At 38.1% G+C, this 72,089-nt stretch overlaps 1 protein-coding gene across 2 annotated transcripts; it reads left to right on the top strand.

The window, feature by feature from the left end:
• The first annotated feature begins 13,217 nt into the window (after window positions 1-13,217).
• On the top strand, window positions 13,218-59,361 carry LOC135474730 (rho guanine nucleotide exchange factor 26-like). Of its 2 annotated transcripts, none has more exons than XM_064754300.1 (20): window positions 13,218-13,331; window positions 27,857-29,398; window positions 31,588-31,618; window positions 31,828-31,936; window positions 32,219-33,102; window positions 38,968-39,110; window positions 42,547-42,643; window positions 43,186-43,294; window positions 44,318-44,477; window positions 45,434-45,615; window positions 46,220-46,276; window positions 47,222-47,400; window positions 48,059-48,211; window positions 49,294-49,498; window positions 49,870-49,959; window positions 50,436-50,602; window positions 51,470-51,658; window positions 52,269-52,348; window positions 53,541-53,645; window positions 53,850-59,361. In XM_064754300.1, the coding sequence occupies exons 2-20, from the start codon at window positions 28,156-28,158 to the stop codon at window positions 54,011-54,013; spliced, it is 4,347 nt and encodes a 1,448-aa protein (XP_064610370.1). In that variant the 5' UTR covers window positions 13,218-13,331; window positions 27,857-28,155; the 3' UTR covers window positions 54,014-59,361. The 2 variants fall into 2 exon arrangements, with proteins under 2 accessions (XP_064610370.1, XP_064610369.1); XM_064754299.1 differs by having other exon boundaries at window positions 27,857-29,728.
• Window positions 59,362-72,089: the final 12,728 nt, after the last annotated feature.

Below are 72,089 nucleotides of genomic sequence, written 5' to 3'. Positions count from 1 at the left end.
CTTCCTCTGTCCGTCTGTCTGTCAGTCTGTCAGTGTGCAACGAATCAGCTTTTCTGGTGCAAATCAAGTTAGAACTCCAGGCTGTTTTGTCCATTTTTCACAAAGTTATATTCCGACCTGCTTTAGAAATTTTCCAACATGATCCATTGCTTTGAATTGAAACTTGATAAAAATGGCATTTCCAGATGAACTTCCAGTTTTGCGTTATTTCGTTTGTTTTAAAAAAAAATATGGCTGTTGTTAACATTAACATAGCTATTATTCTGACGGTTCAAACCTATAGGTGTTTCCTCTTTTTACCATACTTTCGGAATGCGTGTTCTTCAAAACCATCACGCGATAAGTTACATTACTCAGATAAAGTTTCTCTAACAACAATTAAATCACACCAGACGTTACTTGTAATATAAGCTTGCATTTATTCCAAATATCAAAGAAAAATAGATGTTATGAAATATATGACTGGTCTGTATGTAAAGGTATCACTGTCGGAGAGTAAAGATGAGAAACGATTGGCTTGTTTAACTCTCAGATCAGCGATAGGCCTTGCACAAGATCAAACAAAGAAACACGAGGACGCTTGAATAACTGGCAGTAATATACAAAACGATACAAATAATTACAAAATACATATAGACTTTTATTGATGATAGAGTCCAAATCCGGATGGAATATTCCGGCCTCCAAAGGCGAGTCACTCCACGTATATATAAAATCCACCATTAAGAGGAATTTCCCACTCGAAGAATGACAGTCCTATAAGTGATAAGCTTTAGTGGGCACGGTACGTTTCAAAAAATTAGCAAGTGGCGAAACACAACCTCGTAAAGTGCTACGTACACAAACTGAAGACAAATGACGAATGTCGAATGGCGTGAAAGTCGTTTTCTCCAAACCCGCAAAATCCTTCACAATGGATGACAGTAAATATGACTGCTCACAAGTGGACTGAAAACTTCACAACTCCGTCACTCATACAGTGCAAAAAATATGATACAATATTTAAAGACGGGGTCCATAACATTTATAAACGGTGGCCACCATGGCCGATGTGGTTAGCGCGCCAACATATATGGTGCACAGCGCCTCTCACCAATGCGGTCCTTTTGACTTCAAGCCCAACTCATGTTGGCTTCCTCTTCCGTCGTACGTGAAGGTTTGCAGCAACCTGCTCGTGGGTTTCCCCCGCTGTCGTACAAGTGAAATAGTTCAGCGAGTCAAAAGTCAAATTGTTATAAACGCTTGGCAGCGCTGTCAGAGTGAGATTGTTTCAGCATATCAATGTGTTTAATCAGCAGATAATAAGCAACTACGTTTAGCTGAGTTCAGTTCTTTATTTTGACTCGAACAGCACTCAGTGTAAAAGGGTTCAACAATAAAGTTGCAATGTTTCATAAGTAACATTGTGGGGACCGAACCTTTCATTGACAATTGACAAATCTTTTATACAAAAGAGTGCTGTGTGCTGTGAAACATCATATGGCAACAAAAGTTTGCAACATATATTTGACATATATTGTTACAACAGTATGTATGTATGTATGTATGTATGTATGTATGTATATATGTATGCTTGAGGTTTAACGTCGCACCAACAGTAGGTAAAACAGTACTAATGCATTCCACAAACATTAGGCTGCCTTCTTTCATACGGTCACAAATTTAGTCATTTTAACAATCTGGGATTATTAAGTAGATTGTGCAATTTTCTTGTACTAGAAAACTGGTACGGATTTTGTTAATCCACTTTGACGCTATACACAGTTCTATCTCACTAAAGAAACCTATATCGTTTAGCCCAGCGTGATATCATTTTAACAAAAATACCAATACATAGCGGAGCAAAACAAAAACAAATGCAGTACTTTTCCTATTTCTTTGCAGAACTGTAGATGTAGTTCAGAACTGATAAGGTTTTCGTATCTCCACACCCCTAATTCATATGTAATTTACTAAAGGGATAATATCGTCAAATAACTGGGTCCGGCAATCTATAGCTATCCAAAGGTGTAGTGTTACTGGCTGTCTTAATAGCCACGAAAACTGCGTTAGTGAAGTTGCAGACAGAAACGTTCCGCAGCTTGTAAAAGTAATCTATATATACAAATGTATAAACTGTCAGGCATGGATTTTATTTGTCTAACTGACTGAGGAAAAGTATGTATCATCACCATATAACGTTTTGTAAGCATTTTAATATACTGTTGCAATACTAGAAAACAGTTCAACTTTGTTATAGGTATTTCATGTAAATGATTTAAATACACATATCAATCAAATAAACACAGTCTTATATGTACTTCCTCTTTTATAAAATGCTGAGTAAATTGGTTATAGAAATCATACATCCACTTTTCCATTTACCACCGCAGTTGGTTCGTCTATGTCAACCCTCATTTTCGGATTTATGAACAAGTCAGAAGTTTAAACCTCACGGATCGACTGTTACTAAAAGCAAAATACAATCTTGAGTGCCGTGCCGAATTACGTCAACGTGCATATTCCTCAGATACACAGTGTACGTGTGCTGTGCCGAATTACGTCAAAGTGCATATTCCTCTAATGCACAGTGTACGCGTGCTGTGCCGAATTACGTCAACGTGCATATTCCTCCAATACACAGTGTACGCGTGCTGTGCCGAATTACGTCAACGTGCATATTCCTCTAATGCACAGTGTACGCGTGCTGTGCCGAATTACGTCAACGTGCATATTTCTCCAATACACGGTGTACGCAACCAATCACTGTTAAAGTCTTTAAATATTCAAGCGCAGTCAATGATTTTAATTTGTTCGAGTACACGACCTGTAGATACAGTTATGTTAGTAACGCCTAATGTGAAAATGTCTTGAAGTGTAAGCTTAATATTGGAAACAAAAATGGAGATCATCGGAATCTGCTTGTGAGAGGCCCGCACAACAGAGACTGAAGAAGAAGAAATATGACAGTTAAAAGTTGTTCACGCAATACATTCATATCAATAATTGCACTCTTCCGGCAGCAAAATAAGTTGTGGATGACAGTGGCCTGCAAGAGATGTTTTTACCATCGTAGAAAATAAGGTGATAAGGTGTTTGTTCCAGCGAACAAAGCACTTAGGAACGTTATATTTGTTTGCCATAATTTTTACTACGAGTCCTTGTAGAAGACATAACACGTTTTTCATTTGTAGATACTGTTTGAGTTTACAAAACTGTTGACGTAAATTTCTTTAGAAACATTTCATTTGGACTTACGCGACAAAAAAGCACAACAACGCTTTACTGGAACCCGGGTGCTGTTTTTCATAATAGCTCGAAACATATAACATAAAACAGTTTCAACGGACCAACGTAAATAAGTTTCGAAGCGATGATGTAGTAGCAATTTAGTCTAAAATTTTTTAAAACCAACCAAAACTAACCCGCAAACATCAGTTAAAATCGGCAACAACATTCACATTTTAAATCTGTAATCTACAAAGTTGTATACATGAGGTTGAGTTCAAAACTATACTTTATGACATAAGCTGATATCCTTTAGATAAAGAAGAACAACATCGCCAGCAACGTTTTAGTGAGTGAGTGAGTGAGTGCTTGGGGTTTAACGTCGTACTCAACAATTTTTCAGTCATATGATGACGAAGGAATCCTTAGGGTGCATGTACGTGTAATGTGCCTCCTTGTAGCAGGACGGATTTCCACCGCTCTTTTATCTAGTTCTGCTTCACAGAGGACGACTTACCGAAGGCAAATAAGTCGCCCCGCCCCAGCCATTATACTGATACGGGTGCACCGATCGTTGCACTTTCCCCTTCATGCTTAACGCCAAGCCTTAGGTGTGACTCGATCAAGGATTGATCCTGGATATACCGGTCCCGAAGCGGACGCTCTACCAACTGTGCTATCCGGGCCGGTCAGCAACGTTTTAAATTGATATACCAGCATAGTGTCCACCATATATATACATAAATGTAAAACTATCACATACTATGGGGAAAAGTACTGGGGTTAACGAGGGTATGTTTGATGTCACATTGTATCATAGGTTAAGACAGTACACCCAAGAAATAGGTGAACCATCGCGTGCAAAGCTTCCTATTATCTGGACATTCCCGATAGTTATATGTGAACATCTGCTGCTCTGTTTAATTTATTGCATATATTACACACATCATTCATAATCCAGTGGAATAAATTTTTAATTTATCTAAACTCTTGACAGGGGGTGTCAGTTTTCTTAGGTAATTAAAACTGTAATTGTTATATATATTTGAAGAGCTAATGGCAAGGCTGTACTGCGCAGACACTTTCAGATTTAGTCGAGTGTTGTCTCGGGTCTTCACCGTTGCAGGAAACGATTTCAAGCTGATTGCATGACATTTCTCGAAAGCTGCTTCTCCAATTGTATATCCAATGTAAGTAATCTTATTTAGCACAACTTGTCGAAGACAGAACGCCAGTCTCTTCGTCTCGAAGTCACCTGTCCGTAATATCTATCTATAATTATCATGTGTATAATGCAGGAAAATTTAAGATCATTGCAATTGAATTGCAATGATCTTACCTTACAGATGAAATAACTCCGGTAAGGATCAAACACCGCTTTTTCTTGGATTTAATGATTTTCCTAATTGTGTGTTTCTTATATATACATGACATTAGAAAACATCACGAATGTATGCCTATTCTATATGTTTGAAACCTTTTTTTAAGTTAGCTGTTGCTTAAGTGCTTGGTAAATTCCTTTTTTGCATCTTAGTAAGTCATTCTCTGTCTGTGCTTCTTCAGAATCATGTTGACAAGCTGGGTTATAATCCTCCTTGGATGTCTTTGTGGAGGAATCAGTGCTTTCACTAAAGAAGGTAAATATACTCTAAATAAGCGCACATTTAAGCACAGTAGATACTTTTCCTGAAATGTTTGTGATGAAGGGATTAAGGATCCGTTGTTCAGTAACAAATAACAGTAAATGCCAGCGCAGCATAATGACTGAGCAGCCTTCCATCAATGCGGTCCTTGTTTTCTTCTCCGATCGTACTTCGGAAGGTCTGCCGGTAACCTACAGATAGTCGTGGGATTCTCCTGGGCTCTAAACGATTTCTTCCCAGAATAATTCTTGCCGCCACCGTATAAGTGAAATATTCTCAAGTACAACGGAAAGCTCCGATCAAATAAATCAAATACATATACATATACTGACACACAAAAATGAAATGACATAGGACATAAGGACAAGAGTCGGATCCTGATCAGCTTTATGGCTTAAACAACATGTCAGCACCCAGTTAGAATCCTTAAAATTCATCGCAATCATTTCATCAAGATTTCTAATGAACTAATCTGTGAACGAAAGCCTTCTTGTTCCTAGCATGTGACACGTTCCAGTTTGTACCTTTCTAGCCAATCACTGAACATGTCAATGTATTTCAAATGAGTTCTGTGATTTCTGATGTACATATTTTCATCTATTTAATGTTCTACAGAATGGAGGAAGGAACTCGATGAAATGTATCATAGACTTACAGAGTCTATTACAGGAGGCGATTATCAAGAAGAATTGCTAGATCATTACTCGGATGAAGTCAAATTTTTTCCTCCAGGACACCCCGTCATTCTTGGAAAAGAAGGTAAAGTTTTGCCCCAAGTGTAAACTTATATGTAGTTTATCCAACAGAGGACTCCCGTGGCCGAGGTGGTTAGCGTGCCAGCGCGGCGCAATGGCCTGTTAGCCTCTCACCAATGTGGTCGATGTACGTGGGAAGATCTGCCAGCAACATGTGGATGGTTATGAGTTTCTCCCGGGCTTTGCCCGGTTTCCTCTCACCACATTGGTGGTTGCTGTCGTATATTGAAATGAACTATTCTTGAGTTTGAATTAAATGCGAGTTTGAAATTATTTCTGATCAGGCGTCTATTTCACACTACCGTACTCATCATGCATGCATATACTTGTTTAACCATTTCAACTTAGCACTGGTCCATTACACAAGTATGACCAACAATCTTCAATAATAATTACAGGGTTTGTTGAACTTATCTGACAAGAAAATGTTCCCAACTTGTGTGTCGTCCCATAAAATGAAGTTTAACGTCCTAATTAACAATTTTTCACTCATATGACGACGAGGAGTCATTAGGTGTGTACATATATACTGTGTCTGCTGCTGGCAGGGCGGGTTCGTGCCACCAAAAGGCGGCCCGTGCCATAAAATTATGCGTTTTAGCCCAATATTTAATAATTGTCTAAGCAGTTTAATATACAGAAAAGGAAACGGTAACAACTTTGGTACCTAGGTATTTTTTTTACGAAGCCACGTAATTTTCCGGTAAAAAAAAACAAAAAAACACGAAGCTGGATTGATAAAAAAAAGAAATATTCATCAATAGATATATATGCAATAGTGAGTCAAAACCCCATGTATGAAATAAATCAGCTTCAACTGTAATAAAATTGCTTAGGCAGCACACAGCAGCTTCAACATCCTGAGCTTCTATTGCTCATTCGAGCATTCAGGACATTATGCGATACCCAGTTGTAAACTAGCACACTAGTACATTGCTGGTACACAGGTACATACACATATGTATACATATACATATAGTATATGGCTGAAAATATTGCCCACGTGGGGTTAAACCAATTAAAATCATTTATGCCTTCTTTTAAAAACACGACAGACTATAAATCTTCAACCTTTTCAACTTCTAAAGCACTTTTTTCAGAGGCAGCAGTGCACACAATTACTGTGATAATGACGCTAAAAATGGTTTGTTTGTGTCAAAGGTGCAAGCCACATAAAACTGTGCAATTTTTTCCCTGCACCCTATAGTTCTCTCAGAATGTTTCAAAATATTGGTTGCTAAGACGGTTGAAAATGTTGAGGAAATGGGGTAGATATTTATGCTTGCATAGTCATGTGTTTCCGTTCTTTTCTGTAATCTTCCAGAATTTATCGAATATAGGAACGCGAACCCAGGTCAATTCTACATGGACAGTTGGGAAAGGAAAGAAGAAGAGATTTTAATATCTGGGCCAGATATAGCAGTCGACTGGATCAAGTTCAAGTATCGGGGACCTGACGGACAACATATACCTGGAAAGTAAGTTTTGTTGAGCATTCTCGTCACAGTCTGCTGATTTGATCATGGATTCACGTCTGTATGAGTGAGTAAGTGAGTGCTTAGTGTTTAACGTCACAATTTTTCAGTCATATGACGACGAAGGAGTTCCTAGAGTGCTTGTACGTGTAATGTGCCTCCTTGTCGAAGGCAACTAAGCCGCCCCGTTCGAGCCATTATACTCATACGGGTCAACCAGTCGTTACACTATGCCCTCAATGCTGAAAGGAAGCCACAACATTCTCTTCTAAGGTCTGAGGTGTGACCCGACCCAGGATTGACCCTGGATCTACACATTTCACTAATAAATCAACTGGGCAATATTTGTAGTTCTAACGGTTGACTTATCTTTTGCAGAGCGTTAACACAGTCTTCTATAAAAAAAACATTTAACGAAGACCGTAATATGACATGTATTCATCTCTCTTCCTGAATTTCCAAGATGGCCCACATAAATGTTCTCGTGTTACAGAGCCATCCTGGTGTTGAAAAAAGAGGATGGGAAGGCGAAGATACGAGTGGATATCTGGAATGCAGATGTATAACCAGAATCATATATGTAGGTGCTCACAATTGTTGCTCGCTGTGAGTTCAAGTCCAGCTCATGCTGGCTTCCTCTCCGGCCGTACGTGGGAAGGTCCTTCAGCAACCTGCTGATGGTCGTGGGTTTCCCCCGGGCTCGGCCCGGTTTCCTCCCACCATAATGCTGGCTGCCGTCTTATAAGGGAAATATTCTTGAGTGCGGCGTAACACACCAATCAAATAAATAAAAAAATAAATCACAATCGTCGGCAAAAGCCTGTTTGGATCAGATAATACTTAAGCAAAGCTGACAATTTGTCTTCATGCACCAACGCCTCAGTAAAGTTTTCAGTATGTACAGACGACATTTTTCAACGTCTTTCGTCATTTAAACTTCTATATTACTTGAAGATTTTGACAAATGTATTTAGCTTGGAAGAGTTTTGGGCGAAGCTCAACTGACAGATTGGCAAATAATTTTCGACAACTTGGTCTACAGTTCAGTGAACTACGGGTTTATTTTCATTTCAGGATACCTGACGACCTTGTTATACGAAACCTTCCTACTTGAAACAAATGACGATAACAAAAAGTATAGCATTTAGATGTATCAATGCAGCGAATAAAGAGCACAGAGAACACGCAAAAAACAGTGTCTTCTTTTGTCTTTCTTCTCTAGTATTGCATTGAAAAATAGACACGGGGCGACAGCCCGCCCATTGCACGACTGTTTATAACAATACAGCAGTTAATTGCTCAAAGACCTTGAACCATATGCCTTAAAAGCTGTATCATAGAAATATGCAATTCAACACTGGGTAGCTTAATCCACAAAGTGCAAATTCGAAGATCCTGGTTAGGAAATTCTTAGATTCTTCCACTCTTGCCTTTGTAACAATAAGCGGTCACCGATGTGTGACCAAGGGCAGCTTTCATTAAGTATACTTAGTGCTAGGTAGCCATTAGCTAAGTGCACTTTATATCTCTACAACATACGCCGTCATGGTACTTAAGGGCAAACTTAGCTAAGTGAGCTTCACGAAACCGGTTCTAGATTCATCAATAATTTGACAAATGTGGTTTACCCCGGAAAATCGGGTTTCCCCCAACAACAAAACTGGCCGCCATTGAATAAGTTAAAAAGTATCTTCACTGGGATTGTTCCTAGCCCAAAGCCAGCTTGTGCACTAATTTCATCCAAATCCATAACATCCATGCATACCATTTTCCGTCCAGTCGCTAACAGTCATACAGTCAGAGAGAGAACGAAGACCGCCAAATAAACACCGGCAAAAAATAGTCACCTTTGTAGAAAATCAACAGAGAGCACCCGACACTCAAAACGGCACTGGGAGTTATTTCCCCTGATGTCGCCACGCCATTTTAATCACCAAGGCCTATGTCTTCTATGCTGCACACGTAAATGGTTCCCATAGCCTAAAAAGATATATACTGTCACTTTCTTGAATGTTCAGAATATAACAGCACAGAACATAAAAAAACAATATATGAATGTAGTGTGAATGTCAAAACGCTCACTGTTAATCGACCCTTCGTAACCGTCACATGCATGGTGAGTGCATGTGACCATAGCTTTCAGCCTGTAGGCCTACTCTCCAAAAAGTACTGTATACATCTTGGCAAAAATGCACATCCTCATAATTTTGTGTGTAATTTTGATGTGTCACGATCGCGCGAGTATTGATACAGGGGTTTCTGTAGCTCAGTGGGGTAACATATAGCTGGAGTAGCTGGCTACACGATCACACACTATAAGGCCATAGAGTCCTTGGCTTGACCTTGTTTGTTACGATTGCCATCAAGGCTCTGTACAGAAATTACTCAAGAAATCTGCAAACTGATCAAACAGGCTCGGCCACTTTCACAAAGCGGCATACGACATTTATTGTACATTTTGTACCTTACTTTTAACGTACCATTGCCCAATATTTGCGATGTTGTACAAATACGACATCTTTGTGTTAGTGGCCCCAGACTTTCCCAAGTGTAAAGCAATGTCTGACAAATCTATATCTGGCCTACAGAATGGGAAAGACATCACAGGCCCAAGCACCCACACCCACACAGAAGAGCTATCATACATATGTTACTCATGCCGGAGATAACACATTATAGTTCAAACTAGGTCGTGCTAAGTTCTGTATAATGAACACGGCAACCACATGACAAATTACCAACTCTTAGCTTTACGTCTCAGAAAAGGTGAAAATTTGCCTCCGAGATAAGACTGTCTTGGCAACACAGTGAAGCAAACTCCATTTTAATGTGAGGGTAAAAGTACTAATCCAAGGAAAGCGATACTAATCCAGCCATGGCATCGTTATGTAGGTAAATAAGGTGCCCGGATTATTGTAATTTTACTGTGTTCGTGTTCCAAAGCCTCTCCTTCTTACCCCTGAAACGTACTTGAAGCTGCGTGCATAGGGTTTTATTTGTCGTCACAGAACTTCGTCAGAATATGTAGTGGAGCGACTTCCGACGAGACGCACAAGTTTCCACGCTCAGAGTGTGTCCAAGTTGTTTATCATATTCAGTTTGCTGGATTTATTGATTTATTGATTTGATAGGTGTTTTACGCCGTACTCAAGAATATTTCACTTATACGACGGCGGCCAGCATTATGGTGGGTGGAAACCGGTCACACCCCGGAGGAAACCCACGACCATCCGCAGGTTGCTGACAGACCTTCTGACGTACGGCCGGAGAGGAAGCTAACATGAGCTGGACTTGAACTCACAGCGACCGCGTTGGTGAAAGACTCCCGGGTCATTACGCTGCGCTAGCGCGCAGTTTGCTGGAAAGCTGGTAAACAAATTTGAAGTTCACATGTAAGACCAACGGAACTATCGTCATCAGCAAGTAGTGCTGGCGGCTGCTCGTTGCAAGTCTCTGCATGGGAACAGTACACAGGCAAGATAAACCAAGGGCATCCCCTGTAATACAAAGCATGGGACTGAACCACGGAACAACCCATGTGTCCTAAAATTATTCCAAGACAACATCCCAGTGTATGCCGGACTTCTGTAATCAGAATCATGTATGTCGGGAGAGTCTACCGGAAGTCGACACATATGATGCGGCAAACAAACCCGAGATCTATCCGCTGTTTTAATGACACAAAAAATACCTGTCAAATCAACCCTTCACATATAAGACAGTCAGGGTCCAATCCGGACCCACCCAGAGTCATCAAGACTTATGTCCGCCTGTCAGTATAGTAAAATGTTGCAAGAATCCACCTTTAGCTTTCTTTAAACTTAAATCCAATTTTCGCAAATAGTGCCTCTAGCCCAATGCACGTTGTCGTGATTTAATAATTATAATATACAGCAGGCTGTTTATTGCTGAAAAAGCAATAAGAGAAAAGTACAACCTAGCTCGCGCTTTACTGGAAACATCTCTCAGTCCAAGTATTTGTAGGCCTATGTCTACTATTCTCGTAACTAATTAGGACTGATGAATCAAATAATGGTGCGATCTTCCGGTATCAGCTGTACCTTCACCTGTCGGCATGATATATTAACCTGCGATCGAAAGCAAAGTTTGTTTAAACACAGGTCTATATATGTAGCTGGTAAAGCGGGCGCAGGGCTACATGGTGAATGTATCAGCTCATTTTCCACCCGCTATGTACATGTACGGTACTCACATACAGCTCGATCAAAATTATTAAACTCTCTTTAAATGTTTTATTTTTTTATTGCACTTTATCACTGTGCTACAAATTGATATTGTTTTACTTATCTCGCAAGGGCCAGGTTTATGTTTGCTCTAGAAAAGTGTTATTAAACCTGATGTACATATGTCTCAGAGCTACATTTAAACCACGCAGTCGGAGATAAACTAAGCCTCTACCTGTATATATATTGCTGCTAAATATACATATATAAGGAATACATCGTCTGGATATAGGCTGATTTTCAAGTTATATTTCCAAATTATAGTCAGGCATATAGCTTGGACATACATGTAATACATTTAGGCATATTTTGAGGGGCAACGAAACCGGGGTGGCTGTCGGGTGCAATTTCAGACATTTAGATAGGCAAAACCCTGAACTCCACCCGGCTAAATTGATAATGAGGCCTACTGAGCTGTAAAGTCCACAGGCTCTAACTATTTGAATAATTTCGTATTTGGTGTTTTAAATTACGCCGCGTACTCCGGAATATTTCACACGCCATTCCTTATAATAATTCAAAAGCCAATTCCCCTTATTAAGATCAGCATCATTTGGGGATTCGTGTATTAGATTGATTTATTTATTTGATTGGAGATTTACTTCGCATTCAAGAAGATTTCACTTATGACAAGCCAGCATTATGGTGTGTGACGGGACTGAGCAGAGGCAACCGGGCGTGGGGAAAGCCACGACCATCCCCAAACTTACATGCATTTGAGTGATTCAGCATGCAGGTATATGTAGCCTATCGAGTTAGCCATCATATCGTGAAACTGCATGAACACTACTGTTCCGCTACGTAGCAAGGATGACGCCTCTTATAGCAAGGATGACGCCTCTTATAGCAAGAATGATGAGTTTGAATCCTTATATAATAATACAATCAGTAGGTCTATACATGCTGTGTAGGCCTACATGTTGACTCCGATTTTTTTTTTTTGGATTTTTTATTATTTTTTTTTTAAATTTTCTTTTTATTAGTCCTAACTTTAGTAAGGTTTATAAGTACTCTGTAAATCAAGGCTACGGGCCTTCGCATGAAGGTAGCTAGGTTATATAAGTTGAGGAAAGGCCGGAGGAAAACCACACCCCTTTTTCCAGATACACCTAGAAAACCAACAGAAGTAATTCAACTTTACACTGTCGACGAGTTGTAACTACAGCTAGATTCGAGCATGTAGAAGAAAACAATCAGAATGAGGTTACATAGGTTATGTAACCTATTGATAGGTGCTGTAGGCTAACCAGTAGGCCTACACCTCTAGGTCATTATTAGGACCTTCTACTAGGCCTATGTAGTAGTTGTATGTAAGCCTGCGAGCATTTAATACATAGCTTATATGTAACGCACTGGATCATGATCACCATGTCAATCAATCTTTGGACTTGTGGGTGAAGATAATTATAACATAAAGTAAGCTACACAGGCCTATGTAAATTCATATACAGGTATATGTAGGCCTGCATAACCGAGCACGGTAGGCCTACAACGGCGTGTCCGCAGTATTTTTTGTATTATAGGCCTTTGTTTTAAGGCTGCCCTTCTGAGTTTTTACTATCAACTGCTTAGTTGTCTTAACTTTGCCATGTGTCTAAGCCGTGACTTTGCTGACTAAGTCAACAGTAACGTGCCTAAGTCCCTTGTGCTCAGGGCGACAAATGTATACACTTGCACATTGTAACCTCAGCCATCGGGATTGTCTCGTCCATGACGTCACCACTGACTTTTAACCCAGTGAATCATTCTTGTCAAGTTCTCCTCGTCCTCGAGAGAGGTCAAATGCTGCGGTCGACGCGCGCATTTTAATCAGTTAAGATCCCGTTGTATTACGAAAGATACCGAATGCAAGGAGACTAGGGCACCTGTTATAGTGGAAAAGCGCCACCTAGACGGAATAACACATTTCCTCCCTACCTTGTACAGTTGAACTGAAACTAGTTGAGCTTTTGTCACAGGGATGCTAGGCCTAACAGGTGGCAGTGGATTTACACCAACACTGAGATGGTGAGATACATTTGTTACGTCAGTGATTAACTGTTTTGTTGTGTACTGATTTGAATTCTCTTTTGGGACATAGCAAAGAACGTTGTTGTTGAACCAGTGGTTAAAGACATATGACCCAGTTACAAATAGCATGTCACGAAATGTATACAGTGGCACTCTGTTATCTCAAAACCTCATCGTACATATCACTATAATCGTAATTCAGAACTAGACTGACTACTTTCTGCGTTTATCAGAGCATCTGTATTTACACGATCATTTTCTTATGACGGTGGCTGCATTAAACTAGAGATATTTTTCTTATTGTGGGTCCCAGTCAATAATAACGCTCTAGTGCCAGTGTAAAAGGCTGTATAAGGCTGCAGTTATCAGTGTTTTGTAGTCCAAGTAAAGATGTATATAGATTCCCAATGTTACATTACAAGGTTTTCCAAGTTTAACTGTAGTAAACATGATTACAAAGAGTGTTAATAACAGATAATTAAGCTTGACTTTGTGGGGCTGTGACGTTCATTGCCTGGAGGATTCTGATGTGAGATGTAAATGTATATGTATAATGATTAAACAGCTTGTTCAAATCAATGCCAGGCTTAAGCACCATGTGCATGTGTTACTTGTGGTAAGTCTTTGTGGACTGATGGGTGTCATAATTAAGGCTTTCTTTTTGACTCTCAGTTTAACATTCAAGCAGTCAGGAGAGGCTGTTGCTGTAGTTGATTTGTATTTACTGAGCTACAGTTGGCTATGTATGATTACCGCTGTATTTTTATTAGTCGCATATTATTGTTTGAGTTTTATGCGTGGTCATAATATTTTATCTACAGTATGTATTTGTAGGAGAGTTAATCATCTAAGCATTAGATTGTTTTCTTGATATATACCTATATATATATGTATGTATATATTAAGCGCCTGATAGGCGTGACTCATGTTAAATCATTTGATCATTGATCTAACTGAGGATATGATTCTCTTAATTATATAGCCGTAATTGTTGTTGTATATATATGTGATACCTGATTGTGTGCGATTTGCAATGATGTACCACCTTAAGTTGTTGCAAGTTATCACGATTAAATGTGTATGAAGAAAAGTAGTATTTCTATAAAGATTTAATATCTTTGTCATTCAAAGTATATGCCTGGTGCGAGGCTAGCTGAATTTTGGTCAGGGCTGTTAGATTAGACAAGTACTGGTACATTTAATTGAGTAAGTACAAGGGACCACACTTACAGTTATTAACTGTCACCCAAGAATATGGCTGCTTTTAGATGAAGGTTTGGATGAAATTAAAACGTAGGCCAATTTGATTATGATTTAACTGAAGGGAGGGCTAAGATGAAGGATGACATTGATTCTGTTTGTCAGTGTCTTCAACTTTATAGTTGATGTTTACGAAAGCTATATACAATAACATGGCCTGACCCAGGGCACATTGAACTCGTCAGAAGGGTTTGGAGGTCAGACGTTTGGAATCCAAAAGGAAAAACATATATATGTATATATTTTTGTGATACCTGCAGATATAAAAATTGTAAAACTGAGAGATATGAGAATCAAAAGAGTGACCAAACTACTCATATATATCAGACCCTAAGTTGCCGCAGTTCCAGCATTAGGGGATACTGTTTGGTCACATTCCTATATTGTTGCGAAAGGATCTGTAGACAGAATGATTCAGAGTGGCTTTCAGTATGTTTCATTATAATTTTCTTGTTCAAAACCACAATCAGTCAGTGCTAAATATTCTCTGATGTGCATTTTGCAACCTGCGATTTAATCCTTTTAGTTCTGTCGTCTAAAACCATTTCACGTGATGTTTAGCCTGTAGAGTATAAAAATTAATATACATGTATGCATATCATTGATATATCAGAAATATACGTGTTACATTCCATACATCCTCTACATAAAATAGAATCGTGTACATATTTATCAGATTTCTTACAGTGATATGGCTGTATGCTGATCTAAGTGACAGTAACTATTGGAGAATACATGCATATTCATGTATCCATACATGTATTCCTTAGTTAAGCATCTGTCCAAGTACTACTACAGTGTTATACATATATCCCAGATCACATGTCCGTAAAACTACAGGTACATTTACAGTATTGGTCTTAGATTTGCCTGACATACAAGAACGGGTGTGTTTTTGGAATAGTTAACATTTAAGACACACTGTGTGGTACATGTACTCCTACTTTGGAAATGTACTTCCCACTTCCTTTATTTGGCTGAACAGATTGTAGGACACTAGTCCTGCTTGTGACCTCAAATTGGTCATACAATGCAGACAGTTTTGGCTTTTATAATAGCCTTTTACAATATGACCAGAGATAACATTGTGCTTCAAAGTCGGGAGACCTGGGATCAAACCTGGGTCAGATTAGAGCAAGGTAACAGGACTGGTTGGGCTGGTGTCAGTATGTTGTTAGTCTGACTGGGTGGGTTATCAAGTCTGGTGTCTGTTGGATGGGACTTCTGTAACGGTAGCCTTGTGGGAGCATGGACTCGCCATGTAACAAGGAGGCACAGTACATGTATGCACACCTATTAATATAGCCTTGTCATCCTAAGACTGAAAAACTGTTAAGTACACCATGAAATTCCAAAGGTGCATACATACATTGTAATTCCATGTTGTTCTGCCTAATCTTGAGCCAGCATATTGTCTTCATTATAACGTTAGCCTTGCATCCTGTTAAACCTCCTCTCAAACCTGGGCACAAGTGGCCACATCTGGTGCAGTAGATAATTAGAAGGATAGGGATTGGAAGTATGAAGCCTGTATTAAATACTGTGATTATAAAGTATGTTGACTGAAAATACAGCCAAACAAGACTGTGGTAACTACATGTGCTCGCAAAATATCATTGTACAGAGAACTGTACAGGGTTTTGTCCAACCCTTATTTGACTTTGTTTTTTTTCGGCAAAAGTACATGTGATTATAATAAGGCATGGTAATTAATAAACCATTTGAATATGGATACACTCCCCAGTTTTGATCTTCTCATACATGTACATGTAGCATGTAATAGTCAGAATGTTTACAGTTGAAAGTTTCTGAAAAAAAGTGTGTTCTCTGGATAATAGGTAAAAATCATTGGATGTTCTTCTGGCATGAAACCATAATCAAATGAGAAATAAAATAAATGTAAATCAGTTCCCTGAAACAATTGTTTATGCCAACTTTGAACCTGTTGAAGAAGCCATTTAATGGGTCAGGCTCACTGAGAAGCCAGCTACATAGCACTGATGACAGCTTGTGGACACCAAGATGTGGCCTGAAGCCTCAACAGAATTGATCAGTAGAGTACAGATTTAGATGCAATATGAAATATAAGAAGGCTGAAGTGTATTGTTCACAGAGATCTCATAGTAACTTTTTCAGATCAGATGGTGTTCCGCTAATCATGCTAGTATGCCAGATCATGAACTTTCGCTGGGTTTGTCTTTGATTGAATTTGATGAAGATTTAGGACAGACATGTACAGGGATTTAGATGACAGCTGGTACACGTACTGTATATTTTTATTTGTGATCTAACAACACTTCCCATGATCTGACATTCATTTTTCAAGTGACAGGTTTCCTTGCACCATAATGCTGGCCGCTGTCGTATAAGTGAAATATTCTGAGTATGGCGTAAAACACCAATCAAATAAATAAACAAATAAAAAAAAGTGGTGGAATTTTTCCACTTGCATGTGATCTTGGCTGAGTAAGAATAAATTTTACTGAATTTTATTCAAACTTTTTACAGCTTTAATGCCTTGTAGGCTGATATTTTGTCTGGAGGTATATATTCATGAACTAAACTGCTTTATAAAGGAGGGCAGGGTAAATGTGTGTCAGGTAGCACTGTATGTTCCCACAAAACATCCATTGAACATACACGTAAAGCAAGTCCCCAAATGTACCTTGTACATGCATGCGCAAGTCAGCTAGCTTTGACCTGACTGTCCAAACAGTATACTATCAATGGTTTAGACTGGTGCTTGTATAAGGTGCAAGACGGTTTGGGGTGATTTTGGGGATAGACATATACACTGTGCATAAGTAGTGTCCCAGTATAAACACATTTTTAATCTAGGGTTGTCAAGGGTCTGGAAATATTTTGTTCAGGGCTGTAATGTTTTCAAAGCTCATCTGGTATATACATACATGTAGACCTGTGGGGCGATGCTATACCAATAGCTTGTTGATAAACTTGTGAAAGTTCCTCTGCTATATACATATACATCTAGACTTGTGGGGCGATGCTACACCAATAGCTGGTTGATAAACTTGTGAAAGTTCATCTGCTATATACATATACATGTAGACCTGCAGGACAATGCTATACCAATAGCTGGTTGATAAACGTGTAAAAGTTCATCTGCTATATACATATACATGTAGACCTGCGAGACGATGCTGTACCAATAGCTGGTTGATAAACTTGTGAAAGTTCATCTGCTATATACATATACATGTAGACCTGCGAGACGATGCTATACCAATAGCTGGTTGATAAACTTGTGAAAGTTCATCTGCTATGTAGACCTGCGAGACGATGCTATACCAATAGCTGGTTGATAAACGTGTAAAAGTTCATCTGCTATATACATATACATGTAGACCTGCGAGACGATGCTATACCAATAGCTGGTTGATAAACGCGTAAAAGTTCATCTGCTATATACATATACATGTAGACCGGCGAGACGATGCTGTACCAATAGCTGGTTGATAAACTTGTGAAAGTTCATCTGCTATATACATATACATGTAGACCTGCGGGACGATGCTATACCAATAGCTGGTTGATAAACGTGTAAAAGTTCATCTGCTATATACATATACATGTAGACCTGCGGGACGATGCTGTACCAATAGCTGGTTGATAAACTTGTGAAAGTTTATCTGCTATGTAGACCTGCGAGACGATGCTATACCAATAGCTGGTTGATAAACTTGTGAAAGTTCATCTGCTATATACATATACATGTAGACCTGCGAGACGATGCTATACCAATAGCTGGTTGATAAACGTGTAAAAGTTCATCTGCTATATACATATACATGTAGACCTGCGGGACGATGCTATACCAATAGCTGGTTGATAAACTTGTGAAAGTTCATCTGCTATATACATATACATGTAGACCTGCGGGACGATGCTATACCAATAGCTGGTTGATAAACATGTAAAAGTTCATCTGCTATATACATATACATGTAGACCTGCGGGACGATGCTATACCAATAGCTGGTTGATAAACGTGTAAAAGTTCATCTGCTATATACATATACATGTAGACCTGCGAGACGATGCTATACCAATAGCTGGTTGATAAACGTGTAAAAGTTCATCTGCTATATACATATACATGTAGACCGGCGAGACGATGCTATACCAATAGCTGGTTGATAAACTTGTGAAAGTTCATCTGCTATGTAGACCTGCGAGACGATGCTATACCAATAGCTGGTTGATAAACTTGTAAAAGTTCATCTGCTATATACATATACATGTAGACCTGCGAGACGATGCTGTACCAGTAGCTGGTTGATAAACGTGTAAAAGTTCATCTGCTATATACATATACATGTAGACCTGCGAGACGATGCTATACCAATAGCTGGTTGATAGACGTGTAAAAGTTCATCTGCTATATACATATACATGTAGACCTGCGAGACGATGCTGTACCAATAGCTGGTTGATAAACTTGTGAAAGTTCATCTGCTATATACATATACATGTAGACCTGCGGGACGATGCTATACCAATAGCTGGTTGATAAACTTGTGAAAGTTCATCTGCTATATACATATACATGTAGACCTGCGGGACGATGCTATACCAATAGCTGGTTGATAAACGTGTAAAATTTCATCTGCTATGTACATATACATGTAGACCTGCGGGACGATGCTATACCAATAGCTGGTTGATAAACTTGTGAAAGTTCATCTGCTATATACATATACATGTAGACCTGCGGGACGATGCTATACCAATAGCTGGTTGATAAACTTGTGAAAGTTCATCTGCTATATACATATACATGTAGACCTGCGGGACGATGCTATACCAATAGCTGGTTGATAAACGTGTAAAAGTTCATCTGCTATATACATATACATGTAGACCTGCGGGACGATGCTATACCAATAGCTGGTTGATAAACTTGTGAAAGTTCATTGGCAAGGTCATCAAGTCCAAAATGTTTATTTGAAGGGTTTATTAAGTCCATACATATACATTGTTCACCCAAATCCTGCCCAAACTGCTTAGGGTCAACAACTCACATCCACCAGCAGTATCATTAAGTGATGTGCATTACATGCAGAAGTACATGGTTACATCTAGTGCATTCCAATTTAGTTTAAGGGTTTGCAGAAAATGATACATTTGTATGTTACACATCACCGGGCATGTTTTTTTTTTATCTTAGCTGTGATGTTTTATATATTAACTAACTTTGAAAACTATGCCAGTGTGGTCAAAATACTCAAGAATATTCCAACTGGTTCCCATTAATTTGACTTTGAGAATTGGATCCATAGAAATGTTTTGTTTGCAATGCTGTATCTGGATAATTGTGCTGAAGAATCTGGTGAAAAACTTTTTGTCCTAAAGTCACAAATGATACTGTAATACTTCCACCTTTTCACACGCTTGTGAACTGTTGATTCAAGCATATTTTGTAGGCATTATTGTGTCTAGACCGATATAACTATATACTTTTTGTGAATCCCTGAAACTGACCATTATAACTAATGTAGATTTGTTTACAAAATCAAATTAAAAATGTGCATAAATTGGACTGAAAGTTGCTCTTTCATATGCGAAAAGGTTCAGGAATAAGGGCACACCAGGGAAGCCCTGCGCCAACATTCGGGGAGTGAAGTATGCAAACATAGCGCCATAATACAAGTCAGAAATTATGAACTTCCTGTCCAGAAACTTTAAACTGAGGGTTTCAGATTAACATTTTTGTTAAATTTACTTGGCTCTAACTTTATACTTGTAATTACATGGATTTTAATTACCCTGATTTTGATAAATACTCTCGTAACTTTGGTTGTGCTTGTCATCGGGCATATCCAGGTTCCAAGTTTTGAGAAGCTACGTCTGTGGTCAGTCATTTACATCGTAGTGCATTATAGTATCATGCCAACATGTACATAGTCCTTGGCCAATTACTAGGGCTTTTTGTAATAATCTGTTGGTTGTCTTATATGGGCTTTGTCAGGATTGTCCTGACAAAAGGTGGATGATGATGCTTTAATTAGGAAAATACACATTGTAAACTTTTAAAAGATTATTGTCTGAAATGATGTGTATGTACACAGGTATTTTTTGTGTTCAAACAGGCATAGATTGTACATGTGTATATATATGCTGTGTATAAGATTTTATTTCCAAAATTAGATCAAAATTATGCATAAATTGCATTGAAATTTGCTCTGTCATATGCAGAAGTTTGTAACATGTCTGCCAGCAGACTTTGTGTTTGAATGGTCTACATCAGCTATGAAAAATGTGTTGTTAAGAGTTAATCTCTCATCTCTGAGCTTTACCTCTATGTGTATATAGAGTAAAAAGTATTATTTTAGGAACTTTGCATGTATTTGCCTCTTATAATGGACTTTTTGGGGTAGATTTTTACGTCAAATAAAATATGTATTACATGTAAATGTTTAATTGGAACTGTCTAAATCATTTTGTACGGAATTGCCACAATGAAGGACAGCATTTCTGAAAACCAAAATGATTGTCTTCAATATTAATAATTAGGATTTGTATAAGTTAATGTAACCTTTATCTATATGTACAATACACATGTATGTAAGTTAACATAAGCTGTAAAAATTATATATACATGTACATGTGATGTACATACATCGCAGGATTAAGTAATTTAATAAGAGCTTTAGAATTGTTAATGAACAGAATCAGAAGTGGATTTAGCATAAGCTTGCATTTTAATTGAAATACATCACTATTTTAATACATAATCGTAAGAATGTTGAATTATTTATATATTTAATAGTTTAGCTACACAGTGTTTAGTATGGTCCATGACTTTGCTGGCTATAGTCCAGATAGTGTAGCTTGGACAGGACATTTGTACATGTATGTAGTTGACGGTACTACTTGTGATTGTACTTGAGAAATTTTAAGGTTATTAGGAAGGAGGACATTCAGACAATGCTAATCTATAAATAGATCTCAACGATGGACACGGAAACCCCTGATTGCTCCACTCTCATTGTCCGAGGCGCCTTGTCAACCATGCTCATGAGGCCATTTGCCAAAGACTACCTTAACTATGAGTACTACTTGTCGTCAAACAGTACGACATGCAAGTCATCACACACAGGAAAATCGGCCAGTATTAAACAAAATTTTCTTTCCTCCATTAAGATGACTGCCAGTGTATACGTGAAGACTTCTTGATAAGGGAACTGAACAACAAACTGATAAAATAAATAAATCAGTATGTGCTTAAACATGTGTTCACCTTTGCCGTGTGATGTGTACTGGTATAGTCCAGATGGACTCTCGCATAATATCAGGTGTAAATGAAGCTCTCCCCATCATACATGGACTTGTAGGTCCGTTGTGTATGCCAGATCAGTCACACATGTTTAGGTGTACATGTACTCATGGCAGGCTAACTCTTTTTGCCAGTCTACTCAATGAACAGCTCTAGAGACCTCTAACAAATTCTCTTCAGGTACATATTCGAGTACAACATACGTATACCACCCAACACAATTGACAACAGTGTCTCTGTAACATGCATATACATGAAGGCGGATGTGTGTGAATCTTCAACATTTTCAACCTCTAAAGCCCTTTTATTTTCAGTGAAATTTATGCATACAGTTATGAAACTGAAAATGATGCCATGATTTGTTTGTGTCATTAAAGATGCAGTCTTCATAATAAAATGTATGCCGCCATAGTTCTCTCAGAACGGTGAAATATTGATTGCACAGGCAGTTGAAACGGTTGAAGAATGAGGGTAACACAACAAGGAGTTTTCTGAGAAAACCAGTTGTAAATGTTCAAAGAACTACTATTGAATCATATTTTAGTATGTTTCATTTTAACTGCAGCATTTGAAGCCGCCATGAAGCATCAGTTCATAAAATTTCTGAAGCTCTGTATTATAAACAAGGTTAAAATTTTTTAAGAAAACATTTTGATACTGATGTATAGTGACGTCATGGTACAGATAGCAATGCTGTATTTAACAAAATATTGAGAGAGATTTTCTTTATATCACAAGTTAACAGTTTGATATTATCACAGAATTATAAAGTTATAAACTCTGCCTATTATTCTAAGTCATTTGCATAAATAGGGGAGATAAATGAATATTCATATCTCTGTCTTAATGATAAGTATCACTCTCCACCACAGATGTTCTTTCTCTCATGAGCAAGACCAGTAATTATTCCACAATACTGGAAATATGGCTGAAATGTATAGCTTCTTTCAATGAAATGGTTCTCAATTTTTCATAGTATCTTTGGTCTTTAATATATCCCTGACCTTGATACCTCATGGGGTGTAGGAGTGGTTGGAAGCCAACTCCTGGTAGAATTTGTTTGTATGTCTAGTAAAAAATATGTCAAATAAAATTTGTCTTTGAGAAGAATTTATTTCCATATCTGTTAAGTTTTGTTGAGATTTTCTACGTGTAATGTAGGTACATGTAAATCTGCTTGATTTGTGAAAGAAAATCTCTTAGTACATGTATATCCATATACCTGTACCCAGTCCTGATGTATCACACTGATGTGGCTGATGTGATTATCCCGTCCATGACTTTTTTTACACTTCATTGATAAATCACCTGATCTCCGTCAAGTTAAGCGTGCCCTTACTTGACACTAGTCTAATTAGTGTGTTAATGTCTCAGGTAACATAATACCTCATATTTTCCTAACCTTCAGTGTCTATACTAACGCAGCCTTTTAGCAGGTTGTGCCCAAGTGGTTTAACAAGACACTTTCAATTGCTAGGGTTGATGAGGTGTGAGTTCAATCGTAGCCTTGGATAAGGAAATTTTTCTGCACTGACTATCAATGGGACCTTGGTGACAGTATGCAGTTCACGGTGACTCTTTGTGCAGTCTAACATTAGCTCGTTGAGTACCACAAGTTCTTTTAGACTAGTAAATGTGGTGTATAAAATTTATAGTGTAGTGTAAAAATTTGTCAGGGCAAGTTTCATTTTCAGAGCACAACAGTTTTCTCCAGCAACAAAACCAACTCCAGTGTATATTATAAGAGGAAAATTGTATATGGCGTTTAACAGCATGATTGGTGTTTTACGCCATACTGAAGAATATTTCACTTGTAAGATCACGGCCAGCATTACAGTGGGAAGAAACCAGGCAGAGCCCGAATGAACCCAGGACCCTCTGCAGGTTGCTGTCAGACTTTCCCACATAAGGCTGATCAACTAAATACATATATTAACCGAAGCTGTGTGATATAAAATGTAGACTGTAAATCAGTGTCAGATACATTTGCATGTGTAGTCCTTGGTTTCTTTTAATGGTTTTTAACCAAGTCCAGCATGTGCTTGAGTTATTTCAGCCTATGAAAGTTTGAAAGTATTAGTTCTCTTAGAAAGTTTGAAAGTATTGGTTCTCTTAGAAAGTTTGAAAGTATTGGTTGCTGAGGTGGTTGAAAAGGTTGCAAATTTCCTCTTTGCAATTACCTTTTAATCTGAACTCTACACCAACTCTGAATTGTTGAACTCTTTGCAGCATTGAGGAATACTTGTAAATCTTACCTGTAGATATGCCATAGGTTGGTGACTTTAAGTAGACACCTACTTACTTACATATATAGCCTCACAACCACAGAGCATCAGTGACTAGGTCACCACTCTTGATGTTGTGAATGGTGAACATGTACTGTAGTAGGCAAGCCATCCTTCTGTATGACTAAACCTTGTGGCAAACTTCACACTTCATACACATATACAGCTCTACCTTGTGGTTGATTTTATATATTTATTCTATTTTATGATATTGGTGATTAACACCTTACTCAAGAATTAGCTTTATGAGTCAAGGAATCCGTAGTACCTAGATTAGACCACTGATCTTTGGCAAGTGACTCACAAACTTACCTATACATTTGAAACAGATTTAAAAGGGACTATTGTATGTGTTTTATAAACTCAAGACATCTTTTAACTCTTAGCTACTGCATGTGTTTTAAATTGATCAAAATCATAGGTGCCGTAAGTAATACATGTAATTACATATAATCATTTTCAATATATATATATTTGTTTTGCAAACTTGAAGTACAACACAACCCGCATGTACTGTCATGACTGTAGGTTAATAAAAAAAAAAATATGCTATTGATCTGAAATTTCATATAAATATTTTAATTCAGCAGCTGTTTGTTGCGCATCAGACAAACTTGTATTTTTATTTCCTAAAACAGTCTTTATTTAACATTTAAATTAATAAACATATCTTGGTAAGCATTAAGAATGGTCAGACTCCTGAGAAACAAAGAATTATCAGCAGCCTGAAGTACCCAATTTCTTCTAATTTTTGGGACACCTGCTCTCCTCATTTTAGCCAATATATTTGTAACTGTAGCGGGAATATTGATTTTCTTTTTTCTCACATGGTTTGTCCATCTAGTGAACAATATATTCACATCTTCACTTTCCCTAACGGACATTAAAGAAATGTAATATTCTACTTTCAACATTATGACTGTCCATCCCAAAAATTAGAAGAATTAGGGTATTTAGCTTTTAGAGAAATGCAGAAATCACAAATATCACAAGTATGCTTTAATATGGCATAACATGCATTGTAATATCAAGAATAATTTAAAAGTAAAATATCCCACACAGTGTACTAATGTATATTAGTGGCATGTGTGTAGCTGTCAACTAGAAGTACTGATTGAACTGCATGTACAGAATTTCTGTCTGTACTGATATACACGTGTATGCATGAATATTTCCTGAAGCATACATCTGCACTTGACAATACTTACCTGTTGATTGTACCTACATAGCTAGATATATATATATATTTATATATATAAGTATACACACACACACACACATATATATATAAATAATCTGTGATAATTAACCCGTCAGGGCTGAATGACTACTCATCCAATTGTCAGTAGAAAACTCTCTCTGTCCTAGCAATTTACACATGATGATAATAGAATAAGCTACAGACACTGGAACGTTGTATTTATTTTCAGATCTGTATGTGTTATAGTCACTGACATTCTGAGTGCATATCACAGCATACGTGTCAAGTGATTAAATTAACCATCATCAGCCAAATTATACAACCCTATACATGTACAGACAATGTCTCTTAATTTAAGTGAAATGCACTTAATTTTCTGTGCCCTATAAATACAAGGAAACATTATTGATTTAAGGAAGTAAAATTCTGTAATATATTCTTGTATATTTCACGTGACAATACATGAACATATTAATAATGATTCTAGACACTTTGAACAGCTTTAAGACATTTACTCTGTGACATTAAGTGTACAGCATCAGCAAGTTATAAAAGCACAAAAATTGAGAACCATGTCATTCTTATGTTCTCTTGAATTAAATACATACAGTACTTGCGTATATATATTTCAGTGCAAAGGTTGTATTTGATGTCTTATTTTGTCAAAAAAGTTCTATGCATGTGTACATGCCTGCATATATTTGAGCAGAAAGGTTGTATTTAAAGTCTTATTTTGCCCAAAAAGTTCTGTTCTTGTATATATGCCTGCATACAGTGTATGAAGCAAGCTCTTGTTGAAGATAGTCACATATAAACACATACAAAATATATGGTCATGTACACTGAACTTACAATTTTGCCCTGATTCTGACAATTCTGTTGACCTTAGGAACTTGTTTTAAGGTTTATTTGGAATGTGGGATGATATTCTGTACATACTGGAAAAAGATAAGGTTCAGTGACAAAAGTAAACTTTATGCTATACAAATGTATTTGGCTTTAAGATTGCACTTTTGAGGACAGAATCTCCGTTCCTGTATTTCGCTGAACGTCACGAGGCCACATGGCCCCATGTACACGTAGGAAGTGTTATATAAGCTAAATGTATGCATAAATGATTAGGACTTCACGCCGCTTTGGCAATATTTCCGCCATGTCATGGAAAATACATGTGTAAAAATGTCACCGTGTATTAGAAAGCTAGCGTGATACGAAAATATCTAGAACATGTCATGTACATGTAGTCTGTCATTTGTATAAAGAGGAAAGCACAAAACTGTGGTACTGATAGCATAGTGCCTGAGGTGGCTCTCTCGCTATAAACCGGTGCTGATATATATATTTAGTGTGCACAATGATAATTCTTGCACCAGCAGTAGCACACCTACACTACAGTTTATCCACCACCGGTATTTAATTGCGCTTGAGGCGTTACCAGATTTTTGTGGCCTTAATGATATGTGTTAGTTAGAAGTATATGTCATGCTTTGGTACATGTGTTGTATAGTAGACTCATCACAGAGCCATCCGTACATGTATGTAGATATATGCTGTAAATTTTCAACCTTTTCAACCTCTAAAACACTATTGCACAAAAGATGCAAGCTTCCTAACACTGTGAATTATTTCTCTACACCTCTTAAGTTCTCTTAGAAAGTTTGAAAGTATTGGTTGCTGAGGTGGTTGAAAAGGTTGAAGAATTAGGGTATATAAATGTACAAATGTATTTTACAAAAAAAAAAAAACATGCATTTTTGCACTTGAATGTCTGATATTAAAATAGGGCACTGTACAAGTAGACCTGAGCATTAGGCTTTAATACATAAGAAAAGTGTTTGTCAGTCTCAGGTCATGCTTGACTGACGCTGATAATGATGCAAACTAGGCCGAATTCTAAAAGTTTGCAAGACTGTACTGGTGTACCTTTACCATGTCTACCACTATATCTGTCGAGGAGGTATATATGTCAATGTATCCTCTGCTGTCAGTGTAAATTCCCCAAAGAGGCTATTCTCTTTATTACATGTACATCAGTACAGGTATGTGCAGGCTGAGACCATGCCTGTACACACATGCAGGTCTTACGGGTCTTCACCACTGTCAAGACTAGGTCAGCCCACCTTGTAAGAGCAGCTCAGAGGTTACATTTACCTTTTCTTAGAATGGCTCAAGTCAAATTATTTATTCAGTCAACATGATCGTTTGCATAAAATAAACATGAATGGTACAGAAATTTAGTTTTGCAAACGTTTGCATTTTACATGAACCTTTCTCTGGATGTACCGGTAATACTACATGTTGGCCGTTAAAACATATGTACCCTACACAGTTTGATTAATGCTGAGTTATAAATACAGATGCATGTGACTTCATCATAGAAGAGATATAAACTATGCATGTTGTATTCACTAAATATAGGATTCATTGTCTGTTCATTTGTAATACACACCTGAGTTGGTTTTTTTTTTGTATTTTGCAGAGTTCCAGATTGAATATCATTAAGAAGACCACTGCATCATCTGTCCCTACCAAGTGTGCTGGTGTCACGTGTTGTTCAAGGTTACCGTACTATTCTTACATCATCTGTGGGAAGAAATAATGTGCCTCTGATCAAGCTTTTGGCATATTTATAATCATGGACAGATTTGTTATCTGTTGCTAGTATAGGATTTGACAGTAGTAATGTGCGTGCACACCCGGACAGAGTTTTTTCAAGGGAATGGGGGATCTGAAATCATTATCAGAGTGTGAACTTAGTTTCTTATTGAAGAGACAGTCATGTCTAAGAGTAAGAACCCAGCATCAAAATCTACTGCAGGAGCCGCTGGTGAAAAACCTAACCCTTTTGGGGTTTCTCTGAAACCGATTGGTAAAAACCTCACCCTGGACAGGGGAGCCAACTCTGTCATTACCACATCAAAGGAAGACCCAGACTCTGAGAAGAGCAAGTCACAGGTGGAAAGGCTGAAGAATGTTTTTGGAAAAGATGAAGTCCCCAGTGAAAAGAAAATCTCCCCCAGGTTGGACAAAGGTATTTCGAGGCCTTTAAGCAGCACTTCATCCAGCTCATCTTCGGCTAAGACTTCAGTCAGAGGTAAAAGTTCACAAGGAGCTGGCCAAAGCAAGATTAATGAGATCAAAATTGGAGTATTTACACTTTCCAAAGAAAGCAGTGTTTCCAAGGAAAAAACAAAATCTAATGCCAAAAATGCAAATGTTTCATCTGCATCTGAAGAGCTGTCAAGCTTTTCACGAACCTCATTCCACCAGTCTCGAGCTTCCCAAAAGAATCCAACAAGTTCTTATGACCCAATCACAGGTGAGATTAAACTGGACAAGGCCAAAGTAGAGAAATTCGCATCGGAACTTAAAGCTGAGAAGAAAACAAATGATCCTCCTTGGAAAGTGAAGTTGAAATCTGTCAACCAAGCAACTGGTTCCAAAAAAGAGGAAACTGTCGTTATTGGGAAATCTGCTGATTGTAAAGCTTCTAGATTATCTGTGAGTGAAAAAGATAACTCTCGCAGGTCAAGTGCAATCCAGCCTGCACAGACTGCCCCTTTTAGACGTGAAACCAAAATTACAAACCTTACAAAAGCATCAGATACCTCAAAAAGTGTTAAAAAAGAAAAACCTGAAGTAAATGGTATCCCTAAAAAATCAACAGACACTAAAACCACAGATCAGAGGAAACCAGAAGTCAAAGAGGATAAACCAGTTAGAGCTAAACAGAAAAGTGTGAAGAACGACAAAGCTGTGAAAGAAGAAAACCAAGCGAAGGTCAGTCCAAGGGGAGATTTTGTGCAGAGGTTAATAAAGCAGTGTGAAACTAGAGACGAACGACAGGACAGCAAAGTCAGTAAATCGGATGAAAATCTGGAATTTCCAGAAACACTTCTGGAGAAGTTGGCTGTCCTTGAAGGACTAGTGAATGACATCAGTAGTGACGAATCTGGCGACTCAGAAGGAGGTGATGGGTACGATGATGTGGCAACCGTTATTGAGTGTTTGGCTGAAGAAGGTATACTAGATATTACTAGAGAGATTGGCACGCTTCAGCGTAGCTGGTTGGCTGGGTTTGGTGCCTCTGGTGCCAAGGGCAATGTGTCGTCTGATTCGGACGATGAGCATGATCGTATTCCATTGCATGTGTCAGAGGGGCAGGCAAACAAGGGTATAAACAAGCATGGCAATAAGGTGCCAAAAAACTGTAAAAAAATTTCCCAAAAAGTTATACAGGCATATGATTGGGTAGAGCCTCTGGATCCAGCTCACGATTCTGTGGAACAAAACAGCAACTATGAGCTGGCGGGCCCAGTGAACGGGAGCATGAAGGGGTTTAACGTAGGAGGTATTTAAATTCCCAAACTAACGTAGACCTGCCTTTTACTAACTACTTAGGCTGAGGGTCAAGCAAAGGATCATCACGTTTACTATAAACATTAGGAGTTAACTTACTGTAATTCTTCTAATTTTTAGGACAGATACTAGTGGTGCTGATAGCCAAAAATTACATTTTTTTCTCTCTAATTTTGGAAAAGACTTTTTTTTTTTTTTGGAAAAACCATGTGAGAAAAGAGAAACTGTTTGTTCTTGTTACAATTACATGTATATTGGCCTAAAAAGAGCCGACTAGGTGTCCCAAAAATTAGAAGAATTACCAGAGCACTGTCAATACATTTTATAATACATTGTCACTGAATACATATAGTCTACATGTAGATGATCATGAACACTGCTGAGTTGCACATTAATTTGTCCAGTTCTGTCGTCACAACAACAGGTTGACATCCCAGTGCAAAATCACGTCGTCAAGTTATGGCTACAATATATGTCTAATCTCGTTTGATCAGGTTTCTATATTCTATATACAGTTTTACATTAATATTGGCAAATTGTCCCTAACATGCCATAAACATCGCAAACATAATGTTTAACGGCTCATTGTCGCAAACGGCTAATGTTTAACCAGTGTGCTTTTGTTATCATGTCCATCTGTTCAGTCTCCAGAACCATCAGTCTGCCACTAAAATTACAAAATTTGAAATTGTTTGTCGCCTCACCAGTAGGAAGATTTGTGAAAGTAAACTTTGGCAGACAGTATTTGACTGAATTTTTATTCTTTTAAATTTTTTTTGTAATCAAAAGTCATACCTGTACGTGGATTTTTTGGGTGGGTGCCTAGCACATATATGGTTATACTTTCTCAGATCAGACTTCATATTGACTTTTACATGTATTTACAATGTATTTTTTTATTTATTTATTTGATTACTGATCAACGCTGATTTTCAGGCTTAAGAGTTTAGGAATTTCATACTCATTAAACAAGTGGCTTTACGATATCTGATGGCCGTATTCTCAGGCAACATAACTTGTTTCCTTGTGAAGTGTTTATTTAAGCATATTCTGCATGCATTCTTATTTGTAGAGTATTAAAATTATACTTTTTGTGAAGCCCTGAAACTGGCAAATTCAGCCAATGTAATGTTGTCTCCAAAATCAAATTACAAATGTGCATAAATTGGAAAGCTGCTATTTCACATGCGAAAATGTTGAGGGATTAGGGTACTAACAGTTCTACTTTAATTTACTGAATCACTCTGACTATCCGCACCCTGTTAAGTTTACTCTCGTGTTTATGTAGAATTCATGTTGCATGCCTGATACTCACAATCACCAATAATCTGTTTATATTAGTATGGCTTTCATGAAGGCTTTATTGCGTTGAACAGGTTTAATGCATGTGCAATGTAAAGTACAGCCGTGTTCGAATGCTGCTTCAGAATATAGCTCATTTTACTGCAAAGCTGCTTCATACTTGCTCGAACTCTTTGACATGTGTCCTGCTATTTTACTGTTGTTTACTACTTGTTCATGTACATTTCTGCAGGCAAATTACTCTCCGATATAATGTTTGTTAAATGTACATGTATTTGTTAATGAATGAAATTTGTTGGGTTTTTTTAAGAGTAGAAAAGTACAATTAACATTCATTATTTGCTGTTTTGAATAATAGTAATGTATGTAATAAGGGACATTAACATGTACACTGTACATAAGATAACAGATCTTACATACATTGTATACATCATTATAAAATGTAAGAAAAGCAATCTTGCATTCAGTAAACAACATTGTAATCTCTGGTACAGCCAGATTTTTTCTTAGTTACTGATTTGGTTTTCTGTTTAAATTACTTATTTACAGAGAAGAAGAAAAGAAGATTTGCTTTTAGGGAGTAAGTATTAAGGATATATATTTACAACCAACAACAGTTTATGAAAATTTTTTTTTTTCATGAATGTACATATTTGTTTAAGTGCAGTGTATGAGCTTTAAAAAGAATGTTATTAGTTACATGATAACTTTTCTCTACAGTGACTGTGGATGTACTGTATGTGTTCGTGTATGAGTATAGACATTTTAAATAATGTGTTCGACTTACAGTATCAAGTTAAAAAGGACACAGAAGTTGGACAAGGATGCCAGGAGACAGAGTGCTCCCCCCTTGGAGTCCCAATCCCTGAAACCAAAAGAGGAGGAAAACATCTACAATGTAAGTACTACACCATGTATTAAAACGGTGGAAAAAAATACATTATCATAGTTGCATTATGATCAAGAATTATGTGAGAATATCTTTGTCCATTTCCATAAATTAACATCTTCACTGATGGTTTTACCATTAATACAAGAAATATATTGTATCACATACAGTGTATACATCAACTTATGTAGAGAAAATTGTCTTGGAGAAATAAGTGTGTATTAAAAGTAAATTTCTGGGTTGAGGTACATGTATGTGTAGGATATGATTGTAGAACGTTGCTTGTTCCAGTCCCCAGAAGAAACAGAACTGCCTATCCCAGACTGGGACACGGGTTCAAGCCGCGTCTCGGTAGCAGGTTCAGAGTCTACATCCTCCGACAGCGTGACTAACCCCATCAGTATGCGTCCTCATACAGTCATAGAACTCTCTGACAAGCAAGCTAGGAAGCTCAAGAAACGGCAGGCCGATAACTCCGAGTCCAGCACAAAGTGGAAAAAAAAGTGGAAAGAGTTTTATCGACGTAGTCAGGATCTGTTGGATATTCCAGGATTGCAAATGAAGCTGGAAAATTTGTCGCTTAGCCAGTTACCAGCTAATGTGAAGCAAAAACTGCGCGAGAGAATAAAGAAGAAAAAGATCAAGAAAACAGGTCGTTTAGAGATAAACCCAGTGGAGGAAGATGATGATTTTACAGATGAATTTGCGGCATCGTCTTCTGAAGATCTTCGTTATGATTCCAATGAGGGAATATATCAAACTATAGGTGGAGTACAGGACGATGCTATACCCATTGTGAATGTAAATCTGAGGGTGTCCGCTTCACCGGAGAAAATCCCCATCTCACCAGCAGTGAGTAAGGACTCTGTAGACTCTGCCCCTAATCTCCCACCGAGGACACACACAGGATCTGTGTATGAGAAGTACTCTGAACTAGGACCCAAAGTGTCGCATGATTCACCACCTGATTTGCCACCTACATTGCCTCCAAAGCTGTCAGACTTAACACCCCCTACCAAACCCAAACTGAACACCAAGCGGGCTTCTTTACCGGGGCTACAGCTGGTGTCTGGAGACTTGGAAGTGGCCCCACCCCTGCCCCCGAGGAACGGGCGAATGTCTCTGGGTAGCCTGGGGAATTTGGATGTCCGGGTGCCACCACAAAGTTCAACCAGGTGAGTGATGTAGTGATGCATATCTGTATATCGCCATCATGAGTTCTCATGTAAAATTACACTTACTTGAGGATGTTTTGACATGCTAGGAAGATGCACATTTTATGTCTCAGCATAATAGGCTAGTTTATAGACCGCTTCGGTGGCGTAATGGTTAGAGGGTCTGCCACAAAGTCGTCCTACCTGGGATTAAACCCGGGTCAGGTCATACATGTCATACTAAAGGCTTTATTTATAAATGGTGATTGTTACCTTCTTGCTACTCGGCACATAGAGGTTAGATTAAGGAAACAGGACTGGTTGACCCGGTGCTTTGGCGTCATTTGCACACCCTGCTGCAAGACAACACAGTATACATACACAGACTGAATGGCTCCTCATCTTCTCAAGCCTGAGAAACTCCAATAAGTATGCATACCCAAAGCATGCATATATGTAGATATAGTTTTCTGATTTTTAGTCCATGGTCTGTTGACATGTACACATGTATTTATAATTTATCACGCATCAAATAAAATTCTGAAGTTGGTTTGCACAGTCACATGAGGGTCATGTGTGAGTTTCCTGTGCATGAGTTTCCTGTGCATGAGTTTCCTGTGCAGTTGATGCCATCAGTTGACTAATTTACCTCCCTTTGTTTGGCTTTCAAAAACAAAACAAACCAAAAAAAATGTATGTCGCTTAAGCTATTTTTCAGTGGAATCGCCAGTCTTCAGAATTGTTGTGTCTTCTGCAGGATAAATTTGTTACCTCAGTTACATGTATTTTGTGACCGGAAACAAATTGGGGTCAGTAATTATTTATACACGATTGAGGTTTACGGACCCCATATATTTACATATCTTGTCACTGATTAGCTTAGTGTGGATTAAACTAACAATATTCTGGTAGCCAGCCAGTCCAAGATGATACTTGTACTTGCTGTACCTGTATGGAAGCAATTGAGGATCTCTTATCTAAAAGCATTGTGATTGTTTTGTTGACTTTTAAGCATTCCAGTTATAAATTGTAGTTTTATGGACAGATTTGTATCATGGACAGTTTGTAATACAGCCAGTACTATGGGGTGGCCATACAGGTACATGCAATGTGAATGTCCACATACAGGACTTGTGCAGGACTGATATAACTTGGGAAGGACATCAAGGATTCTCACCACTGGTTCTTTCAGAATAAATTGGATAGGAGAAACAAGTGTTTTAAACAGATTGCTTTGGAGTACATTTAAATATCTGATGGAGTAGAGATATGTACTTCATGTAGCTGTTAAGAAGTGTCCAGAAAGGCCAAGTTATTATGGTTTGTACCGAAAAAAGTGATTTAAGGAAGTTACTTATTAAGCCTTTTCAGTGATTTTTAGTTACATGCACATGTAGCTAATAAATATACAGAGGAAATATTTTCTGAGGATGCATGTAACTTGATGAGGTTGGTTACTGATATTGAATAATTCAACATTTTTGTGTGGATTGAGTTGTTTTTTTGTTTGTTTTTTTTTTCTGTACTTGTACATTTACAGTGCTAGGCATTCAGTGTCGACTATTTAACATAACTACGTCTACTTGTAACTTAAAGGAGTGCTATCCAGATTTATTATTTATTCATAAATAGTTACCCCTGTATATGTGGTTAAATTGAGTGTACAAAAAATGTTGAAAAGGGGTACATTAATCTGAGTAATATGGCACTTAAAATCACTAGGTATTGTGGCTGGTTGTATGTATTTTTTCTGCCAACACTCTGTAGTTTCTGTCGAATTGTGTCATACAAGTCCAACCTTTACAAGCTGTCAGAGCTTCGCCATTTATATCATTGTCAAAAAAAAGCTATAAGAGTGACAACAAATGTATCCCATTTCTTCACGAATTGGTTTGCTGTTTTGTAAATGGTTGTAAAAACAGGTGGTTGAAGAATCCTGGAGTTAGTTTTTTCAAGTTTCCAGATGATTTAGCCCCCAAGAAGGCATGGATTTACTGCATGAAACAGAAGGATTTTGTACCCACCATGAACAGGCATATCTGCTCTAGCCATTTTACAGCTGTATTTCCACCACAGCACCTGAACACAGTAGTTTATGAAATACTTTTAACTGAACTGAAAACTGTTAGATACTAAATTTCTGTACACTAACTCATATAGGTGTATGCTATTTGGATTGCCGACAATAACATGCACAAGAGGTTGTCGTCCACCACAGGTATGAATTTAAAATCCTTCAGGGAATAGAATGATATTTATTGTGAACCGGACAGATGGAAAGAATGGTAAATAAATATTAAATCATAATATAAACACACGAAATTTACAATGTAAGACGGGCAGTTTTGCCAGTGTGGTTGGAAATGCCTGGACAATGAACAAATTTAAAGTTTGAATACTCGCAATCTGAAGTCTGGCCAGAGATGTCCATATCATAATTGAAACTTCAGCGTCGTCCACTATGCATTCATATTTATACGGCAGTTTACTTCGTTCTGTGTGGCTAGAATCCATCTTGAAAATGATACGAATTTGATACGAATTCCCAGGTTATTTAGGTCAGCTAGACTTGGGTTGGCCATTTGCTGAGCCGCACCCCGTACCGGGCGGCGAGCTGAAGATGGGCTATGGTAGTAAGTCTATTGTTTGCGGCGGGTTTTATATCTTTATTATACTGCAAATGCCTTTATAGTCGTGTCACCCTCTCCGGGAGATACGCTCATAACACCAGCTGGTATACCTCGACAGGCTTTCGCTGCTGAGGCTTACCCGCTGATGTTTCCGAGAGACGGCGAATGATTTAATGTGATATAAAGAAATCCCACAATTTAATTCTCATGCATCAGCAGAGATAGTTTGCAGAGAAAACTTTGAGTGAACTGTGACAGGTGTGAATAAATTTCGCAGAAATCATCATTATGAAAAGGAAGTTTGAAGTGGGGAACCCTCGAGCGATGTATCGGGCGCGTCGGAAAGGTGATCTGACTGGTAGGCAAGTACAGTCGATAAAAAACAGCCTCGCCTGAGACCTAAAATTTGTAAACCCTGATATTCAAACTTTATCAGGGTAGGCCTCGGTGAGAAAGGCACCGTGTCAAACAGCGACCACACTGACAGTGAGCGGGGGAGGTTGCTCGTTGCTGGAAGCGAGAGTTCGGGCAGATCAAAAGTTTTCCCAAACTCTGTCTGACGAGCTAAAGGAGCTGGAAACCTCTGGCATCAGCAAAACGACAACAAAAGTGGGGATCTCAACTGTTTAAACGTAATTAAAGTATGAATTACGTACGAAAAAAAAAAATAATTGAAACACACAAAATTAGGTTAACAATAAGTTGATACTGAATTTTATTTCGTTTACTTGCGGTAAATGCTTTGCGGTAGTGTTGTATTCTGTATCAAGTTCATAAACACTGGGTAACGAATGTTAAAATAATGGAACACTTCAGTTCACATTTTCAATTCAATCTTAATTTCTCAGCGTATGTTGATAATAACAAAACAATAACAACATCATAGATATGTGTTTCTGCTTATTATACGTAAGCAAATAAATATATTATAATTTATATGTTGAAGGTATCATGAAGATAAATATGATTTGCGTTCATTGTATTGTGAAATAAAATGGATGGATCACAATTTAAATTTGTAATGACACAATCTGTAGAAAGTTATAGTACGTTAAACCAGCCCCGTGCACATGTTTCACTCAGTGGGCCGTACCAGTTACGCAAAATATACACGTCACACTCATGCATAAAGGTCCCATGCCGTACCAAAGATCTGGGTCAACGGCAATATATTGGTGGCAGTCTTGCGGAGAGAAAACATGAGTAACCGGACTGAACATTGTGGAAAAAAAAAAAAAAACAACAGTTTAACTCGGATGAACATCAAACAAGGATTGGAAGTTGAAAAGGGCGATCTGCAGCCAGTCCGCAATCCAGAGGATGTGAAGTTGATGTGAACTGTGCTGTTATTTATTGTTGCATTGTTGAACAGCCCTCAAAAACTTTGAGGCGTGACTGAAAACTGGGATTTTGCCATTTGGATGGTATTGCTACTGTTACGTGTAACATTATAGTCGACAGCGTCGGGCATTTGCACTGGGAGTGGCGTGACTGACATGGGAATATTTTCACTCAACGGCATTTTCACTTTCAGCATTTTCTGATAACACACTTGAAACATGCAGGATAATGCTGATTTCACGGCGTTTTGAAACGGACGGTTTGGTGATATAACTCCGTACACTGGATTCATTGCGGTGGCCTGTCAGAGACATTATGTCCATCACAAAAACCCCGGTATCAGCAAGAACTGTAGCTGTCGTAGCCCGGACGCAGTGATTCGTGTACCGGCGGCTAAGTTTTGCACCGCGAGAAATATCAGACATCATGGGTCTGATCTTTTTTAGACCCATTGGTTGATTGCCATACCACGGTTTATGGTCAACTGGGACGTTTAGGAGAGGCCGCTGAAAGAAACTCGCAGGAAGAATGATCAGGTCCGTATGTAAAAAAAAAAAAAAAAAATTTCGTGAAACCATTATTATCTCTTATTGTGTAGCATTTAAAAGTCCCTATGGGCTTTAAATTATCTGTAACCTGATACTTTTCTTTAAAATAAACGTTCGCTCCGACAGAAAAAACAGCCATTTTGTTTCTTTGTTTATATTTGCCGTCTGCTTTATTCAATGTGAACAACAACCTCTATCCACCCGTAGAACTACAATAGACCCGTCCAGAAGTCAAACGCTTCTGTCTCGTGATGGGGGGTATCTAACGACACAGATAATGTGCACTTGGCATAGAGCCAAGCAGTGTGTTGTGTGTAATAAAAAGGAATCGAAGTGTAATAGAATTAACAACAACAGCAGCGTCGCATTGTGGTGATACTTAGACGGAGCTAAGCCTCAGTAAAAGAAAGCGAGATTAACTGACGATTAATTAAGTGGGTTTTGTGTAAGCCGGAATACATTTTAATTAGATATTTCTAATTACCATGTTTGAAAAAGTATTAGAACTGTAGTGCTTGATAACGAATTTATAACTGTAACGCATGCTACATTAATAAATTACTTACATGGGTTTTCTATTCGATAGCACTTATTTTCGCGGGAATGTGTTTGCCGCGAAATCCAGGAATGTTAGTACTACGCGAATAAAAAGGCATTTACTTTATTGTTCAGAAGCCCTTTCGGTAATATACAGTTTAAACAGGTTATAGTCGTTACAATTAGGGTCAGTAGCTAAATCTGGACACTAATCCTTTAACTAATCTTACATGCATCAGGTACCTGCACTGTTCTTGAGGTATTGGTGGCAATAAACCACCAGCATCTCTTGTCAGGCGATTAAACAGACTAATACCAAAGAGTTTGACCTCAGGTTGAATGTTTATGAGTTCTGCTAGGCTCATATTATCATTTTGCTGAGGAGGAAAATATGCTAAGATGCATGTACTGGTGTGCTTTTTTTTTTGTTTTTTTGCCCTAATTTGTTTTTTTACCCAAATTTGCTACTGTATATCTTCTCCAGTATAGTCGTTTTAAGGCTTATGTTGTCTTACATGAAGGTAAACCCTGATCATATCCATCAAAAAAAAAATTCCTTACATGTATATATATATATATATATATGCACATGTAGTAGAAGAAAGTACAAAACAGAGGAATTGTCATTAGAATACAGCCAAACTGATCAAGTGTACATGGAGAATATATAGCATGTTGACATTGGGTGGGGGGTGGGGTGGGGGGAGTAGATAGAGAAACTTTTATGAACACAGGATAAATGCTCACGAAAGGCCAGACTGTGTCCACTTCCACAGTCTAGTTTGGTTTTGACTCTCCTCTAATTCTCTATTTTTTTGTTTGTTCTACAGCTCTTTGGCAGAGAGTTACCTTAAGCAGCCAAAATTAGCGGATAAGTTTCCATCAGAGAGTCCTAGTAAGAGTGACAGTGTCAAACGTGATAGTCTATTGTTGGGAAGAGTTCCTCCTCCTCTACACATACCCATCCTGCCAGGTATGTAGCGGATTATCACACTCCTCACAGACACATATATACACCTCTACTCAAGACCAACCTGCCAGGTATGTAGCGGATTATCACACTCCTCACAGACACATATATACACCTCTACACAAACCCAGACTGCCAGGTATGTAGCGGATTATCACACTCCTCACAGACACATATATACACCTCTACACAAACCCAGACTGCCAGGTATGTAGCGGATTATCACACTCCTCACAGACACATATATACACCTCTACTCAAGACCAACCTGCCAGGTATGTAACGGATTATCACACTCCTCACAGACACATATATACACCTCTACACAAACCCAGACTGCCAGGTATGTAGCGGATTATCACACTCCTCACAAACACATATATACACCTCTACTCAAGACAGCCTGCCAGGTATGTAGCAGATTATCACATCCCCAGACACATATATACACACCTCTACACAAACCCAGACTGCCAGGTATGTAGCGGATTATCACACTCCTCACAGAGACATATATACACCTCTACTCAAGACCAACCTGTCAGGTATGTAGCGGATTATCACACTCCTCACAGACACATATATACACCTCTACACAAACCCAGACTGCCAGGTATGTAGCGGATTATCACACTCCTCACAGACACATATATACACCTCTACTCAAGACCAACCTGCCAGGTATGTAACGGATTATCACACTCCTCACAGACACATATATACACCTCTACACAAACCCAGACTGCCAGGTATGTAGCGGATTATCACACTCCTCACAAACACATATATACACCTCTACTCAAGACAGCCTGCCAGGTATGTAGCAGATTATCACATCCCCAGACACATATATACACACCTCTACACAAACCCAGACTGCCAGGTATGTAGCGGATTATCACACTCCTCACAGAGACATATATACACCTCTACTCAAGACCAACCTGTCAGGTATGTAGCGGATTATCACACTCCTCACAGACACATATATACACCTCTACACAAACCCAGACTGCCAGGTATGTAGCGGATTATCACACTCCTCACAGACACATATACACCTCTACACAAACCCAGACTGCCAGGTATGTAGCGGATTATCACACTCCTCACAGACACATATATACACCTCTACACAAACCCAGACTGCCAGGTATGTAGCGGATTATCACACTCCTCACAGACACATATATACACCTCTACACAAACCCAGACTGCCAGGTATGTAGCGGATTATCACACTCCTCACAGACACATATATACACCTCTACTCAAGACCAACCTGCCAGGTATGTAACGGATTATCACACTCCTCACAGACACATATATACACCTCTACACAAACCCAGACTGCCAGGTATGTAGAGGATTATCACACTCCTCACAGACACATATATACACCTCTACTCAAGACCAACCTGCCAGGTATGTAGCGGATTATCACACTCCTCACAGACACATATATACACCTCTACACAAACCCAGACTGCCAGGTATGTAGCGGATTATCACACTCCTCACAGAGACATATATACACCTCTACACAAACCCAGCCTGGCAGGTAATGTAGCGGATTATCACACTCCTCACAGACACATATATACACCTCTACACAAACCCAGACTGCCAGGTATGTAGCGGATTATCACACTCCTCACAGACACATATATACACCTCTATACAAACCCAGCCTGCCAGGTATGTAGCGGATTATCACACTCCTCACAGACACATATATACACCTCTACACAAACCCAGACTGCCAGGTATGTAGTGGATTATCACACTCCTCACAGACACATATATACACCTCTACACAAACCCAGACTGCCAGGTATGTATCAGATTATCACACTACTCACAGACACATATATACACCTCTACACAAACCAGACTGCCAGGTATGTAGAGGATTATCACACTCCTCACAGACACATGAACACCTCTACACAAACCCAGACTGCCAGGTATGTAGCGGATTATCACACTCCTCACAGACCCATATATACACCTGTACTCAAGACTAACTTGCCAGGTATGTAGTAGATTATCACACTCCTCACAGACACATATATACACCTCTACACAAACCCAGACTGCCAGGTATGTAGTGGATTATCACACTCCTCACAGACACATATATACACCTCTACACAAACCCAGACTGCCAGGTATGTAGCGGATTATCACACTCCTCACAAACACATATATACACCTCTACACAAACCCAGACTGCCAGGTATGTAGAGGATTATCACACTCCTCACAGACACATATATACACCTCTACACAAACCCAGACTGCCAGGTATGTAGAGGATTATCACACTCATCACAGACACATATATACACCTCTACACAAACCCAGACTGCCAGGTATGTAACGGATTATCACACTCCTCACAGACACATATATACACCTCTACACAAACCCAGACTGCCAGGTATGTAGAGGATTATCACACTCCTCACAGACACATATATACACCTCTACACAAACCCAGCCTGGCAGGTATGTAGAGGATTATCACACTCCTCACAGACACATATATACACCTCTACACAAACCCAGACTGCCAGGTATGTAGTAGATTATCACACTCCTCACAGACACATATATACACCTCTACACAAACCCAGACTGTCAGGTATGTAGAGGATTATCACACTCCTCACAGACACATATATACACCTCTACACAAACCCAGACTGCCAGGTATGTAGCGGATTATCACACTCCTCACAGACACATATATACACCTCTACTCAAGACCAACCTGCCAGGTATGTAACGGATTATCACACTCCTCACAGACACATATATACACCTCTACACAAACCCAGACTGCCAGGTATGTAGCGGATTATCACACTCCTCACAGACACATATATACACCTCTACACAAACCCAGCCTGCCAGGTATGTAGCAGATTATCACATCCCCAAACACATATATACACCTCTACTCAAGACCAACCTGCCAGGTATGTAGTGGATTATCACATCTACAGACACATATATACACCTCTACACAAACCCAGCCTGCCAGGTATGTAGTGGATTATCACATCTACAGACACATATATACACCTCTACACAAACCCAGACTGCCAGGTATGTATCAAATTATAACACTCCTCACAGACACATATATACACCTCTATACAAACCCAGCCTGCCAGGTATTTAGCGGATTATCACACTGCCAGGTATTTAGCGGATTATCACACTCCTCACAGACATGATTATAAACACACTGACTTTGTAAATAGATAAAATGAGATCTGTGAACCCTAATGATGATTGTACTTTAACCTGTGAATCAAAGGAATGTAAACTAACCAAATCTGAAAAAATTAAGAAAAAGAAACAGAAGGAAAGTGAAACAGCAATGTATTCAGACATGAATTGAAACAGTGTTTGTGTTTTTAATCATCAGACTCTGTCTTGGAGATGGAGGCTGTAGGTGCAGGAGGTTTGACCTTGGGCCAAGGATACCTTGATATGGAACAGGGAGAGGGCAGGGTAGAGTCTAGGTGAGGTTTGCTGATTATATCTGTCTCTGCCATACCTGCCCTAAAAACACAGAGTACACCAGCATGAAATCAGAATGTCTCATTTGCATTTATCTCATTGTTTCTGTTGTTAGTATCTTGTGAGTAGACTCACATACAGTGAATGTACATGTGCTGTACAAAGAGTGACCATTACCGGCTTACATGCACAGTATGTGTCTTAGGCACATGGTATTCCAGTATTCAGCTGACCGGCTACAAACATGACAAGGGGACATCATAATGATACGACAGAAATAACGATGAAACATGAAGTAATGTTATACTCCAAGCAAACAAACAAGACAAGCTCGTTTTGTGTCTGTACTCTTTGGCTTGGTATGTAACTCCAAAAAAGTGGAAGATGGTGAACCCTTGAGGTGGCAGTCTGAAAAGTCCGCCTAGATAATTTCAGATTTTTTGGATATTTTCAGATGTTCTGGATAAAATGTTTTAAGATGATTCAGATATTTGATTTTCTCTGTGAGTGTTTTTGTCATTGTCTGTTTTTGTCAATCCAACAGTCCTAGTCGAGCGAGTGGGAGTTCCAGCGTCCGCGCTCCATTTGAAAACATGATGGATTTTAAGAGGAGGAATAAGGAAAGGAGACCTGACTCTGCCCAGGTGGATATTGTAAGTATATGTACAAGTACCAGTCATCTTTGTGGTTTTTTTTGTGCAGAAATAACTGAACAAATGCAAGATTAAAATGGACTGAATTTCTGCATTTGATATATGTAGCCATAATGAAACTACATGCATGCAGGTGTTACAGTAACTACATGTCAGTGTACCCCATGCGTGTCATTCATGAGGCCAGACGTCACTTGGAAGCTCATCTGTTATCTGTTTTAACATTCCGCTCAAGAATTTTCACCATATCAATAAAACTGGAGTTTATAGGTGTAAAGTTAAAGGAATTCTGAGTGCCTGGTGTACTAGGTAGGACACGCTTCCTGGCCTGAAGCCTGTTGTGGAAACAGTGCGAACTTGTGACCTCTTTGGCACAGGGTACAGACCCACGTATCAGTCCTATACAGACCTGGTCATAGCACTATTTTTGTACTGTACATGTACATACATGTGTAAAGAAGGACATTAAGATTGGAAACAAAGTTTTTTTCCAATTTTTAGATATAAAGCTTCTTTCTGTTAGTTTTACACTCATCTGTACTTTGTTGAGTTGGCCGAGTCTTTCATATGCCGCTGATAGTCTGTCGAAATGATCCACGAGGTGAACAGAATTGATCAAAACATCAGCACGTAGATTAGTCTTCACCATTGTCTTCAGTCTGCAGACAGAAAAGAATGGTTCTGTGTCCAGAAAAGTAACTTTTGGCGTTTTGATTAATTATGTTTACATTGTCGGTATTTTCAGGACGAACTCTGCTGACTATGTGAGACTCCCAGGGCACTGTGAAGGACAGATGAATGTAAAACTAATGGACAAATGCTATATTTCTCAAATCATTAAAACGTTCAGTTTCCCACCTTGTCATTCTTGATATATACAGGGCCTGCTAGCGATCTGTTAGAAGGGTTAAATAGTTAAGTTTCTTGGTTGTTTATATAATGGTGAGATGTGATATTGTCTGTGATCATTTCTCTGCTGTTGCAATAGTAATGGCACAAGTTTTGCGGTTCATTGCTATACAGGACTTTGAACTGGATGTGTCTGTGTGTCGGAGCCGCTACAAGTCGCGGTTTGAACGCGAGCCACTGTACCAGTATTATAACAAAGACTATATAAAGCGGCAGTCCTGGCAGAGGGCTCTCAGTGAGGAACCCAGCAGTCCAGCAGCAGGGAAAAGCTCAGGTAGGGGACATTTTTTATGCTCACTTAAAGGGATACAGAATCGACACTGATTGGCCGACAGTGGAGATAGGGCTGTGTGGGTTAAGCTTTGCAGCTTTGATAACTCTTGAATAAATCTGCCATACCAAAAAAATTCAACCTGGGCTAGATGTAGCCTGGACATGCCTATCTCTAACACCAGCCAATCAGAAATGATTCTGTATACTTTTAATAAAAACAATGTTAAATTTTGAATAAAGTTGTAAAACTCAGATGTGGATAGGTCTGCCAACAACTTTCAGATGGGTTTCCCCTGGCCTCAGACTGGTTTCCTCCCACCATAATGTTGGCCTTCGTTCTATAAATGAAATATTCTTCACAACTTCACAAAGTACAGTGCAAAACACAAATCAAATCAAACAATCAATAAAAGTAAACATTTCATTTATGTTTGTGAAGATATAGTTTGTGTCTGGAGAAGACCCCATTGATATACATGTATTTAGTGCAGATACCTGCATGAAAGCATTGTAACCAGAAACCAGATTGGCTTTACACGTGTACATTTATTTGGAACAAGGTTAGTGAATATATCTGGAAATCCGTTTGTCTATTTCATTTTTTTTTTTTTTGGAGAAAAAAAGTAATCAAGAAACAACAGAAAAATTTGTTGGTTAGTTTTTGATGTTTGAGAGCATAACAATGATTTTGAATATTAAAAAACACAAAATATATACATGCAGGGGCTTTGTCAATTTTTGGGTCAAAAATCACTTTTTATTTCATTTGATATGATTTTGACCCATTTCATTGTTTGGAAGTGTCCTTTCAAAGGACCAGATGAGACCCTGCATATACTACTGGAGAAGTAAGTAGTGAATTGTGGAATATGCATGGCAATTCTAAGAGAAAACTGGAACAATTGAGTTTAGGAAATCTTTTTTGTTTGTATTTAGTATTTTATATTTTCGCTTCAGAAAAACACAGCCATGATTACATTAACCCCGAAGTTACAATAACCATATCAGTTGAAAACCAGCAGAGTAGCCTTCCCTCTGTGACAGAGGGAGAGACCCAGAATGCACCAGGTGCTTATCTCCTGTCCACCGTCAGTCCTAGTGGAACTGTCCATCGATCTCTGTGGAGCCAAGTGCCTGAGGCAAGAATTTTTTTCGACGACATTGCCGGGACATGAATTTTGTTATACATGAAGCACTGTTTATGTATTACATGATTGTATTTCACCTAAAGTATAATATGCAGAAATGCACTTTCAGGTGCACACAAAGGCCTTGAAATGATAGTTTTTGATGCAAACGGTTAAGATTTTCTCCTAAGACATTAATCATGCTTATCAAAGTTATTCAGGCCAAGAAGTTGGATGGATTGGTCAGAATCAAACAAAATAGAAACTTGACAGATGCTAAACTGAATGTGAAATAATTTTTCCATCTGTCTATTAGAGCTGTTGTGTTTTTATCTTTCCACAGTTCCATTGTCTCTTTTATAATCTGTTGTTACCCTAATTCTTCAACCTGTTGAGCCACTTTTTCAGCAGATATTTTGAAACCTATCTATAGGGTGTAAAGAAGCAATTTGCACAGTTGCATGAAGCTTGCATCTTCATTGACACAAATCATTTTTATGATAATGGTATGCATAAATTCTACTGAAAAAGCACTTTAGAAGATTTACAGTGACATGTATCACTTCATCGTACAGTATACGTTGTTCCATTGTCTCACAGTTTGTCTCTTTTCCAGGTGGTAAGCAGTGGTGTGGCAGAAAATCTCACTCAGGAACAGAAAAAAGAACAAGAGGTTTGATTGAGTTAATGCTAGAATATCAGATCAATAAAGCCTCACCATGATATGGTTGAAGTAATGCAGGCTGAAGTGGTGTGAAGAGGTGATCTTTCATTCATATGAAGGACTTATTTTGCAAGTAATGCAAAGTTTTTGTGCTGAAAGTGAAGAAAGTCTCAGATTATAGTTCATTGCCTAAGTATGTAAAGCCAAAAAAAAAAAGCAGAAGGTGGATGTCTCTCAGGGTCAATGTAGCCCCATTATCAGATCTGTCGTCTATCAGAAAGATTTGCCTGGACAGTCAGTCCAATGAGGACACTGTTCGGTCCCTATTACTACTGTGTTATCTGCAGCTTCAAAGGGCATGATGACCCAGGAGTCTCTCACGAATGAAGTTGCTGTAAGTTCAATTCCAGCTCATGCTGGCTTCCTCACTGGCAGTACGTGGTCTTGCAACAGCATGTGAATGGTTGTGAGTGTCTGAAGGGCTCTGCCCGGTTTCCTCCAACCATAATGCCGGCTGCCCTTGTATAAGTGAAGTATTCTTGAGTAAACACCATTGGGATAAGAAAATAAATAAATTGAAAGTGTAAAATTAAGTATATGTAAGGACCAGTATAAAGACCACTGAAAACTTGTATGTGAAAATAACTTTTTAGCTTGCATGTACATTGGAAGGTAATGTCTAACCTCTAGCGTCAGTGTCAGGTAAAGTCGAGCAAACAGGCACAATTAGGAGGTCTATACAGAGCTTGAGGTTAAGATATGCTTGTTGAGGGTTAATCTATACAGAGCTTGAGGTTAAGATATGCTTGTTGAGGGTTAATCTAGACACAGCTTGAGGTCAAGATATTCTTGTTGAAGGTTAAGACACATGTATGCTTATAGAGAGTTAACACAGAGAACAATGAGTACACACAGGTTATGATTCTCTATTCTCTTGTTCTCTATGTCCTATAGGCCATGTTTGAAATCATCACTTCTGAAGCTTCCTACTTCAAGAGTTTGAACGTGCTCATCAACACATTTGTCATGTCCCCTGAGCTGTGTGGAGAAATCTCGGAGAAAGCCGTCCTCACCAAACAGCAGAAACACCTTCTCTTCTCTAATATTGGAGCCGTCCGAGACGCTAGCGAAAAGTGAGTTTAGGTGTTTGATATTATCAGTGGATTAGAGAACACTTAGGTGTTCAGTAGTAATTGATTCACAGCGATTTCTTTTTATGTAGTGTTTATATATACTGATCTGCCTCATCGTATTAAATTACCACTAATCTATATTAGTCATTTAGATATATAACTAATATGACGTGCTGGCTTCCATTCCCAGTGTATCTTCAGTACATTGTAATACACCAATCTCATAAATAAATACATGCTATCAATATGGATGTGTATCTTTTCATTTAAATGAATTATGTTACATAAAATCAGTTTTAATGGTAAACCATGATATTGTCCTAATTCACTATGATTACATATGTATTTAGGTTTTTGTTTTTTTTTCTTGGATGTTTTACTAGTCTATTAAATTTAAGAAAAACATATAAGTGCATATAGTGAAATAACTGACTACATTCATATGCAAGTTAGTCATGGATGAAATTTATGGTAATTTTATAGGGTAAGTGCAAATATGTTTATCTTAAAGTCAACATTGTAAGGGGATGTAAGAGTTGAAGTTACTGTATTACATGTTTGTTGGCTAAAGTAACCTACCTTTTTTGGTGTTCAGAGCCTCCAGAAATGGCTAACTGTTGCTAATAAATCACAAATTCCACTGGTGTTGATTCTGCAGGTTTTTGGCTGATCTGGAAGCTAGATGGAATGAAAACGTTCTGATATCTGACATTAGTGATATCATCATCAAGCATGCCAATGAAAACTTTGACTGCTATGTGAAATACTGCTCAAACAAGACGTATCAGGACAGGACCTACTCAGATCTCTTGTGAGTACACATCAGTTAGAAAAGGGGCAAAAGCTGTCATGATTTTGATTGTAAATTTTTTTTGTGTACACTTGTAAATTAGTAACAGGATTTCAGCAAGGTAGATCTGTATTTAGTATACTGTATGAAAGTGATTTTACTTTACTTTTGGCACTATTCATATGAGACAGGTAACACTTCTGGTTTGAATTGGAACTCTAGTCGTGGTTTATGCGTTCCTGACAAACCACGTGGACATTGAGGTCAAAATGAAAGCTGTACCTGATGAATGGTCCAGGTTTACTCCTGGCACCAGTTTCATTTACCCACAATCTCTTCAGCTCAAAGAGTCGAGCAAATAAATGAGTCAACAAAGATTACTTGGCTAATGAGAGCACTGCTTCAGAAGAGCCAGGGGACGGGTTTTAATTGAAAAGTGTGTATGGTGTGTAATACATGTTTGATAAAGTGGTCATATCTTCTGTCAGCATTGATCTGTTGTAAAATTACTTCTTGGACAATATGTATTTATTAATGAAGTAATAATCTGCCATATTTCCTAGGACTGGAAATTTTTGGATTATCCAATTCTGCCTGTTCTCATTAGGTTGTATTATTAAGTGCCTATAAGAGTTCATTTAACACTGATGGCGTACCAGTATGCATTAGTTTTTCATGTTTGTTTGAGATCACTTGTCTACACTCATGGGATAAGACGTATGTTTGTCATGTTCGTTTGAGATCACTTGTCTACACTCATGCAGTATGACTGATCTTTGTCATGTTTGTTTGAGATCACTTGTCTACACTCATGCGGTATGACTGATCTTTGTCATGTTTGTTTGAGATCACTTGTCTACACTCATGCGGTATGACTGATCTTTGTCATGTTTGTTTGAGATCACTTGTCTACACTCATGGGATATGCCTTATGTTTGTTGGATATGCATCACATGTGGGAAACTTGCCGAAAGAGTGTACTTTTACACCAGGCGCTCTGGTGTTTTACCACCTACAAAGCTGACTGTCATTACATACATGCAAGTGAAAAATTCCTGAATATGGCCATTAAACCTCAGGTAAATAAATGTTTGCTGTTTTAGGAAGAACAACCCTTCATTCAAGGAGGCCCTGATCCGTCTGCAGGGTCTGCCTGAGGTACAGGGTCTGCCCATGGCATCCTTCTTCCTCCTACCCATGCAGAGAATCACTCGGCTCCCACTGTTGATGGATGGAGTCTGTCGCCATAGAGACCAGAGCCATGAGAACCACAAAGAGGCCCTTCAGGCTCAGGATGCTCTCAACAAGGTGACAATTGCTGTCAAAAACACACTGCCTCATTCCTCCTGTTGTACAAAAACCATTACAAATCTGGTTAAATGTTTTTGGCTTGAGCCAAAACTGTTTTCCAGGACATTGTTTGGGGACAAAGAATTACCAAAACTTGTGTGCAAATCCCACTCAAATTTTTTCTCAAGGATTATGGAAATTTTCCCATTTTCTCAAAAGTTATCTCTTTCTGCTGATAGGTAGAAAGTCAGCATCTTGTGTTGGTTACTTTAGTGCTTTTTCTTTTTTCTTTGTAACCTGTGGATGGGCTTGGGTTTCGCGTAAAAAACCAATCAACTGAATTAATAGTGCTTTTTATTTTTTTTTTAATGTGTGCTCTCTATTTGCAGCTGGTGAAGAAATGTAATGAAGGTGCTAAGAGGATGGAACAGACAGAACAGTTGTGCATGATTGAAAAACAGCTTGATTTCAAGATCAAGGTAAATTTCTGTGTAATGTTACTTGACTGACAGTAGAAAATTGTCCCTTTTTTGACATCGGCTTCTCTTCACAGCACACGCTGCCCTCTACACTTGCATTTACATCATTGATACCATTAGATGAGCAATAAATTTGTTAATTAGAGTTATGTTTTGCATGCATTTATACTTTAGTAAAAATATTCCTTCCTCATCACTGTGACCCCAGTGACCTTGGCATTCATGATTTCTGTACAAAATTTGCTTGTGGTGGTAGTGATGTAAAGCGAGCAAAGGAGAGCAGCGCATTCGCTGTAAGGAGTATAACATTGTGAAAGACATTATGAAGAACATAAAACAATAAAACCAGTTACATGCATATTTTTTTTTACAATGTATGCCATGAATTATTATGTAAGATACAGAGTTTTGAGCAGGTTGTCATTTTTTCGTGTATTGAATATTTACAGTCATAACTTGTTTTATCTGTTATGCAGAAAGTTCCCATTGTCTCAGCATCTCGACATTTAGTGAAGGAAGGCGAGCTAACCAGAATCGTTACCGACTCCAGTAGTAAGCGACCATTTGGTAAAAACAGGCCCAGCAAACAGTCCTTATATCTGTTCCTGTTAAATGACTTGCTGCTGGTGACCAAACGAAAGGGGTAAGAGTTGCCTCCCTTAAGTGGACAGATGTGTCCAGGGCCTGATTGTTCAAAAGTCTATTGGCACTTAAGCCTATTATTAACATTTATCGGCACTTAAGTGCCATTAGTTTTGTAGTACCCAAGAGTGGTATTAAGATGCAAGACTTAACTTTAAATACACTTTTGAACAACCAGCCCCAGTTACAAGACCCATGTGATAGCAAATTCAAGTGCATGTAAAAAACAGTGTGATGTCTCATAAGTTATGTTTATGTAATCAAGACTCTTCTTAAATTTCCTTTTCTCAATTTATATGAAAGCAGCAAATCAATATTTGCTTGAAATGCCATACAAGACAGCTTCTTTTATTAAATTAAAGCAAAGATCCTTGTGGATTGTCATGGGTTTCCCCCTCGCTCAGCTCGATTTCCTCCTGCTATAATGTGGCCGCAGCTGTAAAAGTGATATATTCTTGAGTATGTCGTAAAACGCCAATCAAATAAATAAATAAACAAAGGTCCTCAGTTGAAAAGCATTGGTGATGATAAGGTTAGTCAAAAACACCAATCAAAAATAGAATTCATAAAAAGCACTGGATTTGAACAGTGAGTTTGAATCGGTGTCTCTGTGTATTGGTCTGGGCTAAGTGTGTTAAGGTTTGCTACGTACATCTACTTATGTACATGTGGGTGCGAAGTTCACAGACGACCTCTCCATCCTTTTGTTCCAATTAAGCAATGGTACAAAAAGATGACATTTTTTAATATGTAGTGAAATATTTCTGCGTAGTTTTATTTGTCATCATCAGAAGAGATAAATATTTAGAACAGTCCTGATCTGATGTGTTGTTTTGATGCGTGATGGTGATGATTTCTTGCTTGACAGGGACAACTTGTTTTCTGTGATAGACTGTACGAAGCGTAATTCAGTTCATTGTGAAGTGATACAGAGCCCGGAGAATTTCCCCCTGTTGCCTAACGGAGCACCCAGTGGCTGTAAGAACCTGTTCCTGATGGTGATGCTGGAGAACCATGAGGGAAAACAAGTGGAGCTAATACTGTCATGTAATTCTCCGTAAGTCTCTAGTCTGAAACAGTTATACAGGCGATGACTTGTTTATCCTGGCGTACAGTTCTAAGGTCAAGGACTGTGTGGAGTACCCTAGTTCATCTAAGTTTTTAGACACCTGGTGTGCTGTTTTTAGCCATGCAATTGTACATGCAATCGTATCAGAGATATTTAGTTTCTTTCTTTTCACATGGTTAGTCCATGTAATGAATAACATGTTCATTTCTTTACTTTTCCAAATCAACTTGGAGAGGAATGTAATTCTTTGCTTTTAGCACTACTAATATCTATCCAATAAATTAAAAGGAATAGGGTACACAAGCAATAACTTGCTTGTCCTTGTTTACACTTCTAAAGTCAAGGAAAATGTGAAGTTAAATCTTGATCAGTCTTTCACTCTGAAGGATTGTAAAAACAAATCTTAAAATCAGAAATTAGTAGACTTAACAACTATTGATGACTTCTTTATGCCTGTAATGTTGACATTTGTGGCCTTCATATGCTTCTCAGTTTAACAAGGAGTAATTAAAATGGTGCATTTCTTTCTTGGATTCTGTGACAGTTGCCTGTTTCATTATGGTGTATTATTTTGTCTGTGATTGGTTGTGATGTTTAGGAGTGATCGCACGCGGTGGATGGAGGCTGTGACCCCAAAAGCGCATGTGTCTGAGAATGAGCGAATCTATGAAGAGTGGGGTGAGTTGACATACATACGGCCGAATGACATTAACCCAACTTCCTTGCAGTCAGGGAGACGACTTCGGTGGCCTAAGGTCCGCCTTGAAGTTGGGAGAAGCTGAACCCAAAGCATACATACAACACATACATGTGTATTCTCTGCAGTCAGGCTTTTAAAGTTCAAGTGAACTAATCTCTGACTATGCTTTTGAGTGACAGACAATCTGATGAAAAAAATATTCTCCCACAAGTGACTGTTTAAAAGCAAATTTCATGTGAAAGTTCATCCATTGATTGACAGGTTTTTATTGAAATATGTACAGCACAAGGGCTGTAGCTTACCACCTGAGATTTTTTAGACTGATCACTTCACTGGCTGTTAACTGATGCAGTCATGATTTCATGTCCTGCTACAAGTGGTTTTACCTTTCATCTGAAGCTGTATTTGATACAGGTAATCAGTTGATCATTGCTCTATGTTGCTTTTTCGTCCAAACAAAAACAGACATTTAACATATGTCCTAGTATGGAGTAGGGACCTTCATAGCCAAGGGGGTTAGCACACCAGTACCGCGCAATCACCCAGGAGCCTCTCGCCAGTGCAGTCATTGTGAATTCAAGACCAGGTCAGCAAGGTCTGGCAGCAACCTGTGGATGGTCGTGGATTTCCCCCCAGGTCTGATTTCCTCCCACCATAATGATGGACGCCGTCGTATAAAAGTGAAATATTCTTGAGTAAGGCGTAAAACACCAGTCAAGCTAATCAAATAAATAGTATTGAGTAAGACTTAAAGACCTGTCAGTCATTAGAATTCAATCTTGTAAATGAATGCAACATTGAATTGTACTAAGGTAAAGGATTCCAGGTACCACTTACACTACAGTTCACAATGCAGCTGTATAAACAGAAGTGTACATGTCTGTGATTGCCTCCATGACGATGATGATGATAATACAAAGCTAAAGGATTCCAGGTACCACTTACACTATAGATCACAATGCAGCTGTATAGACAGAAGTGTACATGTCTGTGATTGCTTCCATGACGATGATGATGATAATACAAAGCTAAAGGATTTCAGGTATCACTTACACTATAGTTCACAATGCAGCTGTATAAATAGAGGTGTACATGTCTGTGATTGCCTCCATGATGATGATTATGATGATGGTGATGATGATGACAGTTATGGTTTCTGTGTTGTTTCAGACTGTCCACAGGTCCAAGCTGTTCACAGGTACATTGCCACTCAGCCTGATGAGCTTGACTTGGAAGAAGCAGATGTGGTCAACGTCTTCCGCAAAATGGCCGACGGTAATTATATAGCTAAACATGTGTATACTTTACGTTTCTCGTTAAGCATGCCATGAAAATAACAAACCAAAATTGCCGGAAATTGCTTGTTTCTTCTATTGGGGCTTGATTTGATTTCTTAATCATCTAGTCAGTTTAGATGTAAAATTTTGGCGAGTTCCACCTGTCACATGTTAACACTTCTTGCTCTTTGTCGTGATGTAGGTTGGTACGAAGGAGAGAGGATACGTGACGGGGTGCGAGGATGGTTCCCAAAGTCATACGTCGAGGAAATTCTTAGTTCTCATGTCCGAGCTCGCAATTTACGTCTTCGGTATCGACTCCTGGTGGCATCCAAGGATTTTTCTGTTACTGGAAAGATCAGCTGAGTGGGTTGTTAAACAAAAGCAATTATTGATGATTGCTGACATTGGGAGAGAAGGCTTGATTCTGTGTCATGAAGGCATCATGATTCTCTTCACAACCTTTTAAGATAAGTGAAGCTCAGCTCTTGAATGGTGGCCAAAATCTTCTGTTATGCCTAGAAAGGTTTGCGGAATTAAAACTGAATTTCAGGATATTTTGGTTTCCACTCATAACTACACTGTATCTGCTGCCATATCAAGAATCCTACAACATGTGTACAAGAATGTGTACATTCCCTGATTTTGGTGCTGAGTTATTAAAATAATGTGTTTGTTGTTTAATGAAAGACTATGGCTTTCTCTAAAAGCAACGAATTTTGTTAATTTGTTACAGTTTTCTTGAGGAATGGTCGCTCTAAATTCAGTAATGCTATTCATCATCTTGTGTGTCTGCATAATGCAATGGAGTTATCTCCACTTGGAATACAAACTTGGTCCTCATGTGATTTGACGGATGTACATGTACATCATGTGGGTATGTCACTTTTCTTAAAAATAAAATAAGTTTTTCTGTTTAATGCCATATATATTGAGTGGGCATAAAAAAATGGGCTGTAGTTTGACACTCAATATCTCCGAAATCCTCTTACATCATAAGAATTTACACACTCAAAAGCCATTATGTCCTTAGGATACAAACCAAATTTCAACTTGATCCTTTAAGATTTCTGTTCATGGGACCAAAATCAAAATAGTGTCTAAAACGCATATTGCGGACATTTCAAAATGATGTTCTATCTTGTTTTACTTCAAAAGGTGATCAATTCCTTGTCCTCCGCAGAGAAAACCATCTTGATTCAGCAAAACTTGTGCCTATCTGGTAGAAGGGTTTCTCGGACACTAAAGCCAGACAATTTCTCCAAACAACACTTGATTAATGTGTGTCACACAGGTGCAGCGCGTGCTCTACTCAAGACACCTGACAGGTTTTTGGGTCAATTTGGGTCACCGTAACGTGCATTTTTTGAGGCTATGTTTTCATTTTAATCCTGAGTACAGACTACCCAAGTTATGACCTTGAAAATTGGTCAGTATATTAATAAAATCATGCCATTTGAATGTCTAAAGTTTGAAAGGATCATGGAACAATGCAGCATCAAAGTACAGCCCTTTTTTTAAGCCCACCTGATATATATTGGCTTGTTAAAACCAAAAAATCACTGCTATAGGCTTATTTCATTGAAATGAGAAAATATATGCTGTTAAACAATATATTCATGAAATATTGTTACAAGTGTTCACTTTATACATCTAATGTATTTGCAAAATATATCATAGGCTACAAATGTCTGGTAAAAATGATATTTTGTAACATGTTTAGCTTAAAGGTTGTGAACTCTGGCATTTATGTCCTGATACGCATATCTGGTGTTTCGTTCACAATGTACATGGACAAGTTTATTCTTTGGTGTGAAGCCGTGATTACATGTTGTCTGCATACAGCCAGGGGAGACAAATATGTTGCTACTGGTGTTTCAATACGGAGAATGTGTTTATTATTCTCTTTAGAATTCCTGTGGTTTTAAACCACAATGAGGACAGAGGTAAACTAGTTTGCTCTGAAACCTGAACAGGTATTGACTTCCAGTTTTCAAATCTCAGTTTTACTAAAATACGTAGAATTGTTTACATACCTTACAGGAGAATTTTGAATTCATCATAAGATGAGACCTGCTGGGTGAAGATGTCAGGTACATATGATTCTGGCATTAACCCAAGTCCTCCATTGTTTTGTCATCTGTCTCAAGTGAGTTGGAGAACCTCGGATGTATATGTAGGCCAATTTTGAGATATAGTTAAACTGTTTTTGTGAGCCCACATCACACAGGTGTTTGTACATTGTCAACGTGACAAGTTGTTATCTGTATAAAGGCATGATGTAAAAGTTACAATTTTGACCTGTTTACAACATGTTACAACCAGAAAAACACATATAATGGCTAGATGTACAATGTACATGTAGGTAGGGAAAGTCTGCCAGTTTTTTGGTGATAGTCACACAACTTGATGGTGGTGGGGAGCGAGGAGGAGGTACAGTGTTTATATTTGTGGGCCCTCTGTAACTGTTGAAATTGTGATTGCTGTTTTGTAAACAACCAAGAATCAACATGTTGTGATCTTCACATTCTTTGTTTAGTGTTTTTTAAGAGTAGTGTTGTTGTTGTTGTCATAATGGCATATTGCTTACAATGGTATTTAACACGTTACATTATTGACACAGATGTAAATGTGTTAAAGTGTAGGGATGCACTTTTTGTTTGGGGACCAATCAAAATCCTATAATAAAGACATATCTGTCTTTTAAAAGAGAGCTTGTCAATTAATGCGATAAATCTACCATTTAAGGTCAGTATAATCTGAGAAAAGTAAGGATAGCCATGCAACAACACATCTAAATTAAATGCTCATGCATGAAAGAAGGAGGAGTGTTTTTGTTTTTTACTGTCCCACAAGATGCATATCAGAGTCAAGACACATCTACTCACAAGTGCCATCAAAATTACTGACTAACTGATGTGGTAGCATAGACCTACATATTGTGTGACGGTTCATTGACAGTGAGCTGGAACTTCATAGCACTCCGCATGAAGCAGATGTGTATATTTACTCAAAATAGGAAATGGCTGACTTGAAGAATCCTTGATATTTCAAAATCTGTGAATATGATTCTTGAAAAATAAGATGTCAGCTCAGATATACATTGTCATTTGATTTGGGGAATTGTTTTCTTAAGACCATTCTATCAACCAGCAACAAACAAATGATACTTTTTATTACACCTACATCTTGGTAAAATCCAGGTGTTTTTCCATTTTGGGGGAATATCTGGGTATTGTCCATGTAAGGGGGCCAACACTTTATCCATTAGTTACATAAAAACAGAATCATTACTTTGTTTCATTGAAATATGGAGCGGGCATTCCAGTGAGTTAATTACGGATAAAATTGTGCTTTTTTATATGCTTAATAAGTTGATGTTAAAAGAAGCAGATTATGAAGGGTATTAATGTTATCAAGCAGATAGTATTCATATAAATTTATGTATCCTTTCATACGCAAGAACATTTATATTTTTATATTGTAAATGCGCAGTGAACAAATCTGTAAGCTTATATATATATATATATCTGTACAGTTGATATGTTACTGTGGATACATGTACAGTGTGATATCTGATATAAAAATCTGTTAAATTAGAATGTACATTTTGATGGACTTTGATTCATCACACCTTGAAATTTGAGATTTATACAACACATGTTTGTGAAATGAAAATCTGAAATATGATAAAGGTGAAAAACAATGATTTTCGCCTATGCTAACTACTGTTACAGTTAAGACAGCTATGATGTAGATTTTCATCAGAGCCATGTTATGAAAACTTATAAGAGACAAAGAGGTTAGACATTTTATGATATGTAACAAACACTATATCAGAGTACCCCAGGCTGGGCATTTAATACAATGACTGCTTGCTTGTCAGCTGTATTTTATTATCAGCTTTATTTTTTTGTATGTTCCAGAGTGTAATGTCTCTATTTTTGTCTTGGTTTTTTTTTTGTTTTTAAGTTTAGTTTATGATAAAATACTTCCTTCATCAAGGATATTTTGTAATGTGTTTGCAAACTAAATGTCTCATAAATTTCATGCCAACCTGATGTTATATCAGCTTTTCACAATGTGTATTATTTTACATACATATACGTGTAGCAGTTAAATTTGTGTAGTGTTTTTCTTGTTTTGTTATGCCATGTTATCTTCATATTATCTCATAGCGTCAACAAACTTACAATATTGATTGTTGCTGGGGTATTTTCTTTTTGTCATATTGTGTTTTACTCACTTCTTTTACATGTACTTTGTTTTTATGTTTGAATATAGAAATGAGTGAAATTTAAATTTGCTGGTTTTATGAAACTTGGGCCACACAACTATCTACTTTTATCAAGAAGCTATAAACAAAGTCAGAAAATTAAAATACTATTGCTAGGATGTATGTCTCTCTTCAATCTTTCAGCCACTAAAGCACTTTTCAGTTGAATTTATGCATACAGTTATCATGAAAAAATGCTAAAAATTTCTTTGTGTCACAAGCTTCATAAAACTGTGACTTGTTTCTCTAAATACATTAAATAGAATAATAAAATATTGGTTGCAGATGCAGATGGAAAGGTTGAAGAATTAGGGTAATTAAGTTTTGGTTTCCTACTTGACCAAGGGTTTAATTCTTCAATTAATTGGGACTAAATGTACTGTATGTATGTCCATGTTGAGTCTGGTTTCCTACTTGACCAAGGGTTTAATTCTTCAATTAATTGGGACTAAATGTACTGTATGTATGTCCATGTTGAGTCTGTCTAACGTACATAAATGGGTCAATACTACATTTTGCATTGGAGTTTGGAGCCGCGTCCGGGTGGCACTCTACATGTATGTATCCGTCTTGTGATGGCCTGATGTGGCTGTGGACTTTTATAATTTAGCTCCTGGCTTCTTTGGCAAGGATCTTTCATTCTTCTCATACGGCATTATAGTGCATGTGGCTGTAATGATAAGTAGAATAACACTTGTTAATGATGTGATGCGGGAAGAGAGGAAAGTCCTAGCATCAAGGTATAGGAACAAATAGCTCTTGTTTCCACTACCTGATTTATCAATATTTGCATCAGCATCTCAAGTATTTACATGTAGCTAAACTGTGTAATTTTGTGGACAAGTGTTTTTGTGGAAAATTGTTTGTAATATGTTCAAGTTGTTTATTAACTACAACCATGACCGTTGTTCAAGTCTGTGATTTGCTGTTGATAAAATCTAATAGTCTATACAAAACTATCACATTGTTGAGATTGGTGACCAGCTTGCTTGTTAAACTTGGTTCTGATCTCTTTTCTTGGACAGGATTAGATTCTGCACTCCACAATATCCTTTCAAAAATTCATCACTACGGAAAGACATAATCTGCTTGATTGTAAATATGTATCCTTTATCGTTATTCTGATTGGACCAGATTTAATGTTTTACTATTTGTGTTGTGTTGTATGGTTTTCATCCATAAGGGAAGAGCATTTCTATGAAGCTTCATGCTTGTACATGTAGGAATGAATACGTTGGGCCATCCAGGTATAGTACATGTACATTAACAAAAAAACAATAAATCGAGCCAACTAGATAGGCCTATATATTGAGCAATTTCATAGGTTGCAACACTCACCAAAGTGTTTTTAACAGAAAATAGGTGAAAGTTACAGACACAACTTTTACAGGTATCAGTCGTTGTTATGACTTTTGGTTGCTAGCATAAATTGCTGATATATATATATATAATGTGTGTGTGTGTTTGTATAAGTGGCTAACTTTCACCGCGACACTTTAGTAAGTGTGGCAGTGTAAGAAGTTGTTTAATATATATCCGGTTAACCAGTTTTAGTGTTTTGTTTGATTTATATGCATGTATTTACCTGCATTGTCAATGTTTTCTTTTGGTCCTCATTGAATTCTCGTTACCAGAATTTCAGCTGTGTACTTGTCACATTTTGTATTATCATATCTTTCCAAGTTCTCATTTGTTATATCATCTGTATAATTATTTGACAGAACTGAATTGTTAAGGTGCATGCCATGTACGCTCATGTTTTATACACATCGTTTTCTACAGTCTTACAAATCATTGGAGTTTTTAATAATAAGTTTTGTTAATATAACTGGAGTGTAATTTTGTAAAACCTTATTTACATATATTATCATTTGCAGTAGATGTAAACTTCCAATAAATATTGCTGCAAGCCTTTTTCATTTCTATAGTTTTCCACCTCTCCATAGACTGGCTACATTTTTAGTTCATGGAATCCTCATATACTAGATGAGATCCGATTTTTCATCAAGGTCTCCTCCAGCCATAAATCTTATCACTTAAAATATCACAGATATTTTTTCAGATTCACACTGGACTGTCAGATACCTGACAAAATTTTGTCGATTTTCAGCCTGGATCTGTCACATTTAAAAAGGTGTGGCGATTTTCACCCCGGATCTGTGAGGTCGTTGTACCTGGTGAGGTTTTTGCGATTTCAACCCAGGCTCTCTCATACACCTGGCGAGGTGTGGCGATTTTCACCAATCTATGTCTGGTGTCAGTGTAGACCCATGAACATGAGATATTCGTCTGTGTGGCTTTGCAGTCATATCTCTGGACGGTTGCCATCTTTCGTCCTGGTCTCTGGTTTACATGGAACAGACCATAGACGAGGACCCTATTACATCATGTGCAGGAATGTGCATGTGAATGTTTCTGCTATGAACCATAATACATCGTATAGAATTACAAAGAATGTATTCTCTGTTATAGCAATTCATTTACAGTGTACTGCGTCGTGTAAATGAAGTATTTTTGAGTACGGCGTAAAACATCAATCAAACAAACGAGCACTTATGGAATCTCGCCGGTTTTGACAGCAGTCCTGAAGAACTTGTACATGCGGAACTAATGGCCACGCACGGTCGTCGTCATATTACTCAAAAGTACCTCATAAAACTGCCAACCATACTTAATTATACATACAATTAATAAATGGTCACAAACCAGAGGTCAGACGTTTTGTCACGCTTGCTCGGCATTCCAGAAAATGCCATTATACCCTGCCAAGTAAACCAAGCTGGCATTGTTACAAAGTGTACGTTACTGCGATGTTGGCCTCTAGGCAAAGATTGCTGACGCTCTATTTCTAAGAAATATTTATATGTAGATTGTCGTGTAAATTAAAAAATGATCAGCACCCGCTGACCGAAGTTTATAGGGGCACATATATCATTCTGTTCCACGTACGCTACAATGCAAGCAATACTGGATGGCATGGCAAAAACAGGCATGGTGTCTGTCATTTGTCTGTTGGTGTCTGATGATTGCTGAAGGCCGGCCATAACTACCACTACCCACGACCATGATGCTTCCGTGGCCTAATCACCATATACATATGGCCTATTTGGACACAGTTCATTGATTGTGTGGCATGCAACCAGTCTTCATCTGGACCTGGAATCGCTGACGATATCTTCACATTCACTGAAATTCGCCAAAACCACCCAAGACATGTCGTACGGTTAATCCAAGATATCCAATTATTCCCGCGATGTTTTCGATCGCAAGTCTTAACTAGTCGTAAATGTAGGTGTGAGTGAGCCTTTACACAACCAAATCTTAAGCTCTGTTAGTTTTGTCATGATGCAATGTTCATTATTGTTTATAAATAAATATATGTCGTTAATATAATAACTGTCAAGCATTATAGCATTATTTACCATTTGCTTGATGACTTCCGCTGATGAAACGGATCATATGTATGCAGGAGAATTAAAACATAATAACACTTTTAGAATTTAGAATCTTTATTTTACACACATCTCCGAAAACAAGACAAGACCGATTTGGGCACCAATAAATTTAGGGATAACAGTTGCATATGGAGCCTAAACCATACCTATCAATTTTCATCATACGATTACAAGATGTCGGTAACTCAAAAACAGACAAAGGTGAGGGAAATGGCTTTCACTTTCACTTTTCCAGTTTTAGGCATGATGTAATTATTCCATGTAAATTCTTTTGTCAGTAGCCGTTGGGCGACTTTCTTGTCGGGGAATCAGTGTTGGATCAAAATCCCATATTATGTCGAAATCATGTTTTAATTTATAAAGAAAGAAATGATTCCCTCTTTCTTGTAAACTGACAGTACAAACTAGCTAAGAAATAATAGAGAGTACCTCAGGGAATGAAATTTGCTATGTATATGCATTATCACAAAGTAAGCCTTATCTAATAGACGGAAACTTGAAGAAAAAAGAACTGAAAAAGAAGATGGGGTCAGTTTGACAATAAGTGAAAACATGGTTTGGTTCCTTGAAGCATGTATGCTTAGTGAACTGAGATAATATATTCAACCATAAAAAACGGTACAAATTGTGTCAAAAAAACACTGTAGTGTTGTAGTTGTGGATTGGAAATAATCAGAAATATTCAAAACACGGCAGAAACAGGCACGGCAAATCATTCATTTCAACGTAAAAATTCATGGATACTTCGGCAAACAGTTTTTCATTTGTCTTTTAGCTCGTATCACATGTTTTGTCTGCGCGGCTTGGTGGTCTCGCTTTCCGGCTTATCATGATCTTTCTTTTCGTCTGAGCCGTTGGGTCCTTCGTCTGACAAAGGAGTTTCGGAGGGGACCTTAATTTCGCCACTCTCCGTCATCATTGTGGCATCATTCGAACTCATTCTGTAAGACATGAATAAATTACAGTAACCAATGAATTACTCAGACTGGCGCATATGGACTACTTACTTAATTATTTTTTATTCCGAACTAAAAATGCTTTCTGCTGAACGGCGTATTTGCTCTGTGTTGAAAAATCTTTGAATATTTTTTTTTTTTTTTTTAACTTTATCAATGACACCGCTCCTGGAAAGTATCATTTTGACTCGTGTTCGCAAACCTCAGGGAAACAATTCTAGTATATAAAAACTAACAGTGTCTCTGGAATTTGGATTTTGCGGATAGTAAAACAAGGTCGTTAGAGTTTGGTCGGGATTGTTAAAACCATCATTTATGACATATTTTCTTTCTGCATTAACTGATATGGATATTTATGTTAAATGTTATTTGCAAAAAATACAAAATACAAATGCATTACTAGTGCATTATTTTCACAATTTTTAAAGCTCTAGCCTTCACCAAGATTTTGTCTTTAAAAACACAATATTTTGGTGCATGAATCTAAGTTATTTAGCCTGGTACTACGCGATATACGCATTTAGAAATAAAGCAAAAGCTAAATAAGCATATTGCAAAAAGGTGGGGTTTTAAAAAAATTTCAGACAGAGTATCATTCTTATAAATAACTGTTTCCAGAGTTTTTGTTGACAAATAATAAAATATAGAATGCATCGATAAAAGTATAAAACCAACCACTAAAAATCAGAAAACACTGTTAAATTTCTCTAAAAATAAAGTAGATGATTTGGTCGGAAACTTTCAGGAAAAACATTTTTGAGATTTTTGTGACGTTTCCTATAAATATCTGTTGTAGTTTTGAGATTGTCTTCCATTGCTTGACATGCATAAAAAGTAGACAATGTTTTATACTGTATACGTAATAATGAATACCTGACCAAAATCCCCCAACTCTCCAAAAGTTCTTTTGGCTAATTTTTGTGAAGTAAAATGGCCTACTTAACTATTCTCACCTAGGTTTTTAGTGGAGCTGTTCCCTGGCTTCTTTTTCCCGAGAGAAGGCAAAAATTCAGAGATCAAACCGAGCACGTTGAAGCGCAGAATGTAGTTCGGAAAAGCATACAAGCCTTTTATTATAGTCTTTGGAGGGGGGGGGGGCAGATGAATATGTATTGGCTGCAATGCCTGCACAAACATCTATCTCCTGTGACATCGTGGAACGAGTTTGTTTAAACTCCGTGCAATAAAATTATGAAAAACATTGGAACAATCCAGGTTTCTGGGCCATGCTTTTACGTCGCCCAGGGCCTCATTTGCATGTTGGGGCGGTGCAACTGATATACTGGTTCGCTTAAAAAACGTCATGCGCAACAGTCTATAAGAAATGCCCGTATGAGATATTACCTAAAGGAAACAAAGGTATAGGCTATAATTAGGATAGCGTACATGTTCTCCAATAATTCTTCATTTCTTTCTCAGTTATTATTATTACCATTTTTGTTATTATTATTGTTATTTTATGTCGCAGAAGATTTCAGCCTTTATGACTAGCTCATTTACAGTATGGAGTGCTTGGAGTGAATTAGTGCTCAGGATTTAACCTCCTACTTAACAATTTTTCATATGACGACGGGCTTCTTAAAGTGCATGTATTATGCCACCTTGTTGCAGGACGGATTTCCAACGCTCTTTCATCTAGTGCTGCTTCACTAAGACGATTTAACGAAGACAAGTAAGCTGCCCTACCCGAGCCATTCGTTGCACTATCCCCTCCATGCTGAACGCCAAGCAAGGAAGTTACAACTCTCTCTTTTAAGGTCTTAGGTGTGACCCGACCCTGGATTGATCCTGGATCTTCCACTCCCGAAGTGGACTCTCTAGTATTGTGCTATACAACTATTTGGTTAGGACTTTATAGTTAGCGTAAACAATCCGAGTCTTAACACTTCTGAACTTGGAACAGATTAATATTTAAATATAACCACCAGTTTGTGATAAATGGTGATAATCTTTCGCCAGATTTCACTTTCTTACCTTTCCAAAGCTGGTATAAATATACTCCAGATCTTGCCATTTATTACGACTTGAATCGAGATACATGTAAATCCTCGCTTGGCTGAAAACACCCGTGCTTCCTCGGTGTTTTCGATCTGTTTTCCACCGTGGGTTGAGTGACTAACTGATCAAGCCCCGCCCCTGGACGACCATATAATCTGCTACAGTTATTTCATGGAAATCTACGAACGGGAAGGCATGATATAAAAGTATATTGTTGTTACTTGTTGATCACGTGGATGCATACTCTGTAGGTTTACATGCTAAAATACAGGTGGTAATGCCGGCTTCCTTTCCGAAATTTAAAGAGCTAATAATGTTATATTTTCACTGGTAACTCATAGTTGATAGATTAAAGGAGTCCAAGTGTAATGAGTGTAAGATACATTAAGGTACTATAGACCTTGCAAATCATTACTCTAGTTTAGAACTGAATGTCCTCTTGTGAAAATGAAACTAGCGTCTGCGCAATCTCTCGTAATCATAGGCCTGTATAGTTTCCAAGGTGTCAAAGAATCCCATATGAAACTGAAATAAAGTGAGGAAAATCCAATATATCTGTGTACTTCCTAGACAAAAGGTCCGGTTAGAATAACCTTCACTATCAGAAGAACAACGACATATTATACTGTTCAGGACTAAGGAGTTCGTTTTAGTAGGGGTAGGGGGAAAAAGGAAAGAAAAACGAGCAGCGACGAGAAGCCACGTGGTACTGGATTGTTGATGCAGTGATCAATGGAGGCATAACTTCGCTAGGGCCGTCACGTGATCATAACCTTAAGTGAGCTTTGTACAAATGGGCCCAGTGGTATATCAGACAGCTTCGGTAGCCTAATGGTTAGAGCGCCCGTGTCGAATTCGGGATGCCCTGGGATCAAACCTAGGTCTGGACATTCAAAAGGCTTTCAAAATGGTACTTGTTGCTGACGCTCTATGCACTTAGCACTGGGACGATAGACCAAGGAAACTGTTGACCGGGTGTCAATATAATCTGACCCTGTGTGGTGTCGGATGTGGTGTCTTCTGCACGATACTTCGCTGGCGGCAGCACTTCGGCGGCATGGACATGACTTGCTACAAAAAGACACATTGTATGTACACTCACCTAATCTCTCCACGTCGTCACATGACTGAAACATTGTACGACGTAAACCTCAAGCATACATACACGCATATCAAGCAATACCACGCATTAAACGTGTCATATTTAAGCGTAGCTTAACTCATATATGAATATATTTCTAAAGAAAACGACCTAATTTTAATTGGTTTATTTTTATACAACAAAGTGCGTAATCTTTTATCCCTTATATAAACATGTTCTTTTGAAGGTTTTTCATTTTCAAAGCGAGGATTTACCAATTAATGAAAGAAGATCGTTCCTTAGGTGGAAAAAGTATACAAAATAATTATTAATTGAAGTGGAATCAAACAGCATGACAATCCCGATTAACATGAATAAGTGTTCCACTTCACACCGCCCGTTTTATGTCATCACTGGATAAAACGCCCAATTAACGTGATATATGTGTTCAATTCCACACGGCCCGCTTCTTATTATCACTGCAGAGTCCCGATTACATCATATAAGTGTTCAGCTCCACGCCGCCCCATTTATGTCATCACCACAGCATGGAAGTCCCGACTGACATAATATAAGTGTTGAACTTCAAACCGCTCGCTTCGTTTTATCACGACACCATGGAGTCAGGGAGTGCCTGGGGTTTAACCTTGTACAAGTTGCAGGGCGGATTTCCATCGCTCTTTTATCTAGTGTAGCTTTGCTGAGACGACTTACCGAAGGAAAGTAAGCTGCCCGCCCGAGCCGTTATGGTGATACGGGTCAACCAGTCGATGCACCATGTCATCATCACAGAAAGGAAGTCCCGATTAACATGATATAAGTGTTCAACTCCACATCGTCCGCTTCATGTTATCTCCACGGCATGAAAATCCCGAATAACATGATATAGGTGTTCCACTTCACACCAACCTCTTCATGTCATCATCACAGAAAGGGAGTCACGATTAGCATGATTTAGATGTTCGACTGCACACCGCCCGCTTCATGTCATCATCAGAGAAAGACAGTCCCGATTAACATGCTATAAGTGTTCAACTCCACACCGTCCGCTTTATGTCATCACCGGAGCATAGAGATCCCGATTAAAATGATTTAAGTGTTCCACTCCATACCGTCCGCTTCATGTCATCATTACAGAAAGGGAGTCCCGATTAACATGATATAAGTGTTCCGTTCCACACCGTCCGCTTCATGTCATCATCACAGCATGGGAGTCCCGATTAACATGATCTAGGTGTTCCACTGCACATCGCCCGCTTCATGTCATCATCACAGCATGGGAGTCCCGATTAACATGATATATGTGTACCACTCCACACCGCTCGCTTCATGTCATCATCACAGCATGGAAGTCCCGATTAGCATGATATGAGTGTTCCACTGCACACCGCCAACTTCATGTCATCATCACAGAATGGGGGTCCCCATTAACATAATGTATGTGTTCAACTTTACACCGTTTTATGTCATCACTACAGCATGGATGTCCAGATTACCATAATATTCTTTCTATTGGCTTAAGGAATACAATCATGGCGGTGGTCTTTCAACTCCAAGGACACAAAAGGTGTGGGCTTAAAACCAACTCATAAAACTGCCAGGTGAAAATTTCTTCTCTATTGCCTTTGACAAAAATGAAATAAATGAACTGCAATCAATGTGTGCAGCTTGTTATGTTACGTGACACTGAAATTTCAAATGCCTTTTTAATACTGATTCTGAGTAATTTCCCTTCCATTCAATATAGGCGATAAGTTAAAAGAAACACACTATGGTATTATTCCACGCATAATGTATTATGGCCTGATGACATATTCATGGTCGCTTGATCTGTGAGATGCCAGTTTTAAAGTGAAGAAAGTCCAGATCATTATGTCTTTCTCCCTGGCTGTACGTGGGAAGGTCTGTTAGCAACCTGCGGGTGGTCTCGGGAGCCCCTCCTTTACCGGACTCTAAAAGCAACAATATAATATTTCTTGCTTCGCTACTCTTAAACATTATACCTTCGAGCAGCCCCACAAAACTACGAAAGCCCACTGACAGTAACATTTCTACGTGATTATCACCTTATCTATGTACAATTTACTGGGCTTAAATACAGAACTGAAAGAAAGATTTAATGTATGAAAATTTGCGAAGTTCGTAACCAGTGGAATTTAATATGCACAATTTTCTTTATTGGAACATTATTGAAAACAGTTCGTTTGAAGAACAAATAATTCACAAAGGGATTTACAGATTCATCTATTACCTTCATTTGTTCGTTTTTCTATTTAATCACTAAATCAGTATATTTATTTATTTGATTATTGTTTTATTATCAAACTCAACTGAGTGTTACCATTGACCCGGACATTGTCACTCAGGCCTCCGAAAAAACCTTGAAATACCCCGCACGTGGAAGATCGGGATTGAATGTATACCTTGTGTGACAGACGGTTAGATAAAACTCCTTAAATCACTGAGCCACGTTACCGCACACACCCCTCTACCCTACCCCTTTCCCGAAGTGAATCACATTAAGATCATTAATCCAAACTGGTGGTGTATTACTAAATACACTTTGTTATGAACGTTATAGCTGAGTAAACATATTCAATGAGATACTTTGTTTTGACCTTTGAAACGATTCGTTAACTCTTTCAGCCAATGAACACATCCTGTTAAAGAACATACATGTATACCCATTCATAGACAATGAGCAGATATTAAAGCTCAGAGAAGCCGATGCGGATGAAGATCTAAGTAATTACGTGCCGACTGATAACTAAACTACAAATACTTAAGCTCTGCCCGTATTCTTGTCTGGCTTGATAATTTGGTGTATAGAAGGTCACTCTGTAGACTTTGTTATTAATGATCCTAAACAGACGGGCTAAAATCCAAAACGCATGCGCACTGTGCACATTTATAATACAGTCCAAGCGATGAAAGAGCTAAAATCAGGTTAACCAATGAAACTGTCCAATATGACATAGAATCTCCCGAATGAAACCAAAACAAAGAAACTGGCTGAAAAACTAATCTAAAGATATGTATGCAAAGCCTGACTTCTGCTTATTTCGATATTCTCTCGCCCATGCTATATTTCCTGGTACGGTTTTCATAAGCATTTGGAGCGTAAAGGCTTCTTCTTCCCCTCCCGTCCAATGAAACCCTTTTCTTTCTTCCTCCTCCTCCTGAGATCGTGAGTTCTCTGTTTGTCTCACTCTCCCGGGCCGTGTAGTAAAACGTGCTTGGTTGTCACACATAGAGTACACATGTGTGTGCTTGTTGAGGTCTTCCTCCTTTAGTATACTGCTAAACGACGTGACATGAAAACCCTAAATTGATTCTTGCAAGAAAGTGTTATAAAGCTGTATTAAATGGCATGGTTTGTTCGCCACAATTTCCCCAGTTGGTGAATACTGGCATACAAACGGTATGTCGGCACTAAAGTCTGTGGGGTCACACACAGGTAGGCCTGTCGGGGTTATGATATTTTTCTTTCTTTCTCTACTTCTTTTTTTATTTATGTTTTACGCCGCACACAAGAATATTTCAGGAAAACTGGGTAGGGAGGAAACTGAGTGGTAGGATTAAAACTGAAACACTGGTAAATATTAGTAGAATAAATAAATAAATAAATAAATAAATAAATTCATAAATAAATAAATAAATAAACAGGACGTTCCAGACACTCTGGCTTACGCAACATCTCACAGGAAGAGATGTTATGGTTATTTTACGTCTCTGGGTTAGCTACAGTAGCTGTGTCGAGAATATAGCTGTACCTCGAATAGGGCTTTGTCAATTGGCATGACGTTTATCGCTAGTTACCAATTGGTAGGCCTATATGATCAGTGGAAAGTGAGTCTGAACTCAGTTCGGTGCAGTGTAATTTGTTCAAACGAACGTTAAATTATTCCGATTATGACATAAACCATAACCAAGCCTTGTTGAGCTTTTTTTCTTTCAAAGACTTTTTTCTTTTTTCTTTTCACACCCTGTTATCCATGATTTATCCTTCAACCGCATGTAAATAAAATTAATTAAATGGCTCTAACTTGAAAAAAAGAATATGATTTAAACGTTTCTACTTTTTTGTGCTTGCGAACGTAATAGGTATATGGTGGTGACAGATGTTAGGAACTATGCCAGACATTTAACTAAAATTTACCACCGTTGCAAGTATATGTTTGTCGAACAGGTGACAGACATGCTAGTTTACATGGATTTGTTCATAACCTTTGACTCGCAACTAAACGCATGTCCACATTTTGTAACACCTATGCAAAAAGATTTGTTCCTCACAGTTACAACGTTGGAAAGTTTTCATAAATCTTAACAGTTTTTTAACTACAATTTTAACTCCTTGTATTCTTCTAACAAACCCTTGATTTATTTATTTATTTATTTGATTGGTGTTTTACGCCATACTCAAGAATATTTCACTTATACGACGGCGGCCAACAAACCCTTGAACTTCCGCACAAGCTACAATTACAATTCATTTAAGATGTTCAGAAATTATTGTGAGAACAACCTTTCAGTTATTGTCATTTTATATATCAGATGTTCATTATCTACTCAGTTTGTAATTATCTATATACCAGCTTTGTGTCTTGTATTTATAACTTTTTGCTGCGGCATTAATTTATATGCATGTGGTTTGATTTTAGAAAAAATAAAGTTTATTACAGGCAGCGTTTTAATAAACGCAATTTACGTTCATGTGCAAGGCTTTGTGTTTTGTTTACAAACATTTGATATAGTGCGATTTACAAAAGGTTGATCTCTTAATTAACAAATTTGTTTATGAGTACATTCTTTCATTTGTTGATGATTTATTGTTCGGGGAAAGATTTTTTTTTGTTATTTGTTCTTATTTTATTCCTGCAAAAGTGTTTATTTTTTGTATCATTTCACGTTCAGTAAATGAGTGAGTGAGTGAGTGCTTGGGGTTTAACGTCGTACTCAACAATTTTTCAGTCATATGACGACGAAGGAATCATTAGGGTGCATGTACGTGTAATGTGCCACCTTGTTGCAGGACGGATTTCCACCGCTCTTTTATTTAGTGCTGCTTCACTGAGACGACTTACCGAAGGCAAGTAAGCCGCCCCGCCCGAGCCATTATACTGATACGGGTCATTGCAGTCATGCTGAACGCCAAGCGAGGAAGTTACAACTTCCTCTTTTAAAGTCTTAGGTGTGACTTGATCTAGGATTGATCCTGGATCTACCGATCCCGAAGCGGACGCTCTACCAACTGTGCTATCGGTCTTCAGTAAATGATGTTTGTTATGTATATGTTCTTATTTTAATTTCTTCCAAAATGTTTCTGATGCAATTCATATATTCATAAACATGTATGGTGATGTTTGGATGGTGAAAATTGGATTATTAGCTTATTAAGAATAATTATAATTATTGTTTCGGCCATAGCGTGGTGAGAACTAGCTAAAGTCAGGGAAGCAAGCATGGCTTTCAACATGAAAATAAAAACATTTAAAATCAGAATAAAAAGGAGACAAGACGCCTTTACAAACCAATTTTAAAAAAATAAAATCGGTAACACTCAAAAATTCATAAAATATATTTCATATAGAATATTTTCTCATATAAATATGTCTAAAATATCTCTAAATGCTTCTTCTAAGAGTAAGAGTAATATGATATGTTACATCGGTCCATTGACTAGGGAGAGAATAGACAGCATGGTGGGGGAGGGGGTATAAGAGGAAAAAGTATATAAAATGGGGAGGGATGTACATGAAAGTATGGGGAGGGAGTAGACAAGATGTGGAGGGGGTAGGGACGGGACACGGCTGGATGGTCATAAGAAATATGTCCAATGAGAGCGTATGAAGTCACCCATCAGTTCCGCTCTACATTTTCATGTGACCGTGAGATATTGAGCGGAAAGTCGATGACCTTTTGACCTGAAGCACATATAGGTTTTTCGTACCACCTCCCCTTTACCTCTTCTAACAAAAACCCCCTCCCCCTGCCCCATCTAGTCATAACCTCCCCCTCCCGCACTGAAGTGAAAGCTACTTGTGATGTGCCTATATGCGTATCAGGTACTGTATACGCAGCTGATACACATTTTGTATAATGGATAAAAAAGTTATAGCTGTTTTCTCACGATTTAATGAAAAAGTTTGGTAAGAACTCAAATACTGACTTGTACTTGCTTGTGGATTAAAAAATTCTATATTGCTTCAGATACGGAAGGCGTATTAAATGGTAATAAAATTAAATTACTATACATGTACTATATATATATATATATATATATATATATATATATATATATATATATATATATATATATATATATATATATATATATGTAGGGAGGTTATGTGTGTTATACTATCGATGGGATGGAGATGTATGTTATAGTATCGGTATGTTCAGATGGGGAGGGACATGTATGTTATACTATCGGTGTGCTCGGATGGAAAGGGGCATGTATGTTATACTGTCGGTGTTTTCGGATGGGGAAGGGCATGTGTGTTATAATATCGGTGTGTTCGGTTGGGGAGAGGTATGTGTGTTATACTATCGGTGTGTTCGGATGGGCAGGGGTATGTGTGTTATACTGTCAGTGTGTTCGGATGGGGAAGGGTATGTGTGTTATACTTCCGGTGTGTTCGGATGGAGAGGGATATGTGTGTTATACTATCGG

This window comes from Liolophura sinensis, chromosome 9, assembly GCF_032854445.1.
Source record: "Liolophura sinensis isolate JHLJ2023 chromosome 9, CUHK_Ljap_v2, whole genome shotgun sequence".
Lineage (NCBI taxonomy): Eukaryota > Metazoa > Mollusca > Polyplacophora > Chitonida > Chitonidae > Liolophura > Liolophura sinensis.
The sequence above is the reverse complement of the archived record's forward strand: the minus strand, read 5'-3'. Positions and strand labels throughout refer to the sequence as shown.

Bases quoted from the DNA above. Each gene is read 5' to 3' on its own strand.
- LOC135474730 (XM_064754299.1), top strand. From the start codon at position 28,156: ATGTCTAAGAGTAAGAACCCAGCATCAAAATCTACTGCAGGAGCCGCT. The intron at 48,212-49,293 runs GTGAGTACACAT...TTGCTGTTTTAG, and splicing joins AGGACCTACTCAGATCTCTT to GAAGAACAACCCTTCATTCA. The intron at 49,499-49,869 runs GTGACAATTGCT...CTCTATTTGCAG, and splicing joins CTCAGGATGCTCTCAACAAG to CTGGTGAAGAAATGTAATGA.